The sequence below is a fragment of the Trachypithecus francoisi genome, unplaced genomic scaffold, assembly GCF_009764315.1.
Source record: "Trachypithecus francoisi isolate TF-2019V2 unplaced genomic scaffold, Tfra_2.0 Lachesis_group13, whole genome shotgun sequence".
Taxonomy (NCBI): domain Eukaryota; kingdom Metazoa; phylum Chordata; class Mammalia; order Primates; family Cercopithecidae; genus Trachypithecus; species Trachypithecus francoisi.
The window spans coordinates 55,244,751-55,316,839 of record NW_022681458.1 but is presented as its reverse complement, the minus strand read 5'-3'; the positions used below and the strand labels follow the sequence as shown (position 1 = coordinate 55,316,839).

General features: G+C 36.3%; 1 protein-coding gene across 1 annotated transcript; it reads left to right on the top strand.

The window, feature by feature from the left end:
- Positions 1 to 37,181: 37,181 nt before the first annotated feature.
- On the top strand, positions 37,182 to 60,443 carry ZC3H15 (zinc finger CCCH-type containing 15). Its single transcript, XM_033230932.1, has 10 exons — positions 37,182 to 37,492; positions 45,930 to 46,031; positions 51,183 to 51,294; positions 52,266 to 52,418; positions 53,495 to 53,586; positions 55,355 to 55,537; positions 56,550 to 56,696; positions 56,839 to 56,940; positions 57,816 to 57,939; positions 59,624 to 60,443. The coding sequence occupies exons 1-10, from the start codon at positions 37,418 to 37,420 to the stop codon at positions 59,812 to 59,814; spliced, it is 1,281 nt and encodes a 426-aa protein (XP_033086823.1). The 5' UTR covers positions 37,182 to 37,417; the 3' UTR covers positions 59,815 to 60,443.
- Positions 60,444 to 72,089: the final 11,646 nt, after the last annotated feature.

The following is a 72,089-nucleotide window of genomic DNA, read 5'->3' as shown; positions in this document are numbered from 1 at the left end:
CGATCACCTGTAGTTCAGTCTAGAGGCACCTTCCAAATCACTGCACAAAGATGTGGAGCCCCAGCAGAGCACAGCAGTTTCCTTTTTGTGCAAACTGACAAAGCACTTTGTAAAATCTATATGAAAATACAAAGAACTCAAAATAGCCAAAACTATCTTGAAAAATAAGAACAAAATTGGAGTATTCACATTACCTGATTTCAAAACTTATTCTAAAAGTTACAGTATCCAAGACACAGTAATGTTGCATAAGGATAGGCTAATAGGTCAATGAAATAGAATTAAGATTCCAGAAATAGACAACAATTATATAGTCACTTTTTACAAAGACACCAAAAGGAAAGTCATTTCAACAAAAGGTATTGGAACAACTGAACATCCAAATGAGGGGAAAAAACAACTTCAAATATGTCTCTCACAATATTCAAAAATAATTTGAAAAAGACCATAGGTTTAAACACAAAAGCTATTATTGAGTTTTAGAAATTATTTAAATATTTTGATAAAATCCTTTTTAAATCTATGTATGGTATATATTTTCTCAAGAGTGTAAATGCCTACTTATTTTCATAATGATGTTTCTTTGATGAGCATAAGTTTTCAACTTTTATGAAGTCTAACTTATCATCTTATCCTTTTATGGTTTGGGCTTTCTATGCCTTGTGTAAGAAATATTTGACCCCAGAATTGCAAAAATATTTTCCTATATTTTCATTACATTATAGAGGCTCAAGACAGATAGCTATGTGTAATGACTACTCTGATATCTTCTTCAGAGGGTATTTTTGAAAATGAAGAGTTTATCAAAGGTTGCTGAGAATATTGACCTCCACGTCCAGACCAGACCACATACACAGGGGCACAAAAGATAGTTACAAATGTCAGTTTTCTGTTACTTTAAGTATTATGCTTTAAAGTTTAATCCAAAGGGGAAAATAAACTTTGTAGTATCTTGCTCAATTTCTTTATATACCATGAAATAGGCAATACAGAATATTCAAAATAAAAGTAAAAACAATCAAAAACAAAAAAATGTATTTGACTCACATGGCATTCTGTTGGCAAAGAAAATTGTGTTAAGGTTTATCAAATTTTCCCACCAATATCGTATTTTCAATCCAGTACCATGCTCAAGTTATGGTAGATCCTTATGTTCCTGATGTGTCCTTTATCTAATTATTTAAATTACATTAAAAATGCCCACATCTATTCAGTCATACAAACTATATTTTCTATGAGTTTTAAGGAAAGTATAAACATATACAACTTTATGATCACATCAAATTTCAATCAACTAAGATGTAATCAAAAGTATAATTTCAGTTAATCAAAATGACATGTACTTAAAACCCAAAAAGCCAGGCATGGTGGCTCAAGCCTGTAATCCCAGCACTTTGGGAGGCCAAGACAGGCAGATCACTTGAGGTCATGAGTTTGAGACCAGCCTGGCTGACATGGCAAAACACTGTCTCTACTAAAAATACAGAAATTAGCCAGGCATGGTGGCATAAGCCTGTAGTCCCAGCTACTCGGGAGGCTGAGGCAGGAGAATCGCTTGAACCCAGGAGGTGGAGGTTGCAGTGAGCCAGGGTTGCGCCACTGCACTCAAGCCTTGGCAACAGAGCAAGATGCTGTCGCAAAACACTCACACACACACACACACACACACACACACAAACAATAAAGTATGTATTTTATTTCCCCAATGAAGAGTGTTTATTAATGACTAGTATCCATAAGAAAAGCCTTCTTTAAAATCATAAACACTAAACTGTTACATATACTATTAATTTACACATGCACACTATTACAAGTACTCATTATATGTATAGTATTACATATGTTTACTAGTAAAAGTATGGAAAATTCATTCTGGTTATAGAATAAGGAACAAAAAGTTTGAATTCACTGAACATATACTGTGTGTCTCTTTCAAGTTATGATGTGTTATAGCCTGATTGACACAATAGTGATAGACTAAGGGCACAACTCCATAAGAAACTATAGAAATATGCAGGAGCTTATTCATTCATGTATATCCATCTGGTGGTATATAACCTTTGTATTCTTGATTGCTGACTCAGCAGAAAATTAGAACGTTACTTAAGCCAAATTAGAATCACCATGTGTACCAATCCATAAACTTGGACTGACCTTTGAAATATGATCCAGCTAGTAAGCATCCAGACTTCTATTAGATCTGGGGAACCAAAGATGAATAAGACACAACTTAAACCCTCTAAATGAAATGGCTCTCAAATATTCTGACTGAAACCAATTAAACTGGGACAATGACCCACAGCTAATTTATCTGACATTTGATTTAAAAACAAATTTTGGGAGCATTATGTACTAACATTCTTCAGCAAGAGAGCCACAGATAATTCATTTTACACAGAATCCATTTGCGCTTTTAAGTCTAACTATTGCAATATTATGGATCAAACTTTTTGCTAATGCTCGTATGCATTGCTGCATTCTATAGGATTAATCACTCAAAATTGGTAAATCATTGATAAAATGACATTAAAATATCAATGATTTATAATTTAAACCCCAAAATAGTATTAATTTAAAAACTACAACTAAGTGATGATAAAATGGTAAAAATATCCTTTCTGGAATTACTGAGAATCACAACTAACAATCATGTCTTGGGAAAAATATAATTCTAAGACAATGTAATATGTAATAATAATATCATAAAGTTTATGATACAAATGTCAGTAATCCTTATAAACCTTTTCATAAAATACCCTTTGCGTTTATCCATTTAACAAATTTATTGAGATTCTTACATGTACTAGACACTATACACTATACTCGGTGCTGGGGGTATAATAGCAAAAATATAACAAATACAAATGATCATGCTATCGAGGTACATATGATAAGAAGAAAAATAATCAACCAATCAATCATGAAGAAGTAAGAAATGAAACATTATGAAATTATATATATATATGTAGAGAGAGAGGCTTTATGTATATGTATGCATACATATATATGTATGTAAACACACACACTAAGGGACTTTGGCTTAATCACAGGGTCAGATGAACCCTCCTGAGGAAATGGTCCTTGTGATAAGATGTAAAAGTTAATTGAAGAAGAAGATGGGGCCGGGCACAGTGTCTCAAGCCTGTAATCCCAGCACGTTGAGAGGCTGAGGCAGGCAAATGACTTGAGGCCAGGAGTCTAAGACCAGCCTGCCCAATATGGCAAAACCCTGTCTCTACTAAAAGTACAAAAATTAGCTTGGCATGGTGGCACACGCCTGTAGTCCCAGCTACTTGGGAGGCTGAAGCACGAGAATTCCTTGAACCCAGGAGGCACAGGTTGCAGTGAGCCGAGATTGCACTACTGCACTCCAGTCTGGGCGACAAAGCAAGACTCTGTCAAAAAATAAATAAATAAATAAAAGAAAGGAAAAGAAAAAAGGTTACATTCACTTAGAACATCAGAAAGAGCATGTGCAATATCTGGGGTAGAGCCACCTTGGGGAACACAATAAAGTCAAGGAAAGCCTGCATGGCTGCAGGAGGCAGTGAGAGGCAAAGCACAGTGTAGGATGAGAATGGAAAACTGGGTTAGAAAGACAATATGCAAGGTTTGCAGGCTTTTAAAGGATTAATATCTAACAAAATGAAGTGTTTCAATTTAGCATTTAGTTGACAGAATATCCTGGTGAGATTGTGAGTAAGCTAGAGGAGAAATTAGCACCTACAAGAAATGCTTTGTGTCTCCCTTTTGGGGAGATGGTAAGTATATTTTTATGTTTAAGATATAGTTGCATTATGCTGCATGACATAGTTATTATTGTCTAAATGTGTATAGTTCAAATTTGGATGATGTGGACTCTGCTAGATAATGTGTGTTGATACCCAATGGAATAATATATAATCCCAAGGGCCATATAAATATAATACATATTGCATGTTTTAAAATATACATTGATGGTGTCATGATGTGATCAAAGATATTCAAAGTCATCTTTGCCTTTCTAAGTAAATACTTCCCTGTAACACAAGAATTAAGAGCCTAAAAACTGTATTTGCCAGACATTCTTGCAAGAAATTTTGTGGCTTAAATTCTGTCAACAAGATGCACTCTCATAAAATGTGGAAGTTTGGAAAGAAAGAGAAGTATTGTCCACCTCCAAAAGCAATGCATAAATGATGTCTTAAACTATGAACAAGACTTGAGAGCAGGTAGCTTATTTCGGAGTTCATTCAGAAGCAGAAGAGAGTGGAAAAGTGACACAAGGAAGGGAAGAAAGACAATAAAAGGACATTGACAAATGGATTACAGCTGTAGTCAACTGAGGCTCAATCCTGCTGGAAACCCTTGGAGGGATTATACAGAATATACTTCAGAATTGTTCCACTGAGGGTAAGGAGTTGCCATGTTCATCCACCAACTTCTGATCCTCAGTGGTTGAAGGTTGCTCCTGGGGCATTCACTTTCTGACACTCATGTTCTGACTTACATGCAGCATGTCTATACAGTCAGATAAAGCCCTCAGACAGACAGACATAGCTTCTGAATGCATAGGAATTGATCCCACAAAGCTTCAAGGGGTATTTTAGAGGGACCAAGATCTATAATGAGTACAGAGCTCTTAGGACTCACTTCAGCCCTGCAGAAGTTGAGATCATTGGCATTAACTTTGTGATTCCTGCATTTCTGGGTTTTCTAAATACCAGAGCACTTTCTTCTGATGTTTCCTGCCTCTGATTTCCAACCATGTTGTGTCTAATTTCCTGTATTAAATACCTTCTACCTAAAGTGGTTTCTGTTTTCCTGACCATACTAGCTGATATGGGCAGGATAGGAATAAAGATGTGGAGATACTCAAGAAATATTTAATACCGGCCGGGCGCGGTGGCTCACGCCTGTAATCCCAGCACTTTGGGAGGCCGAGGCGGGCGGATCACAAGGTCAGGAGACCGAGACCATGGTGAAACCCCGTCTCTACCAAAAATACAAAAAATTAGCCGGGCGCGGTGGCGGGCGCCTGTAGTCCCAGCTACTCAGGAGGCTGAGGCAGGAGAATGGCGTAAACCCGGGAGGCGGAGCTTGCAGTGAGCCGAGATCGCGCCACTGCACTCCAGCCTGGGCGACAGAGCGAGACTCTGCCTCAAAAAAAAAAAAAAAAAAAAAAAAAAAGAAATATTTAATACCTAAAAATATCACCTCAATCAATAATTACATGAGGGAAAGGTGAAAGAGGAAAAATCTATAATGTTTAACTAAAGTAGAATAGAAGAAATACATTTGTTCATATTAGAGTGGGGGCAAGGTGAGGGAAACAACTATTTATCAGATATGTAGAGTCTGATGAAACTTCAAAACACTTAAATGGGAATTATGGCCGGGCGCGGTGGCTCAAGCCTGTAATCCCAGCACTTTGGGAGGCCGAGACGGGAGGATCACAAGGTCAGGAGATCGAGACCATCCTGGCTAACACGGTGAAACCCCGTCTCTACTAAAAAAAATACAAAAAACTAGCCGGGCTAGGTGGCGGGCGCCTGTAGTCCCAGCTACTGGGGAGGCTGAGGCAGGAGAATGGCGTAAACCTGGGAGGCGGAGCTTGCAGTGAGCTGAGATCCGGCCACTGCACTCCAGCCTGGGCGGCAGAGCGAGACTCCGTCTCAAAAAAAAAAAAAAAAAATGGGAATTATATTTAGGAGGCAGTTTGATAGATGTATGAATCTGCATTTCAGAAGAGATGTTGGGTTGGTGTCATAGATTTAGAAATCTGAGTTCCAACAATATTTGAAACTAGGTAAGATTTCCTATGAAGACTATTTAAAACAAGAATAGATACAAAAAATTGAAGGCACAAGTGAGGGAGTGCCTGGGGAGAAAATTGATGAACTGTTAGTAAAACGTAAAAAAAAAAAAAGAAAAGAAAAGAAGCCAAGGAAAAAGAAAATTTCAAGACTGACCACAGTATCAAATAGAGCAGATCTGGGGGGAAAAAAAAAAAAAAAAAAAAAAAAAACACACAGAGCGAGAGAGAGATTCTAAAGTATCCTTTGAAATGGACAACGGTTAGATCATTGGTAATTGAAGCAAAAGCATTCTTAGCGGTATAATTGGAACAATGCTTGACAGAAATAGGTTGAAATTTTTAAATTTAGCTGTAACAGCAAGAGAACAGGGAAGTAACTAGAAAAAATACACATATGTGTAAATATATGTATTATGAGTTCTATAACAAATTTTTACGTTATTCACTTACCTATCTGTACATTCAACTTCATAAAAACACTATAAATACAAATACTTATTAACTTTTTAAATATTTATTCAAGATTGTTTCAGGATTTTTTGAAGACTTTGTTATTTATTTTACAAAAGAATCATTTTGTCTTCATTTATATCTGGGTAGTCATTTTAAATGTATAAGTTTTCCTTACATTTAAGCAATATTAAATAAAAGTTTGTTCTTTCTTACATACTCTAATTATTTAGCTTCTATGCTACTTCCATGTTGAAAGTGATAAAGCTTTTAATACACGAGAGCTGCCTCCTAGAAGCTCAGAAATGCTTGTGTTAATTGAGAATTTGTCAGTATGTTACCCCTGGATGCACGTGGATAAATCATACTGGTATTAGTAGGATTACAATAATGCAATGCAATAAGGCTTTACAGCTCTTTATTTTTAACACAATTTATGGCTTGTGGCACACAATACTACTTAAAATGTGAATTTAGAAAATCCTACGCTAAGCACACTGGAAGCAGCACTTTTTTCCTGTTTTAGAATTTACATCTGCAGTACTCAAAAAATTCCATGGGACTGTCATCAATAAATAGTACTAGATTATATGCTAAACACCAGAGATACAAGGATAAGAGAGATATGCCTTAGGACTTTTTTTTCAAACCACAGCTTGACACCAATTAGAGATTTGTTAAATCAGTATTTTATATTGCACTGATGTTTCTAATGGGATGGAAAGGATGGAATGACACGGAATGGCATGGAAAATATTTGCTTTTACAAGCAAATATTACTTATTTTACATTACTTATTACAAATATAAATATTATTTCATGAAATTGAATTTCAGTTTTATATATTACTCACATAAGGATGTGTATGGTGATAGACATGCAAATAGAGCATTTCAAAGTAATAATATAAGTGCCATGATAAAAGGATATTCTAGTCATATATTAACTAGAGAAAAGGGATTTAACCCAGCCTGCAGAGACACAGGAATCTTTAAGAAGGAAATAAATGCAGTATTTACCAGTTATACTAATCATTATCAGGTTATTCATTAAATAAAATCCTAAATGTATTGTGGAAGAACAATTTGAAGTGGTGCTATTGGAAATATTTTTATGCCTTATAAAATTCTGTAAAATACTGCTTAGGTATTAAGACTTCACAAGCTACAATGGCATGTCCATTAACCCCACTGAAAAATAGTTATAGCCAGTTACGGTGGCTTGTGCCTATAAATCTTAACACTGGGAGGCTGAGGTGGGAGGATGGCTTGAGACCAGGAGTTCAAGACCACCCTGGGCAACATAGTGAGATCCTATCTATCAAAAATAAAATAAAATTAGCAAGGCATGGTGGCTCAAGCCTGTAGTCTCTACTACTCAAGAGGCTAAGGCAGAGGATCGCCTTGAGCCCAGGAGTTTAAGGCTGCAATGAGCTATGATCACAGCCCAGATGACAGATCAAGACTTTTTCTCTAAAAAAGAAAAGAAAATTCAACAAAATACTAATATAATAATTTTTCCACAATTTTTGTTTTACAGTTCACTTTTCTTTTTTTTCTTTTTTTTCTTTTTTTGAGACAGAGTCTCTTTGTCGCCCAGGCTGGAGTACAGTGGCACGATCTCAGCTCAATGCAACCTCCACCTCCCGGGGTCAAGCGATTCTTCTGCCTCAGCCTCCCAAGTAGCTGGGATTGCACCTGGCTAATTTTTGTACTTTTAGTAGAGACGGCATTTCACCATGTTGGCCAGGCTGGTCTCAAACTCCTAGCCTTGGGTGATCACCCATCTCAGCCTCCCAAAGTGTTGGGATTACAGGCATGAGCCACCACACCCAGACTAGAGTATACTTTTCAATTTATAGTTACAAATATGTCTTGAAAGAAATAATACGTGACTCCTATTTGGATTTTTTTCAAATTAACTTTTTTACTATTTAAAGTTGGTAGCTCCATATTACGAAGAGGAAGCATAAATACTGAATGCAGCATACATATTTGAAACATTCACATTAGGCTTCAGAACATTTTCACCAATGTTCTGTGGAACAATGGACATATTCTATGTTTAATGGACACACTCACCTTGATTCTGTCTTTGATTTTTTTTACAATTCTGCAAGGCCTCTAAGTAATGGAATGTTACAGGTTTCAATAACCAGTTACATGGTGATGATTCCCAAGTCTATATTCAGCTCCAGGTCTGTATTTTCCAGCACTGAACAGCTCCTTTTGTATATTTCACAAATAACTCAAAATCAGCCATCTTCTAAATAAATTTATTATTTTATACCAAAAATAAGATTCCCTATGTACAGTAGAGTACATAACCAACTAAGCAGTTAGTAGCACCATCATCTAACTAGTCACTTGAGCAAGAAAGCTAGTAGTTATCTGAGATTCCTTCCTCTCCGTTATATTACCATTTTCAATTAATTAATAAGACTAGAGGATTTTCCAAACTCAGTTTACCACTCCCTCTTCTTTATTCACCTTCCACTGCTTTAGTTCAACTCATCACTTACACAAATTTAGTATCCTCCCTACCTCCCATCTTTTTCTCTAACTCAACCTCTTCTCTGCTGTCAGAGTAATGTTTCTATAACAGAAATTAAACTACGTCATTCATCTACTTAAAATTCTGTAATGGTTCCTTATTTCTCATAAAATAAGATCCCTAGTATATAAGGCCCTTCTACTACCTACTATCTTGTCCTCAAAGACAGTAATTCTATCTTAACATCATTAAACTGCAGCCCAACTGTTTAACAAGCTTACTGTTAAGTAAGCCCGACTCCTTAACAAGCTTACTGTTGGTACCTGCTTTCTAGCCACAACTCCCACAACCCTTTCTGTCTCACATGATGCACATCATTTTCTAGCAGGACTAAATCATCTGCCAGTGCCAGAGGACATAAATCTATCTCAAGGTGTGAGATTTTCACAGGCTGGTCCTTTTCCTGCTATTATAGGTGTCTTTTTACAATCCATGCTCCAAGACAGTAAAATGTTTCTACATGGTTTCATCCTTTTTTTCCTATATTTTTTGGATTTTTTCCAAAATTTCCAACTTTTCAAGACAAAATTAACTGTCGCCTCTTCTGTATTCCTGTTGCCCTTTGTAGATTTATTATATTTATTAGAAGTATTTTATTAACATATAGTTTTCATTTGATTATTAAAACACTTATAATATTGCTGTAACTACTCAGGTTTTTAACACCAACCCTAGATATTGAATCTTCAAAGTTCAGGGTTCTATTCATTTTTATATTTCCAGCAGCCATCACAGTCTGGCTCCCAGGAAGTGAATTTAATAAAGGTCTGTTGAATAAATATATCAACATGAGACAAAAATAGTATCATTAAGTGATTGGTTGTTATTTTAAACGTTCTCCTCTGAAAAGACATTATGATTAGGGTGTGTGATCATTTGGCTACATCCAACTTAATCTTGGAGATGATCATTGTTGTCACATGTTTATATGCAATCAAAACATTACAGTTATTAGGTTGCTTTTGTCTTTTCCATATCGGAGAGACAAATTTCAAGGTCGTCAGGATTTTTTTTGTACACCACACCATGCACTTTGCAGCATGGAATATTCTTTTTCAATCCCTAAGAGCAAGGGGTAAGGAGGTGGATATAAGAAAGGCTAATTTGGTATGAATGGATTTTGGGACAATTATGCCTCTCTCCATGGCTTGGTTAACAGAACCCTCAACATTTTGCTCATGATCCATTTATCAGACTGTAATTTCTAGTATTCACTTTCTTCCTTCATGAAAATCCAAACTGTTTATCTTTAGTTGCTTACCTTAAAAATAAAAGTTGCTCAGGCTGGGCATGGTGGCACACTCCTTTTTTGGAGGAGCATTTTGGGAGGCAAGGTGGGCAGACTGCTTGAGCCCAGGAGTTTGAGACCAGCCTGGGAAACATGGAGAAACCCCATCTCTACCAAAAAAAAAAAATACAAAAGTTAGCCTGGTGGCATGCATCTGTGATCCCAGCTACTCAGAAGCCTGATGTGGAAGAAACACCTGAGCCTGGGAAATCGAGGCTGCAGTGAATCGTGACCGCTCCACTGCACCCCCAGCCTGGGTGATGGAGTAAGACCCTATCCCTAAATAAATAAATAAATCAAAAATTTTTTAAGTTGCTAATCAAATAGGATTGGACCACAAACCCATGAGTGAGCCCCGCTAGCATTAAGTAGACCCAACCAGCCTACCCATACATTCGTAAGCAAAAAATCAGTACATGTTTTTTGTCATTGCTATTTTGTGATTGCTTATTTCATAGCATTATTGTGGCAATGGATAGCTGAAACAGAATCCTAGTTCAGAAAGTCTCCAGTTAAAATATACCAGTAACAGGTAGTTGTGAGAGTTTGCCAGTCCTTTAGTATCCATTTATAGCAATCTCTGGAGAGATGTAGATTTGCCTTATCTTCTCCCACTGATGGGAGACCAGGCACAGTAGGCAGTATAAAAAGAAGTAGACCTGAATGTCTGGAAAGCAAGGTTTTAGCTGTGGTTGTACTACTAGGTCATAGGGGCCTTCGACAAGTTAAAATAAGATAATATTAAGATTACAGTTGTTCCCAAATCTGACTATAAAAGTACTGGAGAAATTTTCCTGTGACATTATTTTTGACATAAATTCCCAGTAGTTCAGAAGTGGTACTAGAAAAAAACTTTTAAAAATTGGTTATCTGCAAGATTAGGGGTCTCAAATCGTCAGCTGTATTTGCAAGTTATTTGTATGGGTCATTCCAGATTATTTTTTATCACTCTTTTCTTTAGTGAGCTATTGGTATGAACAAACTTACTTAGAAAATAAGTGGTGCATTAACACCAAAAAATGAATAAAGCCCCTCTCTAATGATGAATTAACCACTCCAATGTGAAAACGTCTATGTATTTTCTTTCTTTTTTTTTTTTTTTTTTCTGAGACGGAGTCTCGCTCTGTCGCCCGGGCTGGAGTGCAGTGGCCGGATCTCAGCTCACTGCAAGCTCCGCCTCCCGGATTCACGCCATTCTCCTGCCTCAGCCTCCCGAGTAGCTGGGACTACAGGCGCCCGCCACCTCGCCCGGCTAGCTTTTTATATTTTTTAGTAGAGACGGGGTTTCACCGTGTTCGCCAGGATGGTCTCGATCTCCTGACCTCGTGATCCTCCCGTCTCGGCCTCCCAAAGTGCTGGGATTACAGGCTTGAGCCACCGCGCCCGGCGAAAACGTCTATGTATTTTCTAAGTAAAATGGTGTTTACAATCTACAGTCTGGTTGTGGTAAGCAGAATTCTAAGATTTCAGGTCCCTGGTATATACACACACTTCTCATTCAATCAAACACTAACCTAGGTACTAGTGTGAAAGCATTATATAGATGTAATTAAGCTCCCAAATCAGTTGACCTTAAAGTAGAAAGATTACAATCGCAGAGTCTGGCCTAATCACATGAGTCCTAAAAGGGAAACAGGTTCTTCCTGATAAAAGAGATTCAAAGCATCAGAGGACTCCATGTCAGGGAGATTATCTAATGCTGGCTTTGAATATACAGGAGGCCACAGGGCAAAGAATGCAGGTGGCCTCTAGGAGTGGAGAGCAGCCCCTAGATGACTGTCAGCAAGGAAATGTGGACCTCAGTACTACAACCACAAGAAATTAAATTTTGCCACAACCACATGAGCTCCAGACAAGAAGACAACCAAGACAACATCTTGATTTTAGCTTTCTGGGACCTACAGCTAAGCGGTGGTCAGACTTCTGACCTATAGAAGTATGGGAAAATGGCTGTTTCTTTAAGCAGTAAAGTTTGTGGAAATTTGTTGTACAACATTACAAACCTAACACACTAATATAAAGGGTTCTGTATTTGAATTTTGGAATTTAGGAAAGCTGAGTTCCTGGGCCCGTTACTGTAATTGATTAGATAGCCTAAAACAAGACAGTGGCTTTCCTTAATGTCTTCCCTTAGCCTGAAGAATCCCATAACAAAGCAGCTTAATATTACACAATGTAATATATTCAGAATTTAAATACCTCCTTAAAACAAATGTAGAAATAAAATATTCACTTTATTTGCTTTTCTTTTCTTACATTGTGAAGAATCCCTCCTATCTATCATAAAAATGACTTGATTTTAATTAGGAGTTTAACAAAAAAAGTAACTATGATATTCCAAAAAAAAAACTCAGTCATCAGTTCTGACAAACACTCTATTAATAAATGTTATTAATATTTTATGTATTTAATTTTAATGCTTCTGAAATAATTATTGATATTACAATTTATTCTTTAAGTCTACTATTCTATAAGTAAATCTAGGTAAATCTTCTGGCAGAAACCACGGCTCTGAACTCAGTGGAAAAAAAGGAGAGAGAGAAATCTATTCAGTTTACCTTGTAAAATACTCTGAGCAATCTCTTTAAAGCACACATACAAAAATTAGAATTCAGAATTTAGCAATTTAGAATTTCAGTGATTTTCATTTAGAATTTCAGCAATTTTCATTCTTTTAATAATTGCTTCAGTGTTGAAGTTATTAAAATAAAGTACCTGCATTTGCCATGATGAAGTATCAACACAAGTCATTTGTTTTACAAAAGGTATTGGCTGCCATCTCTTGGACTGTGTGAGCATTGTGCTTCAAAAAGAATAAACAAATTAAACCCTCGGCCTTTGCAAAAATTTCTTCACAAAAGAAATCCAAAAAACATGTAAACAGTTGAGCAGCAAACAAATATTAATTGCATGTATTTGATTATTTCACTTAGAAATATGACTTACGTATGTGGTTAGTTTTTCTTGGATGTGTTTTTGAAAGCTTTATTCAAACAGAAGGCAAATAAATGTATACATTATCCTAATTTAAGATTTTATGTTTTTACTTAAAATATTATTTGCACACTTTCACTTAATGATTTTTCCATCTTCTTCTATAGTTATGGCTACAACACTAGTCACTTCTCTCTTTAATATATAAGTTAAGATGCCAAGTCTGATTCCTTTCTTCTGAACCTAATTGACAGTACAAATCCTTCAGAGATAAATAATTGTGGTTTCTCACTAGAATCGAGTTTATTATTATCTTACACACCATGTGGTTGAAACTAATAGGACAAAGAGAAAGCTTAATTATTGATATAATTATTGATATAAAACTAAACTATACTCATTTTATGGAAGTTAGCGATAAAAACTCACATTTCAATCTTCTCTCCATTCATGATTCATTCTGTATGGCATCTGTACATACTTTCTTAAATTTTATAAACTGACGATTTTCTAAAAGAAGAAATTATTTGAGAAGACTCAGTCTCTAAATTATACTTAATTTTACCTAGAAGATACCTAACGTGAAAGACTATAAAAGTTAAAACCAAAAAATATTAAAAACAAAGGCAGTTTTTCTGTCATATAAAAGGAAATTGCATCACAACCTACAAATAAGCAAATGTAAATTAATAACTGTGATTAAATGCAAACATCATACTCCCATCAGAGCTCACTGTGTATGTAAGAAGTAGAAACCTCCCTTGGCAATCAGTAGATTGCAATAACAGTGTGCAGTTTTGTAACAGAACATTTTGTTACTTTTTAAACCTTTGGGTTTCTATTTTTAGTATATTCTATTAAACAATTTGAGATGGTAAAAAGAAAACCATTTAACTGCTTCCGAGGTTATGAAAACTCCTTGGGTATCTGAAACGATCTAACTTTAAAATAATTATTATTATGTTGTTAAGTATTGAGTGCTCATGTAATTCACAATTATTTGCCTTCTCACCAGGCAGATCATCTAGGATGAAATTACAGAAAAATTAAGGAATGGTGTATCAGATATACAAGTAGTTTTGCATTCAAATTTGATTATTTAAGTAGTAAACTTCACATTGCTTAATTTCTTAATTATCCAGGAAAAAATTTTAAGTGAAATACCAAATATGTGGAAAGTAGAAAATATGTGAATACAAAGAGAATCCTAACTCTTGTCACGAAGAGAAGAACGGGGTTGATGTGCTGCTTTAGAGCTGTAAATTTGTTGTGACACCTGGTGGATATTGTTGAAAAGGCACGTGATACAGTAAAAGAAACTACTGACAGAGTAAACAGATAACCTACAGAATGGGAGAAAATATTTGCAACCTAAGCATCTTACAAATCTATAAGTAACTTATAAATAACTTAAAACAAATTTAGAAGAGAAAAATAACCCCTTAAAAAGTGGGCAAAGGACATGAAAAGACACTTCTCAAAAGAAAACATACACGCAGCCAACAAGCATATGAAGAAAAGCTCAACATCACTGGTCATTAGAGAAATACAAATCAAAACCACAATGAGGTATCATCTCACACCAGTCAGATGGCTATTACTCAAAAGTCAAAAAATAACAGGTGCTGGCAAAGTTGTGGAGAAAAGGGAACACTTATTACACTGTTGGAGGAAGTGTGAATTAATTCAAACATTGTGGAAAACAGTATGGCAATTCCTTAAAAGCTAAAAGGAGAACTACCATTCCACCTAGCAATCCCGTTACTGGGTATATGCCAGAGGAATATAAATCATTCTATCATAAAGACACATGCTCATTAATGTTCACTGCAGTGCTATTCACAATAGCAAAGATGTGTAATCAACCTAAATGCCCATCAATAACAGATTGGATAAAGAAAATATGATACATATACACCTTGGAATACTATGTAGCCATAAAAAAAAAATGAGATAATGTCTTTTGGGAAAAATAGATGGAGCTGGAGGCTATTATCCTTGGCAAACTAACGCAGAAACAGAAAACCAAATACTGCATGTTCTCCATTATAAGTGGGAGCTAAATAATAAGGACTTATGAACACAAAAAAGGAAACAACAGACACTGGAGTCTACCTGACAGGACAGGGTGGGAGAAGGGGGAGACGCAGAAAAGATAACTACTGGGTATTGGCTTAATACCTGAGTGATGAAGTAATATGCACAACAAACCCCTGTGACACGTTTACCTATATAACAAACCTTCACTTGTACCCCAAAACCCAAAATAAAAGTTAAAAAACAAAAAAGAGAAAAGGCATGTGATAGCCATGTGCAGTTAAACTCAGCAGCCAAGAGCCCCCTTTGGCTATTGAGCACTTGAGGTGCAGCCAGCCAAAAATGAAGATGTGGTGTTCAAAGACCTTGTATTTTAAAAAAATACATAATATCTAATAATGTTTTATATTGGTTACATGTTGAGATGATAATATTCTGGCTATATTTATTAAATAAAATATATTAAAATTGATTTCACCTGTTGCTTTCTTTTTTTCCTATTTGGCTACTAAAAATTTTAAAGTTACATATATGGGTCACATTTGTGGTTTATATTTCTATTGGAGAGTGCTGTGATAGAATCTAAGGCTTAAATATTATTAAGGTAAAAAATTTCTCAGTGTCTTTGTGAGAATAGGAAAAAAACGTATGTAATATATGATTAACATATGGTAGACAAAATTTTAACATGGCTTCCACTGGTCCACATCCTTTTATACCTCCCCACTGGGGTAGGAGGTTTCTGTGAATAGAATGGGATATCATTCCCTTCAATGAGGGTATATTGTTGGCAAAGGTAAAGGGATTTTTGCAGATGTAATTAAGGTTTCTAATTAGTTGACTTTGAGTTAATCAAAAGGGAGATTATGCTGGATGGGGCCTGGCCTAATCAGATGAATTCTCAAAAGACACTCAAAGCAGCAGCAGACACTCACCTATTGGCCTATAAGAAGCAAACTGCCATGTTGTAGGGAGAGCTACATGGCAAGGAATGTCAGACGGCCTCCAGGATTTGAGGAATCTGTCCTTCAGCTATAAGAAATCAAATTCTGCCAACAACCAGTGAGCTTGGAAGAGGAGGCAGGCCTCAGATGAGGCTGCAGCTCTGTCTGACAGGTTCACTGCAGCGTTGTAAGACCCAGAGCAGGGGCCCAGCTAAGCTGTGCCTGGATTTCTTACCCACAGAAACTGAGAGATAATAAGTGCATGACATTTTAAACTGCTAAGTTTGTGATAATGTTTTGCAACAGTAGAAAACTCATGATTTGAACTTTTTGTAACTTTATTTTTTGTGTTAGAATATCATTGGTTTTTCTTTCTTTTTTCATCTAAGACATATTCATCATAAGAAATCAAAATCAGCAATGAAAACCATAACTTTATTATAGTATATAGTTTACTATGGTATGCATTTTATCATAGCATATATGATGGAAACAGAAATAAAAACAAGGAAATCATATCAAATTTAATATAAACTTCTCAATTGAGCTGTGCTATGTAAATTATAATAGCTTCAACCTAGAGCTCTTTTGAATTTAAAGCAGTGATGCATCTTGTTATTTCTTCTTATTTAGTGCTATTTTGGCACTTAAAGTCAAGTGGCTTCTAATAGTGAAGAGACAAATGGGTACCAGCAAAAGAAAACCAGGACAAGTGAAGAGATAAAGCCAATCCCCGTGAGCTCATATACCTACTTTGGGACCTCTACATAGATCTTCGAATGATCTAAAAATTAATCTAGTATCAGAGATTTCACTCTGCTCCCCTGAATTCCCAAAATTTATACACAGTCTTGACTCAATTTATCAAGTTGAAGATTAGTTCAAAGAGTAGTGATGTACAAAATGTCATGCCCTGTAGCTTTGCCAATGACTCTGGAGATGATGGCTGCAACTCTAGCTCCTTCAGTCAACTTCCTGTTCATCAGATTCACTATAATCTTCCTAGGCTCCTGAGCCTTTGCACTTACAGTTTGCTTTTCCTGGAATACATTTTTCATTGCTTGCACACCTGGAAAAGGCTACTTCTATTGTGAACTTTTCTCACTTCCTTCTGTTGTCTCCTTGTATAGCTTTGGCTTTTTCCCTCCAATTAAGTGTTTCTTCTATTCATTGACACTGACTAGGAGAACAAATGTGGCAACATGGCTTGGTATTCTTGTGATTACCTATACTGACTTCATCAGAGTCAGTGAGAGTGCCATAGGTTTGCAGTACCCAAAAAATTCTCAAATGTGCAGGCTTAAATATACGTATCCATACAAAAAAAAACAAAATCAAAAACTGCTCCTCTCTTTGCTGCTCCTGCTCCTGCTCCTCCTGCTGCTGCTCATCCTCCTCCTCCTCCTTCTTCTTTTGAGACAGAGTCTCACTCCTTCACCCAGGCTGGAGTACAGTGGTGTGATCTCAACTCACTGCAACCTCTGCTTCCCAAGCTCAAGTGATTCTCCTGTCTCAGTATCCTGAGTAGCTGGGATTACAGGCACATGCCACGACACCCGGCTAATTTTTGTGTTTTTGGTAGAGACAGGTTTTCGCCCTGTTGGCCAGGCTGGCCTCAAACTCCTCACCCCAGATGACCCACCTGCCTCGGCCTCCCAAAATGTTGGTAGTATTACAGGCATGAGTCACCTCACCCAGCTGTGTTTCTTCTCTTGACCAGGGATTGCAAAGATGCACACCTAGGCTTCCCTCATTTGCATGTTGTAATTATAGGGTGTTACACCTCTCATTTTTGTTATACCTGCCTGTTTCTGCTGATATTAGATCAATTGATCTGTTTTCTCATATCCTTGCATTTTGGCTTCTTATTTTTGGAAGAGGCCTTTTTTCCCTTAAATTAGTTTTCACTATGTCAACAGATTTCCAAAATACTATAAGATCTAATTTTATATTAAATTAATATCTTGTTACCCTAAGGCAGAGTTAGTTGTTCTTAGCACTATAGTTTCAGAACACTTTGCAAAGTTCTGTTACAGAATTTACCATGTTGTATAGTAACTACTTCATGTCTAGATCTACCATTAAATTAAGAATAGGGGCCACACCTTATTCAACATTGCATCCCTAACCTCTAGCAGGCAATAAAATAAAACAAAATAGAATATACTATCAACTTGAATTAAAACCTCAGGGAGCTTCATCAAAACATTTAAAACAAATCTGCATTATTTCCAGTAGTAAACTTCCTTCCCTCTGCAATAACCTGATTATTTCGTTGGTTGAACTAGATCTACAATGGGGTGGTATGACAAATGGGGAATTGGGGAAGGGGAGGGAGGCCTGGGTGTGAGGTTACAATGTTTCGTGTAGTCTTCCCCCTGCCCTCCACACCCCTATGCCTAATCAACTAACCACTGTCATTGTCTAAGGTTTCAGGGTCAGAACCTCTTAAACAAGTTATTTAAGAAGTTAAGAAGCTGCCAAAAACATGACTTTCTTGCAGGTGAATTTGATGTTTTAGATTATATTTGATGTTTTAGATTATAGAAATTGAAAGTGAGAGTAGGTAAAAAGAATATAGTTCTTAAGGGAAAGGAAAAACTAAGACTATGCTCCTATTTTCCACAGTGAAGGTCATAAGTGTCCTTGAGGTATTTTGGTTAGCTTCACTTCTCATAACTGGCGATATTTATTTTGATAATTACAGTGTAGAAAGGTTTTTTTAAAGGGAACATTTTCTGACTCCTATATTTATCTGAGTTATTATCTTTCTATGAGCTTAGCTATTGTTTGAGCCCATCTCAGTCAAGTTTATTGGCAATTCCAGTCTATTTGCCAACAACTTAAGAAGCATTCATTTTAAACTAAAGTACACCCCAATCCTTAGATGATATCCTGCCTCAGGTTCATAACGCCAAATCAATAGAATCATTCAAATCCAAGGTTAACTCTTATCTTGGAACCAAGCTCATTCCTATTGATTAAACTTTTATTTTTGTCTTATTATGAAGAACAAAAGGACCTTAGAAGTGGTCGCAGAAAGAAAGGTGCAATAAACAATCCATTTATGTCCTTTTGTAACATCAATTAATTCATATAATTTTTCTTTCAATTTTATTCCAAATATAATAGCATGTCTCCTTGTCTATGAGAATTATTTTTTCCCGACTGATGGAAAGTTTTTCAAATACCAGCTATTCAGTGTTGTTAAAAAAATGCTGGGGAAATAAGAGGAATGAGAATAAAACAGACAGGTAGCACATGAAACAGTTATAGCAGATTTCTATAAAATTAGAGGAAAAAAAAGTTTGTGAATGCTTAAATAATTAATCTGTTTTTCTGTATGGAGAGTCCTTAAATGGCTAAAAGCAGATCAATCATTCAATCTGGCAATCCCACTATTGGGCATCTACCCAAAGGAAAAGTCATTATATGAAAAACACACTTGCACACATATGTTTATAGCAGCACAATTCACAATTGCAAAGATATGGAACCAACCTAAATGCCTATCCACTAATGAGTGGATAAAGACAATGTGGTATATATGCACGATGGAATACTACTCAGCCATTAAAAGGAACGAAATAATGTCTTTTGCAACAACTTAGATGGAGCTGTAGGCCATTATTCTAAGTGAAGTAACACAGGACTGGAAACAAAAACCATATGCCCTCACTTATAAGTGGGATCTAAGCTATGAGTAAATAAAGGCATACAGAGTGACATAATGGACTTCAGAGACTCAAAAGTATGAGGGTGGGAAGGGGGCTAGGGATAAAAATCCACACTTTAGGTATAAAGTGCACCACTCTGGTGATGGGTACACTAAAATCTCAGGATTCACCACCATATAGTTCATCCATGTAACAAAAAGCCACTTTGTACTCCAAAAGCTACTGAAAAAAAAAAAAAATGCTGTATACCTTAAGTAAATACAATTTTGTTTTTTAAAAAATCTGTTTTTAAAAGAATTTTAGTTTACAAAACTTGGCACTAGCAAATGCTTGATGTTTTTATTCTTTCTATTTTTTCCTTGTGGACATTTTGATATCCTTTTTATTTTGTCTATGGTGATAAAAGCAAATATACAGGTAACCATAATAATAAAAGATTTATAAGAGCAAAACCAAAGTTTTTCAGAGAAGAAGAAATTCTGACTCAAGACTGCATTATCAACTCTTGCCTGAATTTCCAGCCTTCTGGTCTGCCCTACACATTTTCAGACTCATCAGCCCCTAAAAACACATGAAGCAATTCAAAACTAAAGAAACTAATTAATAAATTTTATTTCACTGGAGAACCCTCACGGATAAAATAGGTATGAATGGTATTTTCAACTATAAACAGGTATGCAAGAAATATCAAATTTATTTTATTTAAATCAAATTAATTCCAACTCCAAGTGTCCATCACACAGGCCAGCAGGAAATTCAACCTAGGTCCTAAGAGGTCACAAGCATCCTTTCACCTTGCATTATCATGTTCTCCTTTGATATCTCATTTTCCAAGGTCACTTAGTCCCTACTATAATTTCAATAGTTGTACCCTCCAAAATTCATGTTGAAATTGAATCCGCAATGTGGCAGTGTTGACAGGTGAGTCCTTTAAGAGGTGAATGTGTCATGAGGGCTCTGCCTTCATAAATACATTAATATATTCATGAATCAATGGGTTAAAAGGTAAATGGATTAATAGGTTATCATGGGATTGGAACTTGTGGCCTTATAAGAAAAGGAAAAAAGACCTGAGCTACAATGTTAGCACATTCAGCATCCTCACCCTGTGTCACTTTGAGCCTCTGCAGAGAGCCCCCACCAGTAAGAAAGCCCTCACTAGATGCAGCCCCTCAACCTTGGACTTTTCAGCCTCCACAACCATAAGAAATAAATTCCTTTTCTTTACAAATTATCCAGTTTCAAGTATTCTGTTATAAGCAACATAAAACAGACTAATACAGTCAGTCCCTAAAGGAAGACAGCTCCGCTCATCCCATGTCAAACTTCAGTGCAGGAATATTTGTCAAAGCAGGGAGTCCCGTTGCCCTGGGCCCAGGAGAAACACAAAGTTAAACCACTCAACTGTCTTGCCAGTTCCTGCGGGTACTGTCGGAGAATACAGCGTGGATCACCACTATTCTTGGTAGTTATAAAGCTCTAGTCTCAGTTTTGGGGAATTTATCTTCCCTCACTCATTTCCATCAAAGGAATTCAGCTTCCTCCTCTATCCTGAATATTTTTCAGAAGCTCTCTCCATTAAACAAAATCCAAGAAGACAAGCTATTAGCAAGTAACATCTCCTTTCTATCAAGTAATAAAACTTTGTCTTGAGAAAGAAGAAAGACAAAATTTTCTACCAGTAATGAAGGGGAGTATAAACATCAGAGGAACAAAATTCAATGTATCAAAAAATGATCATATTTAGTGGTATGTTAACCAACAAGTTCTGTGGGAAAGAGGAAGGAAAAATAACTCTAATTTATAGGATTTGCCTGTTTCCATGTTGTAAATGTTCCCATTGCAGTTGATTTTAAGCTAACCATGTGACATCACTGAGCACAGAGTTGGAAAGAGATGTGCAGTAGCACATAATTATGTAATATTTCTACTACACAGATACAATAGCCATAACCTCAAGAGCATGGATAATGCTGGTATGTATTACCTTTGTTAACAATACAAAACATTTTCTTGTACATTTGAATAATTTAGTTTTTTAATAATGGCTTTTTCATGGCTGGGGCACACAATTTCTGAAAATTTATCAATCCACTTTTATGAACCAATACTAGCTACAAAAAATGTCAAAAGTCAAATGGCAAGCTGCAGTACAACACTGATCTTAACCACACAATGAAAGACCACAAGCATGACTTTGATAAGAACACTTGCTATGCTCTGAATGTCTGCATTCCTCCAAAATACAGACATTTAAACCCCAAGTTGATGGTATTTAGAGGTTGGGCCTTTTGGGCAGTGATTAAGTCATGAGGTCTCTGCCATCATGAATGGGATTAATGCCCTTATAAAAGAGACTTCGCAGAGTTTTCTTGCCCTTCCATCTCTTTTGCAATGTAAGGACATAGCATTGTCTCTTCTGCCATGTGAGGACACAACAACAAGGCACCATCTTGAAAGCAAAGAGCAAATTCTTACCAGAGGCTGGTGCCTTGACCTTGGACTTCCCAGCCTCCAGAACTGTGAGAAATAAATTTCTGTTATAGTCTATTATTTATAAATTACCTGTCTGTGGTGTTTTGTTACAGTAGCAGCAATAGACTAAGACTACCTATGTAATGAAAATTGGCTCTGCCTCTGCAAACAAGGGAAGTAGACCTAAAGTTTTTTTTTCACCTCTTCAGGACAGACAGACAAACCTGGCCTGCTCAAATGAGAACAGTCACCCAGGCTATGAGAGCAACTCATTGCTTACCATTTATAACAGCTGCACTTAAACTTGTTCTCATGACCATTTTTTTCTGAACTCTTAAAAATATTTGGAAACCAAAGAGCTTCTGTTTATGAGAGTTAATCTCTCAATCCTTGCCATATTAGAAATTAATTCTGAAAAGTTTCATTAATATTTATTCATTTTAAAATAACAATAGTAAACCTATTAAATAGGTTGACATGTTTAGTACATTTCTATTTACATAATAGCATATCTTATGAAAAATAACCATATTTTCCAGAAAAATAAAGTAATAAGAAAGGTAGCATTGTTTCACAATTTTTCAAACCTCTTTAATATCTCTCTTAATAGAAAACAGCTGGAAAATGGATTAAGATAGTCTAATAGTCCATGAGGATCTGAATATTGTCCACAACCACTCAAGTGAATTTAGAAGTGGATCTTCCCCTATTCAAGCCTTCAGATAAGATCACAGCCCTCGCAACCCCTTGATTGCAGCCAGAAGTCACAGTAAGCCAAGACCAGATTTCTTTTTTCTTTCTTTTGAGATTTAGTCTTTCTCTGTCATCCAAGCTGGAGTGCAGTGGCGCAATCTTGGCTCACTGCAAGCTCCACCTCCCAGATTCACACCATTATCCTGCCTCAGACTCACGAGTAGCTGGGACTACAGGCATGCGCCACCACGTCCGGCTAATGTATGTGTGTGTGTGTGTGTGTGTGTGTGTGTGTGTGTGTGTGTGTTTAGTAGAGCCTGGGTTTCACCATGTTAGCCAGGATTGTCTCGATCTTCTGACCTCGTGATCCGCCCACCTCGGCCTCCCAAAGTGCTGGGATTACAGGCGTGAGCCACCGCACCCAGCCAAAGACCAGATTTCTAACAGACAAAAAGTATGAAATGATAGATGTTTGTTGTTTTAAACCAATGAGTTTCGGGGAATTTATTACATTGCCATTGAGAACTAATACAAAAGGAATAGTTGCTCAATACTCATTTATTTATTCAATGAATGTATGGATTGAATGTGTGTGTACCAGTTACTATAAGAGGAGAGGAGAAGCAGATGTGACTCTGACATGGGCCCTCTACCCTTGAGGAACCAGTTTGATGAGGGAGATAAATAGGAAAATAGATGGCATACAATACCTATAATGCAAATATAGGAACAAATTATGTGAGACTATAAAAAGGAAAATAACTAACTCTATTTGAGAAGGCTTCACTAACTACCATTTGGAATAAGCTCATAAAGGCTGAGCAGTTTAAGACTCTGGCAAGTGGCACTGATTCAATAGGAGCTGCTACTTCAGGAATCAAACCAAGGAGTCTACATATAATCATTTCTGAACCACCTACATGCAGTTATTAGATAAAGCCATGAGAGGAAATAAGATTTCTTCAGAAAAAAAGCATATGGATAAAACCCAAAACTTAAGACTCAGGCAGGTAAAATATGAGAAGACAATACTTGATTGATTTGATAATAAATATGATGTCATGCAGTGTTTGCCAGAGACGACTTTGAGGGAAAAAAAAAAAAAAGGGCAATTGAAAAATCTTGCTGAAGGAGATCATTTTAAGAATTGTTTAAAGTATGTATAGAAAATGCTTGGCCATACAAATAAGAAAGAAAATTACTCCCCACTCCCTTTGGTAAAAATGGTGAATCACAGTTCCTACATAGTAAAAATGATGTTTTTAATATTAAGAAATTTAATATCTGAAATCAGCAAAATTGACTGTTACGTCTTGTTAATATCTCAAGTTAATATCGTATGCAAACTGGAGTTTTGTTTTAAATAAACTTTATGGACAGAAAAATATATAATTTTCTAAGTTAAAACTACAAAACAAAATTTTTTGCAGTTATAAGTTAATCACTTTTTTAAAAAAACAATTTCCCTAAGGTATATCAAGCAGAGTATCAAGAAGAAAGTTGATAAATACTGGTCAAACTGAAAACCAAACACTAGTAACGTCTGTGCTACCTAATGATTTAAAAACCTGGACTTTGAAGTAGGAAGAGGGTCCTGGCTCTTCTACTTAAAAAGTGACTCTAGACAATTAATGTAAGCCTCAGTTTTCTAACAAAAACAGAGATTATCATAACTACACCGTCAAAACCAGGTTTTCGGAACTCATATCAGGTAAGACGTGTGAATACACCTTGAAACATTTAACTCATTATATGGTTCTTGTAGTTATCTAGGAAAAGATATCACAAATAGCCATTAAAACTATTTTTCATATTACAGCAATTTAAAAACTTACTTCTATTTAACCGACAAAAAGTGTATCTTGATTTTTAGCCTTGACATATGGCAGTAAAACACGAATTACAAATTGGATTTGCACATAAATGTCAGAAAAACTTCCCTGATTTTTCATTGGAAATGTATTCCATTTGGAGGATCTGTTACATTTCCATAGGAAGTTAATAACTTGATCAAAGTCATGAAATAAGGTTTGCTGCATTTATTTAGTCTCCTTTTACACAATGGCTTTTCCAAATCTGTGTGTGCTACTTTTGTCCTACAATGTGAAAAGGAGACCATTAACTGCAGGATACCATTTGCTATGTAGATTTTCGGGTCTTGTTTGCACTTGATATTTGAATTAATATATCCCAATTCTCCCTCCAATTTACTTGTATGTTTATTGTAGTTGGCTAAAAGAAAAAAAACTGCAGGTAAGTCAGGTAATAAACTGTGAGTTAGCAGGCCATTTATCTTCTGTAATAAATAGGAGTCAGAAAATCGCACAGAAAATCGGGCTATATTATTCAATAAGGCATTCAGTCATGAATCAACATGTTACTTCTTCCACACCATTCTGCAGGCCTCAATGAAGTAACAAAAATGTTTTTCCTCTAATAAAAGTAGTATATTCCTTTTTTAAAAAGTCCTTTTCTCACAAGAACACATAGAAAAGGATATATTTAAATACATCAAAAACACCAATTAGGATGATTTTCTCTAGCAGTACTCAATAGGAGATGAAAGGAAAGGAGAGAAAAGGTACTGTGGAAAGATAGATCAAAAGGAGGGAAAGATGATTTTACATTGGCTCAGAATGCATCCCAGTAAGTTCATAAGTTACTACAATCTCTGCCCCCTTACTTTTAGTCAATGACCACTTCAAAAAATAAAAAATAAAAAGTCAACTCTTGACAGAAACTCACCTCTGCTTACATCTACCTACAAATACCTGTATTTTTGTCAATTCATACTCTATTTCCTCTTATCTCACAGACACTGGTACTTTCTCCACTTTCCAAAGGAGAACACCTCTCTCTATGTTCTCTATCTTTTCTTTTGCCTCCCTGATTGTGCTTTGTCAATAATTCAGTTACAATTTCTGCATCTAGGATGCCTTCAACTTCTCAATCTATAAACACATTCAAGCTTCCCCACCATCTTAAATGTATCTTTTCCTACTTTTTGTCATTCCCACAATCTACTTTGTTTAACTGCCAATATCCTTAAGTCATTTGTATTTACTGTTCCCACATTCTATTTGATTTTTCTACTCATTATAATACGGCTTCCATCACCACCAACTCCAATCAAGTTGATCTCATTTAAGCCACTAGTGTCCTTCTAACCACACCCAAAGGGCTTCTTCAATTGTATCAAGATCATTTTCCTGTAGCATTCGACACCATTTCTCTTCTGAAAACTCTTTCTTCTTGGTTTTCTCAACACAACTCTTTCCTTATCTCCCTTCTACTCCTTGTCTTTTCTTCTTCAGTGTCTTCATGTTAATTATCTATTACTGTGTAACAAATTATCCTAAGACTTAGTGGCTTGACACAAAAAGAATCAAATACCTAGGAATACAGCTAACCAGAGAGGTAAAATGTCTGTACAATAAAAATTATAAAACACTGCTCAAAGAAATCAGATGTGATACAAATATATGGGAAAACATTCCACACTCATGGATAGGAAGAATCACTATCATCAAAATGGCCATACTGCACAAGCCAATATATAGATTCAATGCTATTCCTATTAAACTACCAATGACATTCGTCATGGAACTAGAAAAAAACTATTTTAAAATTCATATGGAATCAAAAAAGGGCCAAAATAGCCAAGGCAATCCTAAGCAAAAAGAACAAAGCTGGAAGCATCATGTTATCCAATTTCAAACTATACTACAAGGCTACAGTAACCAAAACAGCATGGTACTTGTACAAAAACAGACACACAGACCAATGGAATAGAATGGAGAGCCCAGAAATAACGGTGCCTGCCTACAACCATCTGATCTTCAACAAAGCTGACAAAAACAAGCAATGGGGAAAGGATTTCCTCTTCAATAAATGGTGCTGGGATAGCTGGCTAGCTATATGCAGAAGATCAAAACTGGACCACTTCCTTACACCATATATAGAAATTAACTCATGATGGATTAAAGACTTAGATGCAAAACCCAAAACTATAAAAACCCTAGGAGATAACAGCATTAGTCTGTTCTCATGCTGCTAATAAAGACAGTTTATAAAGGAAGTTTATAAAGTTTAATTGACCCACAGTTCCACATGGCTGGGGAGGACTCACAATCATGGTAGAAGGTGAATGGGGAGCAAAGTCACATTTCACATGGCAGCAGGCAAGACACCTTGTGCAGGGGAACTCCCCTTTGTAAAACCATCACGTGAGACTTATTCACTACCATGAGAACAGTATGGGCTAAACCATTCCCATGATTCAATTATCTCCATTTGGCCCCGCCCTTGACATGTGGCTATTATTTTAATTCAAGGTGAGATTTGGGTGGGGACACAGCTGAACCATATCAACAACCTAGGTAATACTGCTCTGGACATAGGACCTGCAAAGATTTCATGACAAAGACATCAAAAGCAATTGCAACAAAAGCAAAAATTGACAAATGGGATCCAACTAAACTTAAGAGCTTCTTCACAGAAAATAAACTATACACAGAGTAAACAGAGAACCTACAGAATGGGTGAAAATATTTATAAACTATGCATTTGACATAAGTCTAATATTCAGCATCTATAAGGAACTTAAACAAATTTACAAGCAAAAACAACCACATTAAAAAATGGACAAAGGACATGAGCAGACACTTTTGAAAATAAGACATCCATGTGGCAAACAAGCATATGAACAAAGCTCAATATCACTGATCATTAGAGAAGTGCAAATCAAACCCACAATGAGGTACCATCTCACACCAGTCAGAAAGGCTTTTATTAAAAAGTCAGAAAAAAATGCTGGTGAGGTTGCAGAGAAAAGGAAATGTGTATACACTGTTGGTGGGAGTGTAAATTAGTTCCATTGTGGAAAGCAGTGTGATGATTCCTAAAAGAGCTAAAAGCAGAACTATCATTCAACCCAGCAATCCCATTACTGGGTATATACCCAAAGGAATATAAATTGTTCTACCACAAAGACACATGCACGTGAATGTTCACTGAAGCACTGTTCACAACAGCAAAGACGAGGAATCAACCTAAAAGCCCATCAGCAGCAGACAGTATAAAGAACTTGTGGTATATACACAACATAGAATACTATGGAGACATAAAAAAGAACAAGATCATGTCCTTTACAGGAACATGGATGGAGCTGGAGGCCATTATGTTTAGCAAACTAATGTAGGAACAGTAAACCAGTAAACAGTAAATGTTTTCACTTGTAAGTAGGAGCTAAATAATGAGAACCAATAGAAATAGAGGGGAACAACAGACACTGGGCCTACTTGAGATTGGAGGGTAGGAGGAGGGAGAGAATCCGGAAAAGTAACTATCAGATACTATGCTTAGTACCTGGATGACAAAAATCTATACATCAAACCCTCATGACATGAGTTTACCTGTATAACAAACCTGCCCATGTACCCCTGAACCTAAATAAAAGTTAAAATAATTTAACAGGGCTAGGTGCCATGGTTCATGCCTGCAATCTCAGCACTTTGGGAAGCCGAGGTGGGTGGATTACCTGAGGTCAAAAGTTCAGGAACAGCTTGGCCAACATGGCGAAACCCTGTCTCTACTAAAAATATAAAAATTAGCTGGGCTTGGTGGCTCAAGCCTTTAATCCCAGCTACTCAGGAGGCTGAGGCAAGAGAACCGCTTGAACATGGGAGGTGGAGGTTGCAGTGAATGGAGATTGCGCCACTGCACTCCAGCCTGGGCAACAAGCACAAAACTCCATCTCAAAAAATAATAGCAATAATAACAATTAAATAGACAATAACTTAGTAGCTTGAAACAGCAAACATTAATTACCTCAAAGTTTCTGTTGGTCAGGAATTTAGAAATGTCTTGGGGGAAAGGGAAAACACCCTTCTGGCTTAGAGTCTGTCATGAGGTTACAGTCAGATAATGTCTGGGGCTACAATAATCTAAAGCCTTGAGTGGGGCTAGACGATTCATTTCCACAATGGTTCACTCACGTGGCTGTTGGTAAAGGTCTTAGTCTGTCGCTAGCTTTTTATAGATGTCTCAGTTCCTCACTGGCTATTAGAAAGAAGCCTTGGCTCCTCACCACATGGATCTCTTCACAGGCTGGTTGAGTATATTCACAACATGACAAATAGATTTCACCAGATTTAACAGTGAGGGAGAGGGAGACAGAGAGAGCGAGTGAGAAACAGAGAAAGCTACAGTACTTTTTATGCCATAGAAATTATACACTGTTACTTCTGCTTTAATGGTATTTATTGGGAGTAAGCCATTAAATCCAGCCCAACACTAAAAAGGAGGAGAATTAAGCTCCACCTCTTAAGAGTATCAATTAATTTATGAACATATTTTATACTACCACAAACTTCTACATTTTATTTCCTGAATGTTGCTGTTACTTAAGGGTCTTAACCTCTGTCCTCTTATCATCTTATTCACCCTCCCTGGGTGTTCTCAACTATTCCCATTGTTTCAATTGTCATCTATATTACAGATGAATCTAAAATCAGTTTCTAGCCTCGATCCCTTTCCCAAACCCATATTTGTATTTTCAACTGCTTATCCTACATCTTCACGGAGAAAGCCAGTACAACCTGTCCAAAACTAAACTTCTGTTTTTCTTCCCCTTTGCTCCAATTTGGCTCTTTATATCTTCAACCCAATTACCCACGTTAGAAAACATGAATCATCTTCAATTCCTACTTCTTCTTCTTACCTCTCATATCCCTTGATATGGATTTATCCCTACTGTTTATGACTTCTAAATAACTCTCAATTTATTTTCTTCTCATTATCATTACCATCTTCGTACAGGCTGTCATCATTCCTCTTCAACTCTACTGCAGTAGCCTAATAATTGATTTTCCTGTCTCGTCTCTCCCCATTCTAATTTACTTTTTGTCAGATTTCTATTGGCTAAAATATAGATCTGAGATCATATATCTCTATAAAAACCTTGAATGGCCCACCAGTAACCAGTTTAAAGAGTCCAAGCTCTTTAAAATGATATATAAGGCCCTTTAAAATCTGATCCTAATATATTTTAGCTTCATCTTGTCAAATGTCTCAACAAATTTTCACTAAATCATTGTCATTCCCTGAAAATGCCATGTGCTTTCACACATTCACATATTTGCACATGCTATTTCCTCTGCCTGCAATACCCACTACTCTCTGCTCTACTAGGGAAACTCCTATTTCCAGAGTTCAAACAGCACCTCTTTCACGAAGCTCTCTCTGACTTCCCTTGGTGGGAAGTCATTTCATCCACTATGGTTCCACATTATCTTGCATATACTGATGGCATATCTTTGTTAACCTATACTTCGTGAATGATTTTAGGACTGATTCAGTTTCAAACATTTTGTCCTTTTGTCTTTGTATGAACACGAATAAATGTTTCAGACTGTTTTCCATTATTTAATTCAGAAAATATAATTGCTAGTGACAACTGCTGGCCTCCTCCAGGACTTACAGAATAATCTGTTGCCGGAGAAGACCTGTCTCACAGAATTTTTGAAATCTTTTCTCATTTTGTGTTGTTAATCTGCATCACTGAAGAAGGCAAAGTGCTATTTCGAGTCCACAGCACAAGTAAATATATTAGGAACGTTTTCCTTTCCATATTGCGCACTTCATATTCCCCACTATTACAAACCCACATTCCATGATAAGCAGCTGAGGTATCATCAGGTGAACTCAAAGAAAAGGTGCCTACAAATGTATGCATACACCTAGTTAAAGACATTTATCCTTATAAGTGCCATCTATTAATTTTGTTCCTTTATTGTATAATCTTAGACTTAGGGACAAACAGCACATCACCACTATTATTGGAAAAATCCCCAGAAGTATCAGAGTGATCATTACCTCTTGGCAAGAAGCTTTTGTTAAATGCATATTCAAAATATAAGATAAATACCAAAACTATATACACTCTTATAGCACAAATGGGGCAAGAACTGTCAGTCAGCTCTAGTTCTCAGCCATCTTCTTTTTTTTTTCTTTTCCGAGACCGAGTCTCGCTCCTTGTCCAGGCTGGAGTGCAGTGGCGCAATCTCCGCTCACTGCAACCTTCCGCGCCTAGCTAGCTCAAGCTATTCTCGTGTCTCAGTCTTCCAAGTAGCTGGGATTACAGGCATGTGCCGCCAGGCCTGGCTAATTTTTGTGGTTTTAGTAGAGACGGGGTATCGCCATGTTGCCCAAACTAGTCTCGAACTCCTGGGCTCAAGTGATTCACATTCGGCCCCCCAAAGTGCTGAGATTACAGGCGCGAGCCGCTGCGCCCGGCAGCCATCACTCATTTTTAAAAGCACATTTATTGAGCTCTAAGAGACAGGTTGCATTAGGCACCTGATAAGAGCCAAGGTTCCTGCTCCCATGAAGCTTATATTCTGGGACAAGAGACACCCAAGTAAGAAATGAAGACATAAAAACACAAAGTAATTACAAATTAAGATAAATCTACAATTAAAGGAGTGAAACACGTGATGACATAGATATTAACTAGGGTCAGAGGGTAGAAGTTGTTTAGATGTAGTGGTCAGGGATAACTGTTTAGAAGAATTGCCACTTGAGCTGATATCTGTAGGATGAAAATGAGCCAGCCACATGGAGACCTGTAGGAAGAAAATACCCAAAAAGGGAACAACGGCAACAATACCTTAAATACAATGTCATAATTACAAAAAAGACCCCTCAAAAATGCGTTATCAGCAGATGACAGTATCCATATATATAAGAAAAGAAATATAGGTCAATAGAATTTGAAATATACACTTGTTTCAGATAGCCATGTCTTAAATTGGATGTCCAGTATGATTCATCCTAATTTGGAATAAGTAAGTAGCCATATTTTTTAAGCCAACTCAAGGCAAAATTACCAGGCCCTGTTGATACTCTACTACCCCAAAGTTTCTTCTCCCTAGGGTCCCTGCCACAGTTGTCTCTTTTCACTTTCCTCCCTAAACTTATTTTTCTGTATTTACCTTTTAAACATTGTTCCTCACGTTTTTATTCTTTTTTGACTCTCTACAATCTTTCTCAAAGTAATCCATTCCCATTGGTCCCCATGTTCTAAACTCTTCTGAGTTTACAAGTCAAATATATACCATTGGATTTTGCCACATAAATGACCCACGAGGACCATAAATTCAGCAGAGCCAAAACTAGATATGTTATTTCTTGCCCTGGCCACACATTCCAATCATGGCCTATGTAACCTCCCTGGCACCCACATTGATCACTTGCCCATGCTTGCCACCTGGATCCTCTTCTACTTTCTGACTTCTTCCCCTCAGCTCCCACATTCAGTCACCCAATCTCTTGATTTTATATTCTCCATATTTACTGGAGTAAGTTCATTTAGAAATTAATGTACCAATGCTGGATTCTTTGTTTCTTTACACTATGACCTGAATTATATAGTAGTATCCACTAATTATGTGTTTACATGTCCCAAGTACTCTAATAAGTGACTTACATGCATTGTATCATTTCATCCTTCCAACAGCTCTATAAGCTAGGAACAGTATTATTCCTCATATATAAGAAGAGTAAAGCTTACAGGTGTCCAACAATTTGCCTAAAGTCACTTATATAAGTGGAAGGGAAGAAATTTAACCCACATATTTTGACTCTAAAACATGACCTTTTATACAGTGTGCCATAAAAAAGAAATAGAAAATTAGCTTTCATAAGAAAAAATAAGAAACTAATTTGATAGTTCTTTTAGGAACAACTTTCCCACTTCAAAGGTTTTAAGATTCAAGGATAAATGACACTAAATCTAGCTATAAGGTAAGATGGTATTCAATCCATTAAAACAGTAGTTCTGAAATGTTTTCAGGTAGCAAATACCTGGAACTTGCAGTGTTATATGGGAAAATTTAAAATATATTAATAAACTTAATTTCACCAAAAAGACTGTAACATAAAGACCATATTTTACATAAATGTCCCCACATTATTTTGAATATACAAGTTTTTCAGTCACATGAAATATATGATCCATTACTGTTTCTTTTTTTTTAAGCTGCTACCTGAAAAACGCTAGCAATCTACTAATTTTTTAAGAATGATTGAGGGAAAAAAGCTTAAAATTGAAAAACATGCATATTTTTCTGTTAACTAGAAATACATCATCATTCAATTTAGTTGATCATCTTAGTCCAACCTACTGAACTCTTTCATATGAGCATAATTTGAGAACCACTGAAATAAATATTTATTAAGCACCTATATTTAAGAAAATATGCAATATGTTATGGGAAAACAGAATAAAATATCATGTCTCAGTTTACAAACTTACTGAGAAGAAAAAAAATTCCTTACAGGGTTTTGATTTTGTCTTCTAAGACTATATAAATGTATGAAAAATGTTTATGCTTATTACAGGAAAATTAACTATTATAGCTATAGGATAATCAATGCAAATTAAAACCTATATATATGTATATGGGAGGTCTTCAAAGAAGTTACAAAATAGGGTGACACTATCAAATTCATATATTAGAAAATTTACTTTTGGAGTAATGCGTTGTGAAGAAATTATAATTGCTAGTGACAACTGCTGGCCCCCTCCAGGACTTCCAGAATAATCTGTAGCTAGAAAAGACCTGTCTCACAGAATTTTGTATGTATTACCATACATACTGGTATGTAATACTGGTAATACCATACATTGAAGAAATTAGATCAAGAGAAACAAGACGCACTTGCAATAGTCCAAGTAAAAATGGGGCCCTGAAATAGGATAGTGAAGTAGGAAGGAAATAATTTGAAAGAGGATCCTTAAGATGTAGAATCACTATGACTTGACTTGACTGGATTTGGAGGTTGAAAAAAGAATCAAAGATGATTCACCAAAGTTTCTAGTTATGATACCTAGATGGAAGGTAGATAGGTTTCTTTTTTTTGGTGGCGGGGTCCATGCATTTGTGCTTGTCTCATACACAAGACTCATACTTTTCATAGTCTCATACATAAGACTATGAAAAGTTCTAAGGCATATAAAATTAGCGAGGGAATATGAAGGTGGGGAATAGGAAAAGCTGGCCTAAAATGAGGAGTAAGGACTGAAATAACAGAAGATAAAAAGCAGATGTTATAGGCTGAGGAAGAGGTGGAATCCCTTATACTGCATTTAGAAAGACATAAAAAGTCATTAGAAAACTATTACTAGGGAAATGACATGGTTGATTTAAATCATTGTTAATAATTTCAGTGTCAATGAGGCAAAAAATATTTGGAAATCATACATCTTGGTTTCTTGACAAATGCCATAATAACTATTATCATAATGGCACCAAGAAATATTTCAAATAGAAACAAGAATTCACCCACTTAAGTCACCCACTTAAGAAAATTTTGTGTCAGTGTAGGCTGGAGTGAAAGTTTACAGTATTGAAAATCAAACTGACAAGGTAAAAGACATTTTATATGCTTTACTGAAACATTGGCAAATCTTTTGTAATATCTTAATTCAGAGGGAAAAAAAGTATGAAAGGAGACTGACTACCTGTCAGAATTTTGAAGCATTCACTATTTAAATCAAAATACTTCCTAATATATACTGCCCCAACCCATAAAACAGATCAACAATTTATATGGCAAAATTAGTCCTGTCCTTATGACAAAAATGTACTTAGATAAACTAGTAGTCTTGTCTCTGCCCACCACCCATAGCATAGTTTGGTCTGTTATCAATCAGAGTCTGTCTTAGTTTACTGGGGCTGCAATAACAAAGTACCACAGACCGGGTGGCTTAAAAAACAGAACTTTATTTTCTCATAGTTTTGGGGGCTAGTACTGTGAGATCAAGGTGTCAGCAGATTCGGTTTCTTCTGAGGCTTCTCTCTTGGCTTGCAGACATACCTTCTAGCTATGTCTTCAAATGTGTTCATGGAAATATTCCTCACAGAATCTATAGGAAGCTTGGAAAATCAGGGTTGGAAAACAAAAGAAGCAAGAAATAATAGCAAAGAATGAAGTAAGGACATGTACGGATCTTGCCACACTGGCCTGCTGCCACTGGACTGGTAATACCGTACATGCATTCTAATGCCCTGAAAAATTCCTACACTTTGAGTCTTTCTCATTTTCTTGAGATTAAAAGCCCTAGGCATAGGGCTTCCTTCCTATACAGAAGGACATTAGAATGCTGGATAGCAAACAATAATTTCTATTCAGTACAAAATCTACTGCCTTAATCTATTACATCTGATACATTCCAATAGATGTAAAGTTATCCAAATGGCTATATCCAAGGCAGTAAATTAACAGCCTGTCTACCAAATCAAAGCAGTCAGGTTTGGCAGTTTTTCTTTTAGGTCTTTTATGGTGGATATTTACCTCAGGTTTAACACTGTTCCCACAACTTCCTAATATATTTCACTCATCCTGACGCTCAAGTTTATAGCCCTGCTTTCTTGGGTATTTGAATTGTAACCCTTGGACTATGCCTTCTAAGCACTGTTTTGTGAAAGTTTCGTTTGAATTGTAAGGTCAATAAAAATAGCAGTAGAAAACATAAAATTCCCAGCACTGCTCCCATTTGCTATTTGAGACCAGGAAAACCCATTTACCTTATTTCAAAAACTAGTGAATTCAATGAGTTGGACTTTGTTATTTCTAAAATGTATGAAGAAATAATGTATGAGGGAGAGTGCTATGAGAACATGTACTATATTCAGAAGTGTATATTTTCCATTTGAGGCGAGAAAGGATCTTTGTTCTCTATCAGGGCCACACTTCAGAGGAAAAAAACGAAAGCAAAGGTCACAAGGAGGCAGAGGAAGCTATGAACCACCAAACTGGAGCCATTATCATAACATTATGAGATTCTTGATTCTTTGTAACTTCCCCGTATTTGTTACTTATAATTCATTTGTCTCATAATAATCAGTACAATTACTCAAAATCAAAGGCCCAAAGGGTATATCTTTGGGCACTAAAACTAGGAAGTTAAGACAACTACAATCCATATGCAAACAAAGTCTCAAAGGAGACGATCTCCAAATAATCAAATGGATTATAATACTAAGTAAAGAGGGAGCTGGCTGCATCCCTTCATCCTCTGACAAGAACCATGACAATTACAAAAAATAAAGATGAAAATATGTAAAAGAGGGGGGAACCCATTAACCTGCAATAGGAGCCCAAATGAAAAAAACTGTGTCTACACACACCTATCATTCTCGACACAATTCTTTTTAGTAGCTATCCCATTTCTTCTACACACACACACACACACACACACACACACACCACTTGGGGTTCCTTGACATTATCTTATGTAGAAAATTACTAAGTAAATAATCAATTTGACTAAGTAGGGGGGCTTATCGTTTTCTCCCTATTCGAATTAATGAAAAAGATAAAAAAAAAACTTTTGTCTATAAAGATGATTCTTGGTTCCACAATGCTTCTTAACAGAAATAAACAATAATCATTTTTTAAAATAATAGCTAAGCATTGTACATTTAAAAAAATAGTATTTTGGTTTGTACAAGTATCAATGGGTCCCATCCATCATTCAAGTACCTTTTCAAACAGTATCTAAGTTTGTAATGTTAGGTAATAGGCATATAGGCTGAAGCCAGACTGCCAAGATTACAATTTCTGGCTCTGTCCTTAGTATAACTTTGGGTATCTTTCTTCCTTTCTCTGCTTCATCTATAAAACGAAAACAGTAACAATTCCCACCTAAGTGTCGTTGTGATAACTAAATGAAATAGTATGTGTAATGTGCCAAGCAATTTCTGGAGCTACCAAGTGGTTACTTTCACATTATAAAGGGATTTTTAGGAATCACCTAGGCACTCTCCTAAAGCCTCAAAATAACTTAATACAGTACTTCTAAGGAGTTCAAGTGCCTCCTTATCTGGGACGCCATCTCAGATGCTCTTCAAATGAAAGTTAACTTTTTCCATTTTTTTCATAATCCTTCACAGGAATCTGAAGTACACTGCACTCACGGGCCATTCTGCTCCGCCTCTCCAAGGAACAAGAAGGTAACTGATAACTGAGTAACGTGGTCACGGAGCAACCCCGAGTCCCTGCGGCTGCTCAGTAGTCACTCAGGACGGGGATGGTACAGGGGACCATTAACTGGGCCGGCAGGACAAGTTTCCAGGTGAGGCGACGACGGACAAGAGTCGCCCCCATGGTAAGCGAAAGTTGACTGAGAGGAAGCACAAACGCATGGACTCAACCAGCTCGCCCAGATTCATTCTCAGGCCTGTTGCCATCTGGAAAGGGCCTATCGGATGCGCGACATCACGTGTGACGCGTAGTCATTTTCCCACGTCCCGTCCCTGCCCCCTCCTTGTCGGACTCAGTGGATGCGCACGCGCAGCTTCGCTTCCGGGAGCCGCTCCTCGCTACCCACTATGCTCTGCGACATCGACCTGTCGCAAAGGCCGCGTTTGCGGGGCGAATGAGCGACTCGCTTTCCGTGCGGTGCTGCGAGTGAGGCCCCCGTCCTCCTCCTCCTGCCGCAGGGCCAGAACCCCTGACAGTATTCAGCTGCGCTTAACTCTGGCCGGTGTCATCTGTCTCCGCAATGCCCCCGAAGAAACAGGCTCAGGCCGGGGGCAGCAAAAAGGCGGAGCAAAAAAAGAAGGAGAAGATTATCGAAGTGAGTACGCACCCCTCCCCCACTCACGCCGCGAGCCCTCTGGAAAGCCACTTCCCCGCTCCGGGCTTCCCTGGGAGCCGGCTCTCTTCCTCGGGCCACGTGTTCCTCCCTTAAGGTTTGTGTGGCCCACTGTCCCTTCTCCAGCCCCTGATGACGCTAGCTGTCTCTCATTACTATAGTGACGTTGCTGGCGCCCCCGCACCTGGGCTTTGCCTCTCCGCCCACACGCCCGTGTTCACCCACCCATGCACCCGGGTGCTAAATGACCCCTCGGGACTGCCACAGGGTTTTATCCTTCGCTAGTCCTCTCAGAATTGAGGTGGTTTTCCTGGGTTATGTGTGAAGAAATTCGCTGAACGGTCTTGGGCCAGCGTCTTTCTGGAAGACCGACTCATGACGAGTCTTTGTGTTCCTTATTTCTTTACCCGTCACCCAGGGGTGGTACTGTGCTTTCGAACCAACAAATTACTACTTGGTGGCTTTTTCGATCCACCTCTGAACTGTTTGAAGTCCCATAAAGAGTGGAAGGACTTTCCATCACAACCCAGGGTCTTGAACGCAGCGCTTGATACTTGTATTCTGAAGTGGATTAAATAGAATAACGCCTTAAAAGAGATTAAGTTTCAGTGTCACTAATTGTGTGACACTGTTTGAGATATATGTATGTATGTGTATATATACGTATATATGTATACATATGTGTGTGTGTGTGTATGTATATATTCGTTTAACACATTGAGCCTGTAGCCCTTTAGTGGCCAAGGAACCCTATTGACGTTCTTACATGTTCTGCACTTGTTTTCCAACAACTGAATTGTGAGTTTCCTTAAAAGATGAACCATGTTTGACATAACATAAACATACTATACAGACCCCAACGAGGTATTTCTTCCCTCGATTTCTGCTATTAACCCTCCTCATAATTAAATAGGACCTCTTGTACTTTGAATATAATTAGAAAAAGCCATGACCATTTTACCGCATAAGGTGTAAAGTCCACTCATTGGATTTAAGAAAATGCTTAAGAATTTTGGTATCCTTGGCCAAGTTCCGACTTTGAAGCAGAACTGGTGTTCTTATTGCTAATTTGTACAGTTTAAAACTGTCATGAAGTACTATAGCCAGACCCTTACAAACAAAATATTACCTTCATATCTGTGTTTTCTATTCCCTTGTTTGAACAACCTGGATTCGTGGCACTTAGGTAAATTTCAGAGGTTTCTGATCGGATGGCATTCACTTTTATGAAAACCAAGTACCTTTTAGGGATGTTGTTTTCCTTGAGATTGGACCATGGTACAAAAGTAAGACTTCCATTGAAATTAAATGTTATGTAACAATTTAAACAATTTAAATTATACTTTATGCACTGTAGGGCTTTATATCTAATTGTTTTATTTTTAATTAGTAGAACTAGTATCTTCATTTTAAGGAATTGCGTGTGAAAGTTGTTTATAGTATCCCTCAACTTTTAAAATGATGCTTTTGTTATGACTCTAGTCATCTTGTGACAGTTATTTTTTAGGTAAAGAGAAAGCAATTTTAGTTTCAATAATGAAGATATCGCCAAAGAGAAATGCAAAATAAGACAACTGCACTTTTTAACTAAAAATACACTAACAAAGTGGTGAAATTAAGCCTGATTCTGTGTTTTCCACATTTAATATAATGTTTTTTAATTTATTTTTTGTTGAGGTATAACTTATGTAAAATAAAATGTACAGGTTCTAGATGTGTAGTTCTATGTGTTTGAGGAATTTATTCACCCAGGTAACTGCCACCCTAATTAAGACTTGAAACATTTCCATCACCCCACTAAATTTGTTTTGTGCCTCTATTTAATTCTTTCCACTCGTGCAGCCACTAAATTTTTTGACAGGATAGATTAGTTTTTACCACTCTAGGAATTCATATAAATTACACAGTAGGTAGCCTTTGTGTCCTTCTTTTTGCTTTCACACCACGCAGCGTTTCTGAGATCTATCCATATTGTGTATACTTCTAGTATGTTCCTTATTGCTGGAAAGTATTCTTTTGTATGAGAATCATTACAATATGTCACCTTTTGTGTTTAGTGTCTCTCTCTACTTGGAAGAGCCAAAAGATATTATAATTGACGCTTGAAGAACAAACTTAGGATTCCAAATTGGGTTAGAGGCAGTGTTGGTTAAAATCTTGGCAGCCAGAATGAATTATTTTGTGGCTAATGGAGTCACCTGTAGGGACCTCAACCTTGGGGCATACGCTGAGTTGGCATGAGAGTGTCCAATCATCTGTATACATTAGAGCTACAGGATAGGCATCATTAGGAGATCCAGGTGCTGTGCCTGTGTTTCTCTGGGAAGGACTGGTCTTGACTACACCCTCAGGTAATTGCAATTGTTGAGCTTCTTGCTTTTGCTGAATATGCTTGCATTTTGCTTTCTTGTGTTTCGTACTATCATTCTTTAACCTAACCTGCAGTACCGTTGGACGTATGTCTTTGAGGCCATTTCTTTCTGAAGACTGAGATTTGGGTATGGGTTCTTAGTGAACAAGATGTTCAGATCTTCTGCTTGTTTCTCAGTGATCATAGTTTGTTTCCTTTGAAATGTGTCTGCTTGCCTTTAAGAAGGTCCTCCTAGCCTGACATCTTGTAATCTAGATGTTCTTTTATGTTCCGGTCCAGGGACCTGATGAGCTTTTTCAAAAAATATTGCAATAAAGTTTGTCAGACTCATGTGCAACATTGATATTTGCTACTACTGGAGAAGTACAACAATATTTTGAATTGTAGTGTTAAGTTAGAGCATTTGTGAAATTAGATTTATAGAGACTATTCTGTTAATCCAGCCTGGTTAGGAAATGATGTAGTCTGCTTCATTATACAGGCAACTTTTTTTTTAAACTTCCCTAAAAGCCTAGCACGTCTCAGTGACTTTTCCAAGAAGGTAATTGATCTCTGTGGCTGTTATAATTTTGGAGGGGAAAATACTACTTTTTTATAGTCTATTTTGACATATAAAGACTGATACTTATTTCAGAATCTGGTTAACTTTGGGAGGTTTTATAGCTGTGTGACCTGAAATTCTAAATTGCTCAAAATTAATAGTTAACTAAAACATGTATTTTTAAACAGCATTTTTCAATAGACTTGCAAATAATGGTTGCCCTACCTACCTCTTTCCTCTTCTGTACCTGTTCTGCTGCCACCTCTATGGACCCTCACTGTGGAAAAATCAGCATGCAGGTTTTGGGAACACTACGGAAGTAAAAAAAACAGATAGCACTAGCTTTGGAGTCAGAGACCTGGGTTTGAGTCCCATGTTTCAAATTACTAGCTCTATATTTTTAGACAAGTTACAAAATCTAACTGGACTGCAATTCTCATCTGCAAAATGCAGCTAGTTCCCGTGAGTTAAATGAGATAATATATGTAAAGTGCCTGCCATATAGTGTATATATTCAGTAAATGGCAGCTATTGTTATTGCCTATTTTGATAGTGTATTCTAAATAAAAACTGGGGGAAATAATCAGACCGATCTGCACTGTTTATACAGTGCTTAGTTCCTGCCCATTTTTAAATATTGCCTCCATTTTTTTATTTGCCACTTCAAATGCCCCAAAACTTTATGAATTCATTTGTATTATTAATACTTTCCGAAATGAATATGTCAAACAGGATTATGGTTCTGTTAGAAATTAGCACATTAGTCCGAAATGGCATATGCCATTTGCTTTCTTACAACTAAAATTTAGTGACAAATGGAGTCGGCATTGAGCAATAGAAAGTTTGAATATGGAAAGAGGGAAATAATCTTGGGCTTAGGGCAAGCAAATAAAAGATACCCAGCTAAGAACTTGTATCAGCAAGGAAATAGTAATAGGGTCCTATAGAGACAGGATCCAAGTGTTGTGAAGGATGGAGCAAGAGAAATTGGTTGCCAGTGTAGAACAGCTGCCAACAGCCAAAATCAAATGTTGATTACTTGAAGGTGGATTAACCTGTTGCGTAATATATATTGCATGGATGGACAACAAAAATACATTAGTGCATGTGGGAGAAAACTAATGAGGTAAAACAGTGACAGCCTCTGCCTACCCGAATGTCCCAAGAGGTGGACTCCCATTATCTTGGAGCACTATTCAGCGTAGACCTGCCCTTCCACTGCTTCCCTTTTCCAAACATCTTACTTAGGGAGTGGACGCTGGCCCGTAAAAGGAATGGGATTACCTACGGATGGGATGGGAGGGTTTTTTTGTTTTTTTTTTTTTAATTATACTTTAAGTTCTAGGGTACATGTGGATAAGAGAAGCCTGGAATTCACTGAGTGTTAAGGCTCTTGGAGCCTCAGGAAGTTGTCCTTTTCTTACTACCCACTTTCTAGACTCCTCTGTATTCATTTCCCAAGTTGTCTTCTGAAACACACATAAACACAAAGTTCCTTTACTATCACGTTAACTTTTGAGACCTTATTAATCCAATGAGGACCATTATTCCCCTAGTTTTATTTTAACTGTGTTTTGGGTTGACTGTAACCCTCTTTTTTTCTACCTTATAATTCAGATTAATCTTTAGGTAAGGCTCTGTCCTAAACTCAGGAGGAAGCCTTTTGAACTTCTCCAAATTGCAAATCACTCTGTTTTCAAGAGGTGCTATTGGGATCTCACATCTGCAGTGTGATATTTAGAAAGCTTATTGAGCACCAGCCAGCTCAATAACTTAACAAGGTGTCTCTGGGAAGTAGTTTATTCAAAACTGTAGAAAGAACAAGGAATTTGCTTGGAGTCAAATATACCTAGGTTCAAATATCTTCTGTGACTTAATAGTTAACATTTACTGGGCCAGAGAAGGTTCTCAGTGTTTTGTGGAGAAGGAGAGAAGAGAAACAAACCAACTACAAGTGATAAATATACTGGCCTCTTTGATTCTCTCAGTGGGATATGTATTATTACCCTTTTTACAGTTTTTAAAACATGCATAGAGATTAAATAACTTGCTCAAGTTTACTAACCTGGCAAGTAACTATGCCAGGGATTCTAACACAGGAAGTCTGCCTTTAGAGTCCTTGCTGTCCACCACTGTCTCTCTGAGGTAAATCTTTTAACTTGCACAACAACCCTAAGTGAGACTCACTTTACAAATAAGAAACTGTGGCAAAGAGGGTAATTTACCCAGCTCTGTTTGGGATTAAAATTTGGGCAGTCTGTCTCCAAAGTTTATACTTCTAAATCTTTGCACTATACAGCCAGCCCCTTATTAATGACTTAACTTAAATGAATTTATCATTTCTGAGTTTCTGTGTATCATAGAATTGTTGAGAGGGTTCAATAAAGTATATATTCAGGGGTTATGTTTATGTTTAGTGAATGCTAGATGAATAAGTAGTCCACTTTCTCTGTGGAAAAATGTTAGTTTCTGAGCTCTAACTTAGAGGTGAACACAACTCACTTACTATCTCTTTAAACTGGTCATTTTTGTGCCAGAGCAGTATAATGAAACCTGAATTCTTTTTTTCTTCTGCGATCTGGAATTTATACACCTTTACCAGTAACTGCCACTGTGAGTACTTTCTTTTCTTACTGGCCAGGTCCCCTTAGGGGACTTTTTTCTTTTCTAAGTCTATCTGGCAGTATCTACTTTGCTATTTGGCCTTATTTATTCATTGTTTCTTCTCTGTAATTACAGATGGAGCATGGGTTGAACCCGTTTATTTTCTCTAGCAGAGCACCTGTAGATGCTGTTTAATCCTGATCGTATATTTTTCTAGAGCCTCCTCTGCCTCCCGTGAGAGCTCACTTTTTGTAAAGGAAAAGTATGGCATTTTATACTTAGTTGCTGCACTGTGTTCATCTGTATATATCACATTATCTTGACCATCTTTCTTCAAATTGAATTGAGTGTTAAACTTTCTTTATAGAAACAAGGGAAGCCATCCATAAAAGGCTCAGTGCAGAGACATCCAACTTGTTTGTGTGCTTCCTACCTTTTTTCATACACATAGGCTGTAAAAAATTCATGTAGAATTTTGTATAATACCATGTTGGGATATTAAATCATGAAACAAGCATTTAAGTAGAGGAAAGCAAAGTTTTGGTATATGAAGATAGATGTCATTAATAAAGAGGTATTTCCCAATGAGAGATAACCATTTAGAAGCAAAACCCTCTGTACTTTTTTGTTTTAAGACTTGAAAGGTCTTTTACTGATTTTGAGGTTGCTGTAAACATTATGTCATGTTGGATGTTTTTAAATACTAATTGTTTCAGTACTATTGTTTTCTATTTCTAGCTTGTCCACATGGTGATATTTTGTTTCTGTAATACTTTCTACTCATTATTACTTTTTCCTTTCCCTTAGAAATAATGGCAAAATAAAGGCTATAAAATGGCCACTTAATTTGTTTCATACTAAATGCACTCAGAAGGTCTCAGATTACTTTGAGAAGACCTTTTTGCCTCTTCCTCTCTTAAACCACCCATAAACAAGAGAATGAGAAAGAAGTACAAATTCTATTTTGAAATTAGAAGACATCTATAATCTTGAACCTTAACATATGTAGATTGGCAGTGGATGGATGAGTTGGTAACTGACTTAGAGCAGAGCGGTTATGTCTGAGTGCCTGTCTAGGAGTGTGCCAGTAAAAATCAAGTGCATTTCCTCTGCAAAATTATGAAAAAACCCTCAAAAATGGGAAGCACTAGGTAATACAGAAGGCAAGAGACTGAAAACTAGAAGTTAAAAGTGTTAGGAGTAATTAATAATCCTTACCTACTACAACTCAGCCAAGTGACTACCTCTGCAAGAAACAGGAGGTGTCTTCTTGGAGGTAGGGGGTGGCGGGGAACAGGCCTCTCTGCTTCCAGGACACTAAGCGCAAAGGAGGTGGGATGTGAGCCTGAAAATGGAGCTAGTAAATCTGTATGGTAAACTGAGACCCCTTCTACCTACTCGCTTCTCCTGTTTACAGTTAACTTACTACCCCCCCAGCTAGAGGATCTTTCTCCAGAGAATCAGAAAAGACCCAGAAAAAAAATATTTCAGATATTAGCATTTGGTTATTTCTTGTCACGCATTCACCTTAGGGAGAAGCTCACTAGTCAGTCCTGCTTTATGGGTTTCTTAGGGCTGCTGTAACATGACTATAAACTGGGTCACTTAAAACAACAGAAATTTATTCTCTCAGAGATCTGGAGGCTAAAAGTCAGAAATTAGTGTCAGCAGGGCCATGCTCCCTCCCTCTGAAGACTCTAGGGAATAATTCTTCCTTGCCTTTTCCTAGTTTCTGGTGGCATCTGGCAATCCTTGGCCTTCTTTGGGTTATATAGCAGTGTCACTCCAGTCTGTCTGCCTCTGTCTTCACATTTCCTTCTCTGTGTGTCTGTGTGGTCCTTATTAAGGCACCAGTTACTGGATCTAGGTCCTACCTTAATCTAGTATGATGTCATCTTAACTCATCACATCTGTGAAGACCTGCATCCAAATAAAATCAAATTTAAGGTCAAGTGGACTTGAATTTTGGGGGGCATTCCAAAATTCAGCCCACTACAGACCACTGCCCCCTTCCACACACACACTTACTCATACTTGTGCAATGGCTTCTAAATGTTTTTGTACTGCATACTTATTTTTTTATATAATTTTCTCCCCCCAACCCCATACTGCATACTAAGTAAATATGAGTAGATAGCCAGGGATCACCATTAGTGCTTAGCACATAATGAGCATTCCATAAGTGATAACTGCTGTTATATTGAATGTTACCAAGTTACTGTATTAATATTCCAGATTTAAAGAAAATGTTGCTTTTAGTTTACATACTTTCAATATTTCCATTTTAGGAATAACTAGGAATGTATACATTTCAGTAGTTTGATTCAATTTATTAAATTTATTTTTGAGAGGAGAACATATATTAACTAAAAAACCAGTCCAGAACTGAGTGTATCTTCCTCTTATGTAGTAGTCCCAAACATGTGTTCAGTATTGTATAGCCTCTCAAGATACTCTGAGTAAAAATGGATTCTGCTGCAAAGGAAGATTTGGAGGTGCTGCATATTATATTCCCTCTGATAAGGGCTGTAAGATACCTTGTGCTTCAGAATTAAGAATCCTTTTAATCAAGCGTTTTCCTAAATGTATTTAACTATAGGACTTCTTATCCCAGTATAAGAACTTTGCACATCCCATAGAACTGATAATCCAAAACAGGGTTTAGAAAAAGCTTCATAGAATAACAGGTTTAATGATGATAATGGTGAGTACGTATTGAATTGTAAAGAATCTGGGTGATGATTAAAGGTCATATATTGCCTTGACTTGATGTTGCGTGTTTTCCATGTTTTTATATTAGTAAAGAATAATTATCAATAAATAAAAGAATAATTTTTAGGTATCATTAGAGGAAATATATGGTAACATAAATTGCTAAGATATTTCTGCTTTTTCTCATGTAGGACAAAACTTTTGGTTTGAAGAATAAGAAAGGAGCAAAGCAACAGAAGTTTATCAAGGCTGTCACACATCAAGTTAAATTTGGTCAACAAAATCCACGTCAGGTAAGTAATTTAAATTTCCATATCTTTTTATGAATGTAATATTAATACAGCCTCTGTTTCAGATAAAATGTCTAGTATTATTATATAATTGTATTTCAAAACAGAATCCTACTCGAAATGTTTTTGCATCTTGGCCTTCCTTACCAGCAGTACCTCTTGGATGTTGTCTAAGCCATTGTGATATAGCTCTCATTTATTCTAATAATGACTGCATGCCATTCTACAGTACAGGTGTGTTATATTCATCCATTTCACTATTCATAAGTGATCACTTTGTTTCCAGCTTTCTGACACTAAGACCACCTCTAGAAGAAATACAGGAGTTCTTACATGTGTTTGTGCTTTTATTTCTGTGGCATAAATTGTCTGGTAACAGACTCCAGATCAAGGGAAATGGATTTCTAATTTTAATATTATAAATTTGCCAGATCACTTTCCATAGAGGCTGTAGTACTTCACATTTTCATTTGTAGTACATGAGCAATAGATACTAACGTTCATTTTAATGTATTCCAATCTGATAAGTATAAAGTGATACCTTATTGTTAGATTGTTTCTCTCCCTACTAGAGAGTGTCTTTTGTATACATGTTAGCTGTTTGAGTTTGCACTTCTATGACTTGCCTATTGAAATTATTTGCTTTATTGGTTGTCTTTTTCTTGTCAATTTATGAGATACCTTTTGTCTACATTGCAGATATTTGATGATATTTCAATTATGTTTTGCCATGCACCAATTTTTAACTTATATGTATATATAGAGTTTAATATTGCCAGTTACATTGCTAGCTTTTTAAAAATATGGTTAAAAGGTCTCCCCTGTCACTGGATTCTGTGTTTTTCCTAGATCATTTCTAATTATTTTATTTTTATAGTCTATATTTCATCATATAAATTTATTTTATATATCTTAAAGTTCTCACTCTGTTGTCCAGGCAGGAATACAATGGTGTGATCTTGGCTCACTGTGGCCTCCGCCTCCTGGGTTCAAGCCATCCGCCCACCTCATCCTCCTAAGTAGCTGGGACTACAGGCGCATGACACCACACCTAGCTAATTTTTGTGTTTTCTGTAGAGGAAGGATTTCACCATGTCACCCAGGCTGGCCTCACAATCCGCCTGCCTTGGCCTCCCAAAGTGCTGGGATTACAGACATGAACCACCACGCCCAGACTAAGTTTGTTTTCTTTTAGATGAATAGCTGCTTACACCAGCATTATTTATCCCACTGAAATACCACTATTGACCTACAGTCATAGTCATACGTTGTTTAGTGATGTGAATACAATCTGAGAAATGTGTCGTTAGGTGATTTAGTCATTGTGCAAAGAATATAGAGTGTACTTACACAAACCTAGATATTACAGCCTACTACACACCTAGGCTGTATGATATAGCCTGTTGCTCCAAGGCTTCTAACTTATAAAACATGTTACCGTACTGAATACTGTAGGCAGTTGTAACACATTAGTAATGATTCATGTATCTGAACATAGAAAGATAGAGTAAAAATATGGTATTATAACCTTACGGGATTACTGTCATGTGTGGTCCATCATTGACCTAAACGTCATAATGCTGTGCTTGACTGTACATTAAAGTCTCAAGGCAAGTCTTTTCCCCAAAATGGTATACCTTTTCTATTTTTCCTGGTTGTTCTTAGGCATTTGTTCTTTCCTATGAATTTTAAAATGAGTTTATCCATTGGCAACTCGTTTGAAAAAAATATAGCCCCTTTTTCTTCAGGTTCTTTAGACTTCTCACTTGTAAAGATTTCATAGACATGGATCTGTATTTTTTTGAGACGGAGTCTTGCTCTGCCACCCAGGCTGGAGTGCAGTGGCCGGCTCTCAGCTCACTGCAAGCTCCGCCTCCCGGGTTCACGCCATTCTCCTGTCTCAGCCTCCCGAGTAGCTGGGACTACAGGCGCCCGCCTCGTCGCCCGGCTAGTTTTTTGTATTTTTTAGTAGAGACGGGGTTTCGCCGTATTAGCCAGGATGGTCTCGATCTCCTGACCTCGTGATCCGCCCGTCTCGGCCTCCCAAAGTGCTGGGATTACAGGCTTGAGCCACCGCGCCCGGCCGGATCTGTATTTTTTTAAAGTACATTTTTTCCACCATTTCTATATCCTTTTCATTAACTTCTGGAAACACATTTGTGTAATGTAGGAGAGAAGAAAGAATTTCTCATGTGTTTACAGATTTTTTAAAAATATGCTAATATGTATTTGTGAGATAAATAAATTTCTCTTGCTCATGCTGTCTACAAATCAGTGACCCAACACTTTCCTTTCACATCCGTTTTCCCAGCTTGATTCTAGAATCTAAAACTATTGTTCTTCCAAACTGCTAACTTAATAGCCTGGTTTAAAAAAAATTAATGTCTAGACCATGGCTGGGTGCAGTGGCTCCCGCCTGTAATCCCAGCACTTTGGGAGACCACGGTGGGCAGATCAGCTGAGACCTTGCAGTCAGATAGACTTGGGTGTGAATCTTCCTATCTTTTTTGTTACATGATCCTTAAATAGCAACCCTGGTCTTTGTATGTATTGTGGAAGTGCAGTTATTCCTTGTTGGATTCTTCTGGTGGTTAAATAAGAAAATAATATAAATTTTCTGGTGAATATAGATATCAATATGTAAGAAGAACTCACTTTCTTCACTTAGCCCCTTTTTCAATCCTGTTTCCTCTTCCCCAACTTTTTCTTCTAGTGGGAAGTGTTTTGAGTGGTAATACTAGAATTCATAAACCTGGGAAAGTTATTAAATTTGTGTGCTGGTAGTTAGCTTTGATAGTATATTTAATATTATAGTTTTGATACTTGCGTGGATAACTGGACTTTTATCTGTGAACGCGGGGTACCTACCCATCATATATAACATCGGAAATGAGCAGTAGTGCTGCTCTTAGAGCTGGACAGGAGGTATCCTGGTCTAGGCCCTGTGATATATGTGTCTTCTCCAGACCGCTGTCTCCCCTCAGGTAAGGAGTCACTGAAGCCAAGGTGATGTACCTACCCAGATTTTGCAACACCTCTTCCTACAACAGTCTGACCCTGGTTTATCTGCCTGCAAAGGCCTCTCCCCCATGCCCATCTCTGTCTAGGTACATTGTGCTACCAATATGTCTGAGGTAGCCAAAACAACAGCGTATGCTAAGGGTTTGAACAGAGCCTGCATCCATATCCTTTCCTTCCTTCCTGCACCTTTACCTCTCCCTACACCCAAAGTGGAATGAAACGGAGTGGGAAGAGGAGAAAAAAGAGCCCAGGACTGACTCTTGTGTTACTGCTGTGCTTCAGTGTGGAACTCCATGGAGTCTGAGCATTTTAAATTTGAACCTGTCCTTCCAGGTCATAAAGGATATTTGTGAAGTAGGATTACAGACCACATTTTATTCATCATGAACGTGATTTCTAATTTTAAATATTTAGATAAATGGCTTGTAGGCCTCCATTGTATTCTTGCTCTGGGCCCCACAAATGTTTGAGATGGGCCTGATGAGCAAAGAATACTTCTATTAAATTTTTTCTTTCAAAACATTTTTTCTGTTTAAACACATCCACCATATAGGGTCACATTCAGCATTTGGGATGCCTTTGACCTAATTATAGCGTTTGGCCATTCCTTTCTTAAAATTTCCTCTTTCTTGAACATATTTTGTCCTGGTTTTCTATCTGCTTCTTTGATGTTTCTAGGTCTTTTTGGGGGGCTTTTTAGATTCTTATGTCCCATTTCATGTTGATTTTCTTCAAGGAAGTGTCCTTTGCTCTTGCCACATTTTTATGCTGTCCTTGAGTAATATACCCAAAGTTTTAATTGTTATCTGTAAGCCGCTATTTCTAAAGTCTTTATCTCAAAGCAGACCCTCTGATTTCAGTGGAATCAATATGCATGTCTATCTGCCTTCAAAAGATCTCCACCCAGATGCTCTGTAAGCATCTTGCATTCTGTATGTCTGAAACTAAGCTCATCTTCACCTCTTACCCTGAAACCTGTTCCTCCTGTATTCCCTGTCTTGTTTAACAGCACTAACCATATACATGATAATCCTAGATTCCTCCCCCTTTATACTTCATGTTCAGTCACAGTCCTATCAGCTCTGTCTCCTTTTCTCCATCCTCACCAGTAATGCTCATTTTAAGCTCTTGTGTTTTCTTGTGTGCAGCAGTTGCAACAGGCCTTTACTCTTGGGTTCCCAATCTATCCTCCACAAAACTTGCTCTCTTGATATTTTATAAAATGTGACCTGATCTTGTTACTGGCTTACTTTAAACAATTGAGTGGAACTCTATTCAATCTACTGATACAATCTAAGCATCTCATTGATGTTTTCATACTTTGCCCCTCTAGTCCCTGTAACTTTGCATTGGCTGGCTCTTTCTGTATTTCTTTCCTTGCCCATCAAGAATAATTCATTTATAAGGTTATTGGCTCAATTTAATTTTTTCAGGTATATGGGCATTCTTTGTTCCCAGAGCACCATATATTATGTTACAGTTGTTGACATGTCTGTCATCCTGCTAGATTCTGAGCTTCTTTAAATAAGCATCTTTGTCTTTTTATTGTATTCTCTGTCATCTAACATAGGACCTGACATATAAATGTTTGGATGAATCTTCTAATCATATTAGGTATGTAAATCGTGTGCCTGGAACTATATTAAATGTCATGTTTTGTTTTGAGTTGTTTTGTTTAATATCCTACATTGACCTAACCCAGTGTTTTTCCATGAGGGCACTATATAGGTTTTTGGGGTAGTATAATTCATTATCATGTGGGACTGTACATTTCAGGAGGTTTGTTTCTCTGATTTTCAAAATGAACCTGGACATTTCTGAGGAATGGGTTGTTTTCACAGAAGAATATTGCAGGTGAAAAGTATTTGCTAAAAATGCTGGGCATGTAGTAAATGCTTAATAAATGCTTGTTGCTGTAAGCTTTTGCTTTTAACTAGGCATGGTACCATCATTACAATTTTGTTTAATAGTTTAACCACAACATTGAATAGACACTGTAAGGCCATTATAATACTGATGTTAAAAGGTAAAGACTGTAAATATGCAAGTGTCTTGTTATGTTAATGCTAACTGTGCAGTAAAAACAATTTTGTAAATAATCAAATTTACATTTTAAACCTGGCAATATTATAGGTAGCACAAAGTGAAGCTGAAAAGAAATTGAAGAAGGATGACAAGAAGAAAGAATTGCAGGAGCTAAATGAGCTATTCAAACCTGTAGTTGCTGCTCAAAAAATAAGTAAAGGTAAACTTTAAATTTCAGAAGTGTTTTTTATCAAATGTAGTTTATGCTAAAAACTGTTTATTTTGATGTTATTTTCTTTAGATAATAAGACAGTTGTGTCTGCAATGAAAATATTAGTCCCTTCATCAAAATTACCTATGTCAGTGGGTTGCTTATGGTTCCTCTGTATATGTTCACATCTGTGTCATTGTACAGCTGAACTGCAGCCATGCGCCCCACACTTAAGGCAAAATTAGTAATTTAACAGACTGCTAATTGATTTATAACATTCAGTCTTTGGTAGTAGCCAAGGCAAAGCCATAGTTGAATAAACTGTATGTCCCAAGTTTTTGGCACTGTTCTGCCATGTATGTTCATTCCTTTTTTGCCTCTTTTTTTTTTTTTTTTTTTGAAGTGGAGTCTTGCTCTGTCATCAGGCTGGAGTGTGGTGGCACCATCTCGGTTCACTGCAACCTCCGACTGTCTGGTTCAAGCTATTCTCCTGCCTCAGCCTCCCAAGTAGCTGGGATTACAGGCACACACTAACATGCCCAGCTAGTTTTTGTATTTTTAGTAGAGACGGGGTTTCATCATGTTGGCCAGGATGGTCTCGATTTCCTGACCTCATGATCTATCTGCCTCGGCCTCCCAAAGTGCTGGAATTACAGGTGCGAGCCACCATGCCTGGCCTCCTGTTTTGCCTCTTGCCCTATTGACATCAACTAGACAAAGCCTGTGGAATATCCTATGTTCTTGTTTGGTTTCCCACTCTCTGCCACCTTTTATAGTCAGAATAAAAGAAACAAAAGTAGACATAAAATGCTACAAAAAGAACTTTAAAGAAATGTCTTGCTAATCACCCATAAGTGCCGTTTTCCTTTCACATCAGTGAATGGAAAATAAGTTAACCAAAATTAATCATATTTCAGGTAGAATCTATATTTTACAGTCTGGCAGGTTATAATACAAATACCATATGCCATTTGACATAGGTGCAGATCCCAAGTCTGTGGTATGTGCATTCTTCAAGCAAGGACAGTGTACTAAAGGAGATAAGTGTAAGTTCTCTCATGACTTGACTCTGGAGAGAAAATGTGAAAAGCGAAGTGTTTACATTGATGCAAGAGATGAAGAACTTGAAAAAGGTAATTTTTTTTAAAACATTATCTTAAAAATAAATGTTTAATACTTTTGGTTTGTTACTAAGATATTTATTACATTGAAGAACATTTCAATTTTAATAGACTGTGTTTATAAAGAGTAATTAATTGGGTTTATTATGTTTTATAAAATCTGAAAATTACCATAATATACCCTTTAAGTAGATGAAGATACTTTAAAAAACAGTGATTTATTTTGGATTTGTCTGTCACCCTTTCCTTCAGTACTACCTTCTCAATTTGTCCAAAGTACTTAGGAAGCTTTGGTGAATAATTTTTTTTTTTTTTTTTTGAGACGGAGTCTTGGCTCTGTCGCCCAGACTGGAGTGCAGTGGCATGATCTCAGCTCACTGCAGCCTCCATCTCCCAGGTTCAAGCAATTCTTCTGCCTCAGCCTCCCGAGTAGCTGGGTCTACAGGTCCACGCCTCCACACCCAACTAATGTTTATATTTTTAGTAGAGATGGGGTTTCACCATGTTGGCCAGGATGGTCTTGATCTCCTGACCTCATGATCCACCCACCCTGGCCTCTCAAAGTGCTGGGATTATAGGTGTGAGCCACTGTTCTGGCTTTGGTAAATAATCTTAAAACTATTTATTTCTGCCTTTGGTGTTTTAAGAAAACCATGAGGCCAGGCGCAGCAGCTCATGCCTATAATCCCAGCACTTTGGGAGGCCAAGGCAGCAAGAATCACTTGAGCCCAAGAGTTCAAGACCAGCATAGGCAACATAATGAGACCCCATCTATACAAAAAAATAGAAAAATCAGCCAGGCATTGTGGTGCATACCTGTAGTCCCAGCTACTTGGGAGGCTGAGGCAGGAGGAATTGATCGAGCTCAGTCAATCAAGGCTTATTTAGGGAGGTCAAGGGTTTCAGTAGGCTGTCATCATGCCATCACACTCCTTCCTGAGCAACAGTGAGAACCTGTCTCAACAAAAAGAAAAGAAAAAAATGTGTTAAGCCATGAGTCTTATAACACAACACTCATGTATAAGGAGATACGTGTTGTGGGAGTAGTAGATAAAATTACAGTATTTAATCTTCATTTCTTTATTTAGATACTATGGATAATTGGGATGAGAAAAAGCTGGAAGAAGTAGTGAACAAGAAGCACGGTGAGGCGGAAAAGAAAAAACCAAAAACTCAAATAGTATGTCCTTTTCTTGAATTGAGTTGCTGTGATATTTATCATTAGAGAGAATTATGTGGCAAGGTATTTGCTGCTATTTTCTATTAGATTATTCTGTAAGTTACTGGAAATTTTTATTTCATCAAGATAAGGTACATGAAGCTTTATTTTTGGAGTTTACAAGTTAGATTTTATAGATTCATGTTCAGAAATAGCTGAACAAGAATAAAACTATGTTACTGAAATCCTTTAAATGCCTTTTTTATTTTTATTATTACTATTTTTTTTGAGACAGAGTCTCACTCTGTCACCCAGGCTGGAGTGCAGTGGTGCTGTCTCAGCTCACTGCAAGCTCCGCCTCCCAGGTTCACGCCATTCTCCTGCCTTAGCCTCCCAAGTAGCTGGGACTACAGGCGCCTGCCACCACCGCTGGCTAATTTTTTCTATTTTTTAGTAGAGGCAGGGTTTCACAGTGTTAGCCAGGATGGTCTCGATCTCCTGACCTCGCGATCCACCCGCCTCGGCCTCCCAGAGTGCTGGGATTACAGGCGTGAGCCACCGCGCCCGGCCTTAAATGCCATTTTCTGAGGTGAACTTTCTCAAATATGGGTAAACAAAATTACATATCCAGACAAAAATCCCTATTTTTTTTTTGCATAGAGTGGAAGGAGGCCTGTTAAACTAACCCACTTAATAATTTATTTAGTTTCAATAGGGATAAATTTTTAAATTTTAAGGTTTAAAATATTACTACATATGAATTCCAGAGTGAATTTTTGGTAGGTAGTGGCTCTAATTCCAGGAAATGTACCATTAAAAATTGGTTCTTTATATCTCAAACTTTGCATTTATGTCTATATTTATAGTGTAGTTACAGTGAAAAGTCTTGCTGTGCTAGAAAAATTCTAAATACTACATTAATACACATCTGTTATGTTTGTTGTAGGGGGCGGATACTGTTTGTTAATTTTCTCTTACTTGCAAAGCTTATTACTTGAGGCTTAAATACAATTATATCTTCCATCCATGTTGTGAAGGGTCACTCTCTTTTGTGTTCCTTTCGTACCTTGCTCCTGTATACTGCTTATGATTCGTTTTTATTTAGGAAAGATCAAACCAAAGAAAATCATTTATTCTATTTATTTATTTTTTATTTTATTTTTGAGACAGAGTTTTGCTCTTGTTGTCCAAGCTGGAGTGCAATGGCACGATCTTAGCTCACTGCAACCTCTGCTTCCCGGGTTCAAGAGATTCTCCTGCATCAGCCTCCCCTGTAGCTGGGATTACAGGCGTGTGCCACTATGCCCAGCTATTTTTTGTATTTTTAGTAGGAGTTTCACCATGTTAGCCAGGCTGGTCTTGAACTCCTGACCTCAGTAGGTGATCTACCTGCCTCAGCCTGCCAAAGTGCTGGGATTATAGGTGTGAGCCGCCATGCCCAGCCTGATTTTTTTTTTTATAGCCAGTTGTATATTCTGATTTGGAGGTGTATATTTATAAAGGGTAACTGAAGTCACTTTTGTATGATTTGGAATTTAGAACAAATGAAAATTTTGTATAGATTGCCCTTTAAGGGAATTTGTCATTGTTTTAGGTATTTTAAGATAAACATATGTTGCATTTCCTCAGAGAACAGAAGTTAGACAGAGCACCCTTATGTACAGAAATGAATAGAATGTACTTGTGTAATAGAACATACTTGTGTGTATACTTGTTCCATATACTTAGGCATTTACCTTGGAAATGGCCTACACTGAGCCACCGCTTGTGAATAATATTGTCTCTATAGGTGTGCAAGCATTTCCTTGAAGCTATTGAAAACAACAAGTATGGCTGGTTTTGGGTATGCCCTGGAGGGGGTGATATTTGCATGTATCGTCATGCACTTCCTCCTGGATTTGTGTTGAAAAAAGATAAAAAGAAAGAAGAGAAAGAAGATGAAATTTCATTAGAAGATCTAATTGAGAGAGAGGTAACTAATATCCTTTTCCTACCATAAAAACTGAAAGCAGTATTTATTGTGAAATTCTAATACTTACCACTTGGGGGCAATAGCCTTTTATGAAAGGAAAAAATATATATATTGTGATCTATTTCCAAAGTTGCCCTACTTTAATTATTCTTGTATATGTAAAATGTTAACCTAGCGATAAACATGAGCCAATCATGACATTAATTTTAGGATTGTGAAACAATTTTTTAAGTACTAGCTACTGGCTTATCAAATTGTTTCTATAAGATTGAGTTACTAAAAATGCTTAGTTCTCAGATGGATTGAATTTTTGTAGTTTTAGATTTTTGCCCTGTTACCTTTTGTTTTTCACTAGTATTTTAGTTATTAGCATATGTATGGAAGAAGACAACACTCTAGTTTTTAAATTACATGTTTTATCAGCTCTGGACTCAAAACACTCACTCTGCTTATAGAAGGGAATAAGTCTAAAGAGGATATTCACCACTTGTCTTTGGCTTAGTACAAAACACAGTTTTTATTCTAAGAAAATTTTGAGATTATTAGAAACATTAGATTTAGGGTTGCATATTAAAAACTATATCCATTTTGCCTTATTATTCAGTGTCTCACTCAGTATATAACGTACTATAATAGAAAATATAGACTTCAGAGTCAGGTATATCTGAGATGGTTTGTGTACTGGTTCTGACACTTGTTAGCTATTCATCTTTGGTAAATTCCCCGTTACCCTTTGTTCACTTATTTGTGGGGATCCGTGCATTAGCATGTATAAAGCATTTAATACCAGGGAGGTGTTCAGCAAATTATTTGTTCTATATATTTATTATTTGATTATTGGCCCTGAGGAGCAGGTGTTTTTTTGTTTGTTTAGTTTTATATCAGCTTATTCGAATGTAATATATTCAGGATAGTCATGGGCAAGGAATTAATCACATTAAGAGAAAACTGCTACTAAGCACTATTTGAGGTGAATTCTGTGGAAAAAAAAATTAACTCTTTATTGTTGCAGCGTTCTGCCCTAGGTCCAAATGTTACCAAAATCACTCTAGAATCTTTTCTTGCCTGGAAGAAAAGGAAAAGACAAGAAAAGATTGATAAACTTGAACAAGATATGGAAAGAAGGAAAGCTGACTTCAAAGCAGGGAAAGCACTCGTGGTATGTCTCAGACTCACCCAAACTGGTTTTTTATTCTTCCATTTTTAATTTTCTGTGTCGTGCAAGATTTTGTCCCTATTTCATCAATGACAAGGAATTTTAGGTTTTTGACCTGGGTTGATATCTTTGTGTGTCTGAATAGATCAGTGGTCGTGAAGTGTTTGAATTTCGTCCTGAACTGGTCAATGATGATGATGAGGAAGCAGATGATACCCGCTACACGCAGGGAACAGGTGGTGATGAGGTAAGAGGAAGCTTTGTGCCTCATCTCCTTACGTTAATTGAAAGAAACAATAAATAATACCGCAACATGGTTAAGAGCCACCAACATCAGAGCCACAGTGCCTGGGTTCAAATCCTTACTCCAACCATGGGAAATTACTCTAGGCCTCCACCCTCATCTGTAATGCGGACATAATGATTATCTCTACATCATAGGGAGTTTGTGAGAATTAAATGAGTTCATGAATTAGTAGTTCTTTATTCAGCTTAGAATAGTGCCTAGTAGGTGGTTGAGTGCTGTATGTGTTACCTATAAAAAGTATGTTTTGTCCTCCCTCTAAAAGAAAAAGTAATTTTTGTTTAATATTTTATGCTTAAAGTTATGGGACAAGTGCACTAATTTAAAACTACAGTGTAGGGAGCATGAGACAATAGCACAGTCATTTGGTTGTTGACAGATTTAGTAATAACAGATAAGTTACTGTTCATTTTTTGTATACTTACAAAATTCTGGCCTCTGGGTTGAAAGAAAAAAATCATACTCTATATATAAAAATGTGATGGCAGAGGAAGAAGTTTCATATACCACCTTGCTATTCTTTTTAAAAGAAACTCAGAAAAAATAATTTTGACAATAGATCTTTTGTTTTTGTTTTTTATAGAGACTAGCTCTGGCTTTGTTGCCCAGGCTGGTCTCAAACTCCTAAGCCCAGGTGATCCTCCAGCTCGACCTCCCAAAGTGTTGGGATTACAGTTGTGAGCGTCCACACCTGGCCAGTAATTGGTCTTTTGTTTTCACTTGGATTAGTGATAATTTTGGCTAATTAAGATAAATGTCAGGAGTAAAAGAAAACTGTTCTTATTTGTAACAACTTTCTTTTCTATATGTTGTTAAAGGTTGATGATTCAGTGAGTGTAAATGACATAGATTTAAGCCTGTACATCCCAAGAGATGTAGATGAAACAGGTATTACTGTAGCCAGTCTTGAAAGATTCAGCACATATACTTCAGATAAAGATGGTAAGTATGCTAACTTTTGCCTAATTTTAAGAACTAGGAAATTATCTATAGGGGGTTATACCAGACTTGGCAAACTTAGATGTGTGCAGGTACCAGACTAGTAACATAAATGTGTGGTTTGACCATATATAAAAAGTAATAAATAGTGAAAGGCCAGACATGAGCAGCTGGGTATATATTAAAATCATTAATGGAAACTAGAAGGAGACATAAATGAGCTTGGAGTTAAAGTCAATGAGTTCACTTTGAGACCTCAGGAGTTTGAGATTTTTTGATTATCAAAAGTGTATTGTCTGGGATATTGTATAGACATGAACACCTTGCAAAACATCAGTGTTTTGGGGTAGGTAAAAGAAGAAATGCTAAGGAAAGACATTGAGAAGGTCAGAGAAAAATTAAGAAACAAGTTTCCAAAGAAGCAAGTAAGATGAAAAAGAATATAAATAAGTTACAGTTGTAATTGGTTGTAGGAATAGGTGCCAGTTTCATTGAGACTGCAGTGATAACAGTGAGAAGAAAAATGAATGCAGTCCTCGCTCTGTTAATGTTTAGAGGGAAGACATGGTCATGGAAGGGCTTTTTAGGATATGGAAAATGTAAATGTATCTGTAGGTCAGAGGGAGAGGATCTGGTAAGGAGGAAAAGTTGCTGATAAAAGATTAGTTATAGAAGCAAGACATGAAAGTATAAATAATGAGTTAGGTATGAGAATGGAGGGAAGGCTATCTAGGATTGTTGGTATAATTTATGTCTAATTGTGCCTTGAGTTAGGTACTTAAAGAAAGGGGTAAAAGTTTGGGAGAAAACGGCAGAAGAAATGCCCATTTAGGCAAAAGCTGAGACAGAAAAGGCTGAACCTTATTTTTACAATAAAAGCACACAAACTATAACTTGAAGAAACAGCTTGCCCTCCCAGGATCTGAGAGTGTTAGCAAACCACTGTCTTGCCCGTGTTCAGATTGACTTGCTCTTTGTAGAAGTAGGGGCTTTGGTGACTGTAGGCACAACTGCAGATAATTCAGAGATTATAAAATTCCCAAGACTTTGTCTTCAGAGATGTTTGAAATAGCTAAAATCTAAATTAGGCTGTTAAAAAATGTCTGTGTAAATGTTGATGGCATTGATCAAAAAAAGGCAGCATTTTTTTTCTCTCAGTTATTTATAATCTATAAGGAAAAGTAGCTGTGTATAGCACTGTTTTTTCTTAACAATTTGATTACACGATGAAGATTTTCTGCTGTCACAATCACAGCATTACAACAGCGTGATTTAAATACTATTTGCAAAACCAAAAGCCAAGTAACTGCTTATATTACAAACATTTTTTTGGTTTCCATAACCATTTATTCAAATAAAATATATTATGGAAATTGACTATTTAAAATCTAATTGCTAGGTTATGTCGGGAACACAGAGGTGTAGAAGATTGATCCTGTCCTTAAATGTATAAACCATTAAGCAGTCAAATGTCTACAGTGAAAACAGTATTTTATACTAGGTATAGATAATTGGCACAAATAAGCTCAGAAAAGAATGATCAGTTCTTGCTGGAGTAATTCTAGGGAAATGGCTTTCGTGGAGAAAAGGAAAAGAGGAAGTGTAGTATCAGTCTGTGTAGTCTGTTGCTAATGTAGAATGTTGTTTTCTGCTTCTATGCCTTACTGATTCCAGTTTTTATTTTTAGAAAACAAATTAAGTGAAGCTTCTGGAGGTAGAGCTGAAAATGGTGAAAGAAGTGACTTGGAAGAGGACAACGAAAGGGAGGGACCAGAAAATGGAGCTATTGATGCTGTTCCTGTTGATGAAAATCTTTTCACTGGAGAGGATTTGGATGAACTAGAAGAAGAATTAAATACACTTGATTTAGAAGAATGACATCAAACACGTCGCTGAAAAAATTAAGTCAGCTCAGCATGAGTTGAAATTGACTACATTGATTTCTTTCCACCTAGAATCAACAGGATGTTTATTTCCTATGCTGATTCTGGAGGAGTTAACCTCCTGCGAAAAAGGAATATTGTCCCTACGTCTTCTCTTCTGACTTTGGCTACATCTCATAGTAAGTTCAGAGTAGTTCATGATAAATTGAAAATATAATGGTCATTGCAGAAAATGATTGATTGTTGTAACTGTCCACCCAAGTAAGAAATGTATCTGCTTTTCCATCTTTGGTTTTCATTTGGGCATGTGCTATTACCAGGAACAACAAACTTACATTTAAAATACCCTTCATTTGACACAGTTTTTAATGAGTGATTTAATTTTCTTTGTATTTGTATGTTTAGAAGACTGCCTAAAACATCAGCACTGTACTTCATAAAGAAAACTGCATATGCAGATTCAGTATTGTATATCTTTGGACAATTAGATGGACATTTAAAATGGAACTTCTTATATCTGACAGGATCAGCTACAATGCCCTGTGTTAAATTGTTTAAAAGTTTTCCCTTTTCTTTTTTGCCAATAAAGTTGTAAATAAAGACCATCATACATTAAAATCCAAATATGGGCCTTTTTTTAAGTTTTTCTATGAAAAATTTAACATTTCTAGCTAATAGTATCACTTAAGGCATTGTTTCTTAATATTTACTACAGAAGCATCTAGAGTACTTGACAGTACTACGATGAGTTTAATAACACAAATACTAAGCTTCCAAAAGACTATAGGTGATGTTATATGAAAGAGTAACTTCGGAATTGATACAACATCAACCTAATTAAATATCACCTGCAGTTGAATCAAGTACTGCTTAAGAATCGTTGTTGAGATCCATGGTGTTAAAATAGTACATACTAATGTAAGTATAAACAAATTCACCAGAAAACTTTGGGCTGAGGGTCTTTGGCACTAAGATCCCCTGAAAAATTAGGGTGATAATACATTTAAAATAGACACAATTTGCTCATGACATATTTAATACTAGCTACACCTTTTTTATTGTTATGTTGTGTATTTTCAAATAACATGCTGCTTTTGTTATTTGCGAATATAAATGGATTCTAAGACAACTAAGATAACAGCACCAAAATGTCAGGTGAGCTGGGCCCTAATCTCATTTCTGCCTTAGATAAATTATATGATTTTTAAATCTCTGAATCTTCATTTCTTTATTTGCATATTAAAGTTAAGACTCAATGATCTGGCCAGGCATAGTGGCTCACACCTATAATCCCAGCACTTTGGGAGACTAAGGCAGGCAGATCACTTGAGGTCAGGAGTTCAAGACCAGCCTGGCCAACATGGCGAAACCCCATCTCTACTAAAAATACAAAAATTATCCGGCATGGTGGTGCCTGCCTGTAATCCCAGCTACTCAAGAGGCTGAGGCAAGGGAATTGCCTGAACCCGGGAGGCAGAGGTTGCAGTGAGCCAAGATCACACCACTGCACTCCAGCCTGGGCAACAGAGCAAGACTCCATCTCACACAAACCAAAAAAAAAGACTCAGCGATCCCTAACGTACTTCTAAGTTGTGAAGCCTAAGAAATTCATGATTGCCAGTCTTGTCAAATGATAAATTCAAAGTTGATGAAGAAATTGACTTCCTAGATGTTTAGTACTAGTGCTATATAACTGACAGTTTTTAAATACAGAACATCAGGAGCCAAGTTTATTTCCCAACTACAATGAAAGTGTACTTAAATACTTCGTATATATTTTTTATATATTTTTTAAAAAGCTTGAGTTTTAAAGTTTATGTTCATGAAAGATTTGTTCCATTGTTTTGTAAAAGTTTAAATGGTACTTACTGCAGTATTTAATAATGAAACATTTTCAGAATAGTCTAAAGAGCTTAAACCTTTTTTCTATTTTGAAGTCATCTAAAACATTTTCTAAGAATTTATCTTATAAATAAAAGTTAAAATCCATTTACTTTAGACCAAGCTTTTCCAACCTGAAGCCGTGTGCCACATACCGCCCAGAATGGCTTTGAATGTGGCCCAACACAAATTTGTAAACTTAATTAAAATATGAGATTTTTTTTAAATCTGAGCTATCGCTAGTGTTAGTTTATTTTATGTGTGGCCCAAGAAAGTTCTTCCAATGTGGCCCAGGGAGGTCAAAAGATTGGACACCCTTGCTTTCGACCTTAAGTTTGGGGGCTTTTTTTTTTTAACCTATATATAAAGTAGGGCCATATAAACAAAAGGATGCTGAAAGATTTTAGGTGTGTTTAAAACATTACTATCTTATAGCAAATAATGTGATTTCAAAAGTCAAGGTGTTTTTTAGTAAGCATATCGATATAAAGCAAAATGGTTCAATGTGGAGGTAATTTTTTATACCTACAAGTCTTTAGTTACTGGGTGGCCTTCCTCTATCTTGCCTTGAAATTTCTTCCATTATTAAGGCAATACATGCACAGAGAATGTCAAAAGTATTTTAATCTGAGAGAATCAGAGTGCAAAATTTAATCTGCTTCTAAAATTATAGTACATTTCAGAGGTTTATAGAAATAATTTTTATATTTTCAATGTAGTTACTCAATATTGGTACAGTTAATTTGAAATTGGCTCTACTTTTCAAACCCATTTATATATAAATAACCATTACAGCCTATAGTGATCCCATGTTTGCCAGAGTCTTTCTAATTCAAAATACAGTCATGTGTCACATAACAAAAGTTTCAGTTGCCTCTGCACTACATGTGCAAAGGGGTCCCATAAGATTATAGTACCTGTATTTTTATGTTAACCTTTTCTATATTTAGATACACAAATACTTACAATTGTGTTATAATTGCCTGCAGTATTCAGTACAGTAATATGCTGTACAGGTTTGCAGCCTAGGAAAATAGGTTATTTCATAAAGCCTACTGGCAGGTGTGGTAGATGGTAGACTATACCCTCTAGGTTTGTAGAACTATGATGTTCACACAACTGAAATCACCTAACGATGCATTTCTCAGAACATATCCCTTAGTTAAGCGGGGCATGACTGAAGTTACATTGTGAATTTTACCTTATCTTTGCACAGATGGTTTATCAGATGCTGTAAGCCCATCATACATGGACCGATATAAATGGTATAATTGTACAGTATATTTTTAATGTGTATTATTCAGCGCTGACCATTAAATGATTCAGAATGTGATAGCAGTGAGATTACAGGATCAGATCATTAAGAAAACATTCCATCTATCAGGTTTTAACACATAAAGTGGACAAAGGGAACTTATGGCAGACATTCATACAGATAATTAGTAGTATTATTATATGAGTCATCTTGTTCTGGGTAGTTAACTTTGTATAAAGAACTTTCAGAATCACAGACGAGATTTCTCCCTATGTTAAGTATAAGACTGTGATACTGATACGTATATATCCACATACACTATTATGTTAATGCTTCTAGGTACTTAGCACACCATTCATATCATATGAACTCAGATATATGTTGTAATAAATTCGTTTCAAGGAATACCAGATGAGAGGATAAACTACCAAAATCTTGTGTTTTGGTTTTTTGTCTCTTTTTTTAAGCGTATGTCTTACTGATGATAGGTAGGTTCTCTGAGAACAAAGATAACACTTTACTTTTCAGTTGTAAAAATTACTGGAAGCTGAACTCTAACTAGAATTTGACAACATCTGCAAAATTTTATAATATCTCTAGAAACAAACCCAAATGAAATAATAGTACAGAATGTATTTTCACATTTTCTCCTTTTAATGTTGTATTTTTTAATTGTTACTCTTAGTTAATATCGAAAGAAGAGAAAAGGAGATTAGTTTTCATTAATTACATTAATATTGTGTGCTTTGCCACATGTACAGCACTTGTATTGGGCACTATAGATAGCATGAACTGTATGACAGTTTAAGACATGGTCTCAGCCTGATTTGAGTATACGTTTTAGAATGAGAAAATCACAACTATACAAGGCAGAACTAGTAAGTTCCTGACCATTAACAAAGATGCCTTTTCAATTAGACTTTCCAGTATTTTATATTCAGTTTCATTGAGTTTTTTTTTTTTTTAATGAAGATTTTCTTTGTGAAGATAGTGTGATGGACATTTTTCAGACAAAGGTGGTTATTTTATACTCATTCCCCAGAGACATACATTTCTGTTACAGCTGATCTGGTTTTCAAACGTAAAATTAACTTGTCCTTATGGGACCTAAGTATCAAGACTTAGTTTCCTTATTCCTATGTAGTTAGCCTTATATTGTAAACCAAAAGACAATGAAATACTACTTTTTTTGCCAGTTAATCTCCAGGGTGTTTTCAAAGGACCATATATCAGCTTCATTCCGAATGTGTTTCATTCCACCTGTGACTCCTTTAAACTATATTTTTATCTAAGTTTTAGGAAACTGTATATTTCAGTGACAAAGGTCATCAATATGACTTAAGAATTTTTTATGTTACCATATTTGATGATTATGTATTTTGAATTACCTTTTTACAGCATGTATGGAATATATCAGAGAATGTATAATTAAAAGAATTTAAAATCTCTCCAGTTAGAAGTATAGTATATAATATAGTAATTATGTGGATCACTTCATGATTGTGCATTATTGTATATATTGGACATATTTCACTTAAAAGAGAAATTTAATGCGTGAGAAGTGGAATCCAGTGTGTTAGGAATCTTCATCTGTGAATTTTTACACCGTGCTGAACAGGTACTGAAAGTAAAAATTTTAGTAACTAATCTGCCAGGTGCAATCACATGTGCCTGTAGTTCCAGGTATTCTGGATTCAAAGGTGGAAGGATCACTTGGTCCCAGGAGTTTGAGCCTGCAGTGCACTGTGATTGCTTCTGTGACCAGCCACTGCACTCCAACCTTAGTGAGACCTTATCTCTTTAAAAAAAGCAGGGAAGGGGATGATTAAATCTTCTTTGATAATTAATTTTGAGAATATTTGATTGAAAAACTAGATAATTTGTGGAGATACGTTGTCTGTCAGTTCTATACAGACTAACTACATTGGTGATTCACTCCATGGATCATTTTCTTCAGATAGGTTGGGAATTATTATCTATTCCTACACTTAGGGCACTAATGACTCACCATAGAAGGAAAAGAAAAATTTTAATTTACTTATAAAAAACTTTTTTGATTGAATAGATAATTGTGTATATTTGTGGTTAATTATTTTACACTCTGGACCTACTTCTACCCCTGTAGGGAAGAAACTTAATCACTGATATCTTCAGCCTGTCAGATACCACTGATATATCTTCAGTCTAGTTTTAAGAAAACCTAGGACTAAGAAGAATTATATAATCAAGTTCAAGCTCATCATGGCCATTTTTTAATTACCTGACCTTTTTTAATACTTTTTCCCAGAGCAACCTTCTAAATGGAAGGGCAAAGCCTCAACTATCTACAATGCAGCTTTTAAGGACTCTTAGATGCATGAAATGCCTTATGTACAGGAGATTCCATCTATGCCTTGACACCCACACCACTCCCACCCCTGTTCCTCTTCCAAGAAGGTTTTTGGCAGCAAATAATTCTCTTTATTTAATTATTATATTTAAATATTTTTATATATTCACATTAGGGATAACAACTAAGAAAATTATTTAATTGGCAGGTTGATTAGGTACTTGTTGACTGATGACATGTGTAACAGTCCAAATGGTATGATAGGTGAAGCCAGTGCAGTAGCATATGCCTATCATCCCAGCACTTTGGGATTGCTTGAGCCCAAGAGTTCGAGGTTGCAGTGAGCCATGATTGCATCACTGCACTCCAGTGCACTCCAGCCTGGGTGACAGTGTGCGACTCCATCTCAAGAAAAAAAAAATTGTATAAAGGGTGAAGGTTTACCCTTTATTAAAAAAACGAAAGCAGAATCAATATTAGAAGAGACAGAAGTATTAACACAGATGAGTTGTCTATAAGAAGGTGAGAAAAAGTGAGCTACCACCTCATAATGTTTAAAAGGCTGCAGGGGTATTCACAGGAACATAGTTGTATAGCATGCTAATGATTATATACCTCTGTGTACATATACAGCATGCTACTGCACAAAAATAATACTATCTAAAAATACAGGAATGCAAGGAACAAGTGAATATCATTTAAAGAATCAGTTCTCTTGATAATCCCTTTGCACAAAATCAAAGGTTTCTCCTGGGAAGTACATAAATGCACTTTTCATTCTTTACATGTGAGTGTCATGTGCATGGAAAAGAAAGGGAGAATCTCAAAGACTTCTATAGCTAGAGATGACAAAATATTCTTGATATTGAATAATCATGTTGAATGCCTTTTAAATCTCTCGAATGCATTAATGTAAAACATAACACTTTTAAAAGGTAGCACAGTTCCCTTCCACACAGAGTTAGCTGACCTCCCTCTTTCAAAATTGCGGAATATGACTCACCAGAGAGGCATGTGGCAATTAATTTCAATCAACTATTGCTAATAAGGGATAAACTACAATAAAATCCTCACAATTAAGAGCCAAATATTCCTTGTTCAGATGTCGTTCCCCCTCCACCAGTTTGATTATGTAATCTGTACAATTATACGAAGAAATACAAGATTAAATAAGGTGAACTTCTGTTGAAGAGAGAATACCAGATAGTACACTTCTTTTGCGATTTTTTAGAAATACTGCGTTTGAATTTTCGAAGGAATGAATGTTAACATAAGATAGCCATACCAAAAAAGTGCTTTGTCATTTCAACAAGCACCTCAAATTTTTCATGTTAAACTAGAAGTGCTATGAAAGTACAGGATAGAATATAATTTTTATTATGTTTAGAAAAGTATACTTATTAAAAAGTCATTTTTAATCTTTTTACTGAATACTTAAATGTTCCAAAAATGATTTTCAGAGCATTACTGGACATTTTAATTAAAAAGAACTAGTTAGTATGAGGAGATAGAGACAATGATAAATATCTACTACTACTCCCTGCCCCCAGCAAAGAAAGTGCCATTCAGGGAATAGGAAACAGCAAAAGTGGAATTTAAGTTTTCCTGAATGGATTTAACCTGTTAGCATTTAAAAATAGTATTTTTGTGGTCAATCATCTTAAGCTTGTCTTTATTTTATCTATATGTACATAGTTTTTATTAGAAATAACACGCATTAAAATTTAACAAACTTTGTATGCTGCCTAGAACTGTACTAGTTTATTGGAAGTCAAATACAAATATAATTTTTTTAAGGTTTCAATAAGATTCTTAAATGTATAATGTAACATATTACTACTCATTCTTCTTAAACAGAATTGCCTGCTGCTAACAGTTTTGAAAAGATTGTCCATCTTTTTCATCTCTTCCCTTTGATAGCTGAAGATCAGAAGACCAAATGCAAAATTCACTGTCAGAACTTGTCCAGAGGCAAACAGTAAAAGCATAGGAAAAATATTAGAGCGAGCCAATAGGATTTCAGAGGCCTACACAACAAACAAGGGTGGCTAACAGGTTTATACTTGCACTGACATTTTTATATCTGACTTAATTGCATAAGTAAATGAGAATCAACATACTTGACTGTAGAAATGAGAATGAGCCCTCTATGAGAAACAGAACAATATTTTGGATTTGTTTGGCAATGGTTTTTACATGGAAATTTTGGCCACAGTTTTAAGTGAAATATATTTTTCTTTTTCAAAATGGGAGCTTATATGGTGACTTATTAACATCTAAAAATGTAAAACAAACCAAATTTTAAAGAGGTAAATTGAGAGATATGTTTGATTAATTCCTCTGGTAAAACAAAACAGCTTTTGATAGATCTTTACTAAACTTTTTAAACAGCTTTAAGGTATATTTGACACAATAAACTATACATATTCAAAGTGTACAATTTGGTGTTTGACAAATGTATTTACCTGTGAAATCGTAACAAGATATAATCTACATATTCATCCTTCCCAAAAGATTTCTTAGGTTCCTTTGTAATCCTTTCCTCCCCAAACACCAACCACCCACCAACTCCAGACAAGCACTGGTGACCATAGATTAGTTTATAGTTTTTTAATGATTTTATGTAAATGGAATCATATCATATATACTTTTCGTTTTACTTTTACTCAGCATAATTATTTGGAGATTTATCTATGTTATTGTAGATATCAGTACATTCCTGTAAATTGCTTAGTAATAGTATTTTGTATGGATCTGGCACTATCCATTCACTTGTTGATGGACTTGTGTTGTTTCCAATTTGGAGTTATTACAAATAAAGTTAATATGAATATTCACATAGAAATCTTTGTATGAACATATGGTTTCATTTCTTTTGGGTAAATTGTAGGAGTGGAATGTCTGATTCATATGTTTTCTACAAAGTGGTTGTGCTATTTTATATTCCCAACAGCAGTTTGTAAGAGTTCCAGGCTGGGTGCAGTGGCTCATGCCTGTAATCTCAGCACTTTGGGAGGCTGAGGTGAGTGGATCACATGAAGCCAGGAGTTCTAGACCCGCCTGGCCAACATGACAAAACCCCATTTCTACCAAAAATACAAAAAATTAGCCAAGTGTGGTGGCACAACTGTAATCCCAGCTACTCTGGGTGGGGCTGAGACACGACAATCACTTGAATTAGGAGGTAGAGTTTGCAGTGAGACAAGATTGCACCACTGCACTCCAGCCTGAGCAACAGAGTGAGACCCTGTGTCAAAGTTCCAATTGTTCCACATCCTCAGGAACACTTGATCTGGTCAGTTTTAATTTAGATCTGTAATCCATTGGGGTTAAATTTTGTATGTAATCACAGTTTGGATCAAAGTTCACTTTTTTCCTTGTGTTAATCCAATTGTTCTATAACCATTTGTTGAAAGGACTATCCTACATTATCTTTGCACCTTTGTCAAAGTCAATAGTGCTTTGTTTTCTTTTAATTCTGTTTTGATTCATTTTTCTATTTGTCCATCTTTACACTAACGTAAGTCTTGAAATCTGATAGAATGAGTCCTCAACTTTCTTAATCTTTTTCAAAGTGACTTTGGCTATTCTAGATTCTTTGCATTTCAGTGTACATTTTAGAATCAGCTATTGATTTCTAACAAAAGAAACTACAAGAATTTTTATTGAGTTTGCATTAAATCTGTAGATCAGATTTATGGAGTTGACATCTGATATAGTTTGGCTGTGTTGCCACCCAAAATCTCGTCTTGTAATCTCCATAATCCCCACGTGTCAAGGGAGAGAACAGATGGAGGTAATTGAATAATGGGGCAGTTTCCTCCATGCTGTTCTTGTGATAGTGAGTGAGTTCTCATGCGCTCTGATGGTTTTATGAGGGGCTCTTCCCTCATCGCTGGGCACTTCTTCCTGCCACCCTGTGAAGAAGGTAACTTATTTCCCCTTTGCCATCTGCCAGAATTGTAAGTTTCCTAAGGCTCCCAAGCCATGCTGAACTGTGAGTCAATCAAATCTCTTTCCTTTATAAATTACCCAGTCTGAGGCAGTTCTTTATAGCAGTATGAAAACGGACTAATACAATGTCTCACTGTTAATATTGAGCCTTGTGACCCATATGTATATTCATGTATTTAGGTCTTTTAAAATCACTCCAGCAATAAATGGTTTTTTAAGTTTCAGTTCACAATTGTTTGTTGTTAGTATATAGAAATACAGTTGACTTTCGCATTTTAATTTTATCATGCTACCTTGCTAAACTCACTTATTCTAGTAACTTTTTTGTTGATTTCACAAGATTGTCTTCTACATAGACAATCATGACCTCTGTAAATAAAGATGGTTTTCTTTCTTTCCAATCTGAATACATTTTCTTTTTCTTATGTTATTGCATGAGTCAGCGAACTTATAGACAGTTTTATTCTTTATGCACTGTCTATACCTGCTTTCATGCTACAATGGCAGAGTTGAGTAGTTGCACAGAGACTGACAGAAAAAGTTGGTCAAACTCTGCCTTACTGTGCTGGTGATGAGAGCAAACATTCTTGCCTTGTTTATGATCTTAAGTGGAAAGCATTCAGTCTTGCATGATTAAGTAATGACAGCTGTATATCATAAATGCACTGAGGAAGTTTTTTTTCTGTTCCTAGTTTACTGAGACTCAGTAGGGGGTTGCTTTGTATTTTGTTTTAATCAAGAATGGATTTTGGATTTTGTCAAATCTTTTTCTGACTCTATTGAGGTGATCAAATGGCTTTTTGGTGAAAACAGCCTGAATTCCTAGGATAAACCCCACTTGAGCCTGATACATTTTCTTTTTATATATTGTTGGATTTGATTTGAAGAAATTTAGCGTACTTGTTTCTATGTTCATAATTGATGAATTAATCTGTACTTTTTGTATCAGGATAATGCTGTTGAAACCAGCTCTGTAGTCCCATAGACAGTAATTTTTGGTTAAACATAGAAGTTGACCCTTCTGCTGTTAAAGCTTGCAACTTATATAGGTTGGTGCAAAAGTAATTGTCAACTTTTGATCAACCCAAAGAACCAGCTTTTGGTTTCACTGATTTTTCTGTATAAATTTGCTGTTTTGCTGATTTCCCCTCTAATCTTTATTTCTTCTCTTTACTTGGGGTTTAATTTGCTTTTTGTTCCTTAACCTAGAAGTTGAGGTTATTGATTTGATCCTTTTTCTAAAATAGGCATTGAGAACTACAGAACCCCCAACTAATTCCTCACAGCTAGATCCTCATGTATACCCAGGTAGCTTCTGTTTTTAGTCAACACTACTTTTGACAGAAATAGCTTTGCTAATATTGAGAAAGTTAGGGTTTAAGACAACCTGAAAAGAATAATATGATTTTTTTCTAACAAGATTCTTTTTTAATGGCCAAGATGAATGATATTTTAAGTGTTTGAGTAGGAATTCTTTATATATGAATGGCTGCTGTAATATAAATGTCAAGAACTGTAGGAGAAATTAATAAAAAGGTCTGTTGAATTGCATAGTGTTTTTGTTGTAATACATGTTTCCTTTGACTTCACTGTTAAAAAGATGTATGTGTATTTCAAGTGATTCCATTAAACAAGAAAGATTCCCCCAAATATATTGCTCTTATGTTGAAGCCACAGTAACTACTAACAAATCATTTAAAACCCTATAGAACTTTATAGGGGCTGAAATATTCAATGGATGACCTTCTCAGAAAAGATACAGATATATCATTGTGTCTCATTTTTATTTTCATGTGTTCAGATTAAAACTATTGCTTTAAATTGGATATTAGAACTCAAGAAATGTTGAGACATATTTGACCACTTTTGTTTCCTTGGTTCATTTGCGTGTCCACACACTGAAGACTACCGTAAAAACAGGAAAAACATTTTGAAATGACAACTTGTTCAAAATCTAAACTTTAAAAACTAAGCTCTAGAAATTCAGGGAATATGATAAGATGACATTTTGTTTTGCTTCAAGCCCTGAACAGATCATTGGTATAATCATTTAGCTAATGTCAAACAAGTGTCTGGCAAGATTTTCGCTAGAGTCAGCTGTCAACTCTTGACAGCTTATCACTGAACTAACAAGCTTCTCATGGTGACCAGATTAAAAATTATCAGTTTTACATTTGAAAGACCCAGTGTCAACCTGGAAAAAATTGCTTGCATTGATGAGTAATAAATTCTGCATTTTGCACATTCTCACAACTGCATGAATTCATTTCACAATGTTGGCAAAGAATCTGAATTCTTAACTCTAGTATACATACATATTTCTCTTCCAAGCAGGTATTAAAAACACATTGTCTGCTTCTCAGAGAGTTATAGTTGAGTTACTGCACTATGTCTTTTTGACAGTAGTTTTAAGGTTTGGAATATATTGGAGTTGCTTGAAAAGATTCATTATCCTGCTCTATTAATGTAACCCCAGTGGGCTGAACCATTTGTATTCAGATACGTGGGGAAATATGTAGTCTACTTTAAAACTTTTTCCACTGAAAAAAAAGAATTTTGTTAAATGAGGGGAAAAAAATAGGTAAATAATTGCAAAGTCAGTGTTTTCTGTTGAACTGTAGTAAATTATGGATGTTATTGATACTTGCGGAAGCATCAAAGTTATTTTAAAAAGAGAGACAAGCACAGTAAGCATGCCAGTACTCCTACTGCTTAATTTCAGCTTCCCAGATAGTTAAGTGAAGTTTTGTTTTGGATGTGCTTCCATACGACTTTGTTTTCTGGGCAAAAGAATATGAATTTGCCTTATACAATTTTAATTTTTGTTTTTTTTTTAGATGGAGTCTTGCTC

Coding starts and splice junctions, on each gene's coding strand:
- ZC3H15 (XM_033230932.1), top strand. CDS start 37,418: ATGCCCCCGAAGAAACAGGCTCAGGCCGGGGGCAGCAAAAAGGCGGAG. Junction 46,032..51,182: donor GTCAACAAAATCCACGTCAG/GTAAGTAATTTA, acceptor GCAATATTATAG/GTAGCACAAAGTGAAGCTGA. Junction 56,941..57,815: donor AGGGAACAGGTGGTGATGAG/GTAAGAGGAAGC, acceptor ATGTTGTTAAAG/GTTGATGATTCAGTGAGTGT.